Below are 62296 nucleotides of genomic sequence, written 5' to 3' on the forward strand. Positions count from 1 at the left end.
ATGCTAATTGTCGAATAAATCATGTCTTTGCCAATTACCCTGGCTCAAGCCATGACTCCTTCATAGTGGCAAACTCGACCATTCCTGCCATATTCGAAGGGAATCCTCCCTTGGATGGGTGGCTGTTGGGGGACAACGGCTATCCGTTGAAGACATGGCTCATGACCCCATTTCTTATGCCAGCAACAGTGCGCGAAATGGCATTCAACAGGAAACACACACAAACACGCAGTGTAATTGAACGTACTTTCGGGATTCTGAAAATGCGCTTCAGGTGTTTGGATAGGTCAGGTGGTACTTTACAGTATGGTCCTCAAAAAGTCGCAGCATTCTTTGTGGCATGTTGTGTTTTACACAACATTGCCATGAATCATGGATGTGTCGATGACATTAATGAGGATAGATTAGAGGACTTAATGAGACGTGATGCTGAACTGCATGTGCCGATGCCATTACGTCCAAATGCCCCAGCAGCAGCACGGGAGAGGAGAGCTCATCTGTCAGAGGAGCTGCATCGTATATAGTGAGGTAAGCAAACTAATGACATCTCCGCTCTATTGTTTAGCATTGTACAAATATTACCATGCATTCATAACCTTGTGAGTCAGCGAAAGTGAGCCCAAAACATCGGAAAGTATAGTATGTCCTTGAGACATTTTTTATTCGGCTTGTCCAAATGTTAGGCGTAGGCCTAAATGAAAAAAAAAAATACAAAACGAAAAATGAAAAGTTGCAAAGATTTGAAGGAAAAAATATTTATTTTCTGTAAGGCCTTTTTCTGTAAGGCCTTTTACGCGGCCTGCCTCGGCGGGATCCAACAAATGAGGGACCGGGAGTGGCGACGCTGGATGTGGTCCTGCAGGAGCGGGTGGACGGAGATGGAATGGGGGGAGGAAGGGGCACAACAGGGGGAGGAAGGGGCACAACAGGGGGAGGAAGGGGCACAACAGGGGGAGGAAGGGGCACAACAGGGGGAGGAGGTGGGTCGTTTGGGGGCCATGCACGTTCCATTGCCGTCGCAATCCGGTCCAAACTTGAGGCGATGCGCCCAAGAGGCCGCAGCAACATCGCCACCCGGTCCAGACGGGTGTTGGTGTTTCGCCGCATCCCGGCCAGCTCCCGCTCCAGCATGTCGAACCCGGTTTGCTGGAGCTGCAGGAACGGGTGGTCCTGCGGTCTCATGCTGCTGCTGCTGCCACGGCGTCTTGCTTGAGGGCGCCGCGCGGCTCCCTCAGCTGCCCCGTGCGCACTGGTCCCGAGGCCAGGGTCTTCTTCCTGAGAAGCTACGTGACATTGTTTTGATTTATTTTATGGCTGTGTTACATTTATTAAATGTCAAAAATGATTAAAAAGATTTTCACGAGACATCTCTATTTATGTGAACTTTATTTATGTACCTTGGGGTTGGACAGCTGGTGCATCGGGTTGGGTGCCGACCTCTAAGCCCCCAAAACCCTCAACACTTTCAGCGGTCAGTGTTGACGCAGCGATATCCTCTGCTGGCGTGAGGTCCTGGTAACTGCCAGATCCTCCTCCAGTCTTTTGACGTGCTTTTAAGTTGGCCGCAAGCTTGGCCTTGCCTCTTCTCCTGACGTCGTTATATCGCTTACGGCAATGGAGAGATGTCCTATTTTGTCCAGCTGCTGAAACAATTACGGCGATTTCCTCCCAAGCCGCTTTCACGGAAGCAATTTTGGGTGGGTTTCTCCCATCCCCATATAAAGCCAACTCGCGTTCTTTGACTGCTCTGACAAGCACATCGGTATCTTCTGTGGTGAACCTATCATTGCGTGCGCCTGGCAAACCCGCCATCATAATAGCAATCCGCCATGGAACATGCGCCGATCGTTCTTAAAGGGGATGCGAGAAAACGCTCTGATTGGTTCATTGCACGTTACGCCCAAACCACACCTACGGGTAATTAGGCTGCTTCAGACCAACCCTTTTGACACTTGCGCCGCGGCGGAAGTGTCATTTATCCGCCTGTAAAATAGCGATAGCGCCGTAGAACCGCCCACAAAGCTACTTGCGCTTTCCCACTTGCGTTTCAGACCGTTAAAATAGGGCCCAAAATTAGCCAGCATGCACAACATGGTCCTTGATGGCAGTCGAATGTGCAAAAACTAACCAGAGCTCACCTACGTCCCTTTCAAAAGCAGGCATCTGTAAAGCTCAGAGAAATGACAAGATCATTGGCCCCGTCATAGCCTGCAAACTGTTGGATGAAAAGCCTGTAGGACCGCAGCTAAAATCCTTCAGTGCACCGAGCAAGTGTTTACTCCGCGAGTGGGAAAAACTCAGCCTTGATAATGAAGGGATATTCCATCGAAAGACTGCAACTAGAACACAACTGGTTCTACCTGAAGCATACAAGACAACAGAACTGAGAGAACTTCATGACGAAATGGGACATCAAGGTGTGGAACGCACAACATCACTCTTTCGGGATCGCTTCTTCTGGCCACACATGCAGCGAGAGATGGAGCACTACGTCACTCAAGGCTGTGCATGCCTCAAACAGAAAAAACCCTGTTGAGAAACAAGAGCTCCACTTACCTCGATTGTCACCACTCAACCATTCGAACTTGTATCCATCGACTTTCTGCATCTAGATAAGTGTAAAGGTGGTTACGAATATGTATTGTTAGTAGTTGATCATTACACACGCTTTGCACAAGCCTATGCAACCACATCTAAATCCGCCAAAACTGTTGCTGATAAGATTTTTAATGATTATGCACTAAAGTTTTAGCCTGGTTCTACCAGACTCTCGTACTTCACTTCATTTCATTTCATTTGTACAGAGAGTCTGGACCTAATCAATTGACAAACGTTAACTCACTTGAAGGCGGGTGTCTGTTGAAGTTTAAAATGATTGGATCTGCCCAGTGCCACTCTGGATCTGCCATAACCAATCGCTAACGTTTGGTTGTGACGTATGTCATGCGCCAGGAATCACGCGCAGGTTGTACACAAACCAAACACCTTGCGCGTCTGCACGAAAATGTCCGTCAACGACAGCTGCAGGTTTTGTTCGTCTAATTTAATTTATCAGGGAAAAATTGCACATTGTAAATCAACTACCGACCTACAACAACAACTGGCGTACGACTTTATCGTCATTGTTCTCAGACACGCCCTCTGTTCGCTGATTGGTGGCCGCTGTGGCGGCACCAGAAAACCAAATTACATACAGCAGGTCCAGACCTAGTACTGAAGGGAAATTCAAATTGAGCGGAAGTACTTAGGCGGGCGGAGCCAGGCTACTAAAGTTTGGTTTTCCCCTCAGAATCCACCATGACCAGGGTGGGGAATTTGAAAATCAGTTGTTTGCACAGCTGAAGAGCCGCTGTGGTGTGATGGGCTCAAGAACAACACCCTATCACCCACAGGGTAATGGGCAAGTTGAGCGTTTGAATAGAACACTACTACAAATGCTGAAAACACTGACTGAGAAACGGTAGGCAAATTGGAGAGAGTCGCTGCCCAAACTCATTTATGCATACAACAGCACAAGATTTGAAGTCACAGGCTTCTCTCCCTTCTATCTCCTATTTGGGAGATCGCCAAGACTACCTGTTGACTTGTTATTTGGTTTAAACCCTGAGACTGGAACTCCTGATCATAAAGAATACATGAAAAAGTGGAAACGACAGATGCAGGAGGCATACGAGATCACAACAGCAAACGCAAAAAAAAGTGCTGAGAGGAGCAAGCGAAATCACGACAACAAAGTACGAAGTTCTGTATTGCAAGAGGGTGACCGTGTGCTTATAAGGAATATGACACCAAGAGGAGGAACGGGGAAGCTTAGGAGCCACTGGGAGGATTGCATCCAAAAGGTCGTACGTCAGGTGGGAAAAGACATGCCCATATATGAAGTAATGCCAGAGCAAGGAAAAGGGAGAGGAAGTAGGATTCTACACCGTAACCTTTTGTTGCCATGTGACAACTTGCCTCTAGAGATTCAGCTAAAACCTACCAAAACAAAGAGACAAATCACAGCTTAGAGCAATGAAGACAGGCGATAATCGAATGAAGAAGAAAGTGATGAGAGTGATGATGATGACTATGGATACTATATGCCTCAGGTGCACACGGAACAAGAGGATACTGGCATGGAAATCACAGGACTCTGAAATCGAGCGACAAGTCATTCCTCAGCTGGATCCAGATAGTGAAGATACACTAACAGGAGACGAGGAAGCATCCAGTGAAGAGGAGCTCGTTCAAGAGGAAGTTGCCTTGGAAGAGAGAGAGCCTGATATACAGTCACCTGAAAGTCAAAGTGAAAACAACAGTGCAAATGAACAATACCACCGACCTGTGAGAGAAAGACGAGCGCCTAGGGTTTTCACATACGACCAGCTGGGCAATCCCGGTTGTTACAGCACTGTATGTCCAAGTAACGCCATGTACTGGTACCTGCCAACACACTATGGGACCATGCAAGCAACACATGGATGGCCGACTCCAGTACAGCATGCCAACTTCCAGCCAGCTGTTGTTCCTTGGTACTAAATGAAGATCATCACACATACACACACTCATGGATTTTTTTGGACTGAGCCGAGTGCTAACACGTACACACATGCATTACACACATTGATGGACTGTTGAGACCGCTGAGTGGGAACACATGAACACATGCTACAAACGCTCATGGACTGTTGAATAAAATGAATGTGCTTGGATGAAGACTGTTGTCAGAATAATCTAATAGCATTGTATCCATTGGTTAACTGCTTTAGATATTACATGTCGGGGACGACATCTGAGTTGTAGGGGAGTGTGTAATGGTTATAAATATGTGTTGTGGTAAAATATGTTCTTTATTTCCATGTTTATCTAAAAAAATCATTATTCTTTATTTGCTACAAAATTATTCTAAAGAGCTATTTTAGGAAAGTTGTTGCAGAGTTTCTTTATTCCACCTCATTTTGAGTTCAATCTTTCGATGGTCGGTGTTCGATTGCTTTTGTTTTGCCTCGTTCAGCCTGTAGGGGGAATAGCATGCTTGCCGTTTGCTCGGCCATTACAATTTTGGACTTGACTACAACACTGCGTCCTCGTTGTTCTTTCTATACCCCCCTCACAGGTAGGAACGGTGGTTGTGTAATTGTTTATGTATTTATATTTTAATGCTAGGGAACATGCAGAGAGGATTATAGCCATGCATGGATTGTTTGAAGGGGTAGTTGGGTTGAACACGGGGGAGTCGCTCTGCCGTAGCGTGCTTGTTAGCTTCCCACGGGCAGGCGCGTGGTAGGAAAGTGTCCGCCATTTCCTGACAATGCGTGTTGGCGCTGTGTTTAATTTAATGTGTAAAATATAATATAAGTGTGAATAAGCTGTCACAGTATTCAGTTTAAGTGTCGTTAGACTGTATTGTTAGTGTGTTTTAACTGAAACAATACTTTAGTTAATAGCTATGGAAAAATGTCTTATGGTGAAAAACTTTAAATGTAGTACTTAGTACTCAAACAATGCACACTTTAATATGCTGTTTATTTGAATGTTGTTTTGAAGGTTGTTTGGTTCTGCATGCTGTGAAAATGCCATTTTATGAATACTGTACAGAAATATCTGGTATTTGGAATTGCATAAGGAATGTACTGTTTGTTGAATGTTGTGAACACCATTACAACTTTGGACTTGACTACAACACTGCGTCCTCGTTGTTCTTTCTATACCCCCCTCACAGGGGCGTAACACACGCAGCACCAAATAACACACTACACTGGGAGTAGGCTGCAACAATTGAACACAACATGATAGATTTAGGTATTGACATTTTAATAAATACTTGACATTTTTTATTAAGAGTTTTCAACTGATGCAGTGAGTGGTTGGGACATGCACTCAACCTGTCGAGTCAGCCCCGGAGTACCAACACTCCGAAACCAACCAAACAAACAAAACACTCCTGTTGGGGTGGAGAGTTTGGTGAGGGTGTTTCTTCTTCTTTGGATAGTTATACCAGAGGTACAGAATACAAACTCAAGGTGTGGCCACACTGAACGCGTACGCGCGTTAGATTACGCCCGTGACACGCCTAACCGGACACTTGATCCTTGTGTGTCACAAAAATGGTTCAATGCGCCTACCGCGCCTACGCAGCTAGATGAGCCCGCCCAGCGGAGGGGTCTGTTTCACCCTGAAGGTGCTTATTTTCGATACTGACCGGCGACCTTCTATACATTATCCCGCTTATTACAAGGCTATACTTGCCAAAACAAAAAAATAACTTCACATGGTGTGTCTTTTTACAATTTAGTCGTTACCAGCATTCGTAGTGTTGATTAGTAGAGAAATATTCTGCCAAAGACGTTGACGTCGCTTAGCAGCAGAAGACGCTGGGGTTCACAAGTTACCGGAGCTATTCAAGTGAACGGAGCGTTCCATGGCTTTGAGAAGACCCGTGTAATAAAGGCCTATAATAATTCTGTTTATGGCATAGATTAATGCTCAGATGAGGCCAATAAAGCAATGATTAAAAAACGACAACAAACGTTCGATGAAAGGCCCGGCCCGAGGATAGTGGTGGGAAATATCGGGCCGGGGCAGGTCGGGCTCGGGCAGAGAATCTAAACTCTAGTGTATGACATCCTCCGTAGGCGCTCACAGCTGGGTGAGTTTCACCACCTCCTCATCGTTTCAGCACACACTGAAACGATGACTTGTGGTGCGTTCACTCTCCTGGTGATAACGAGACGGCTCGTCAGTGATGACGCGCACGTTTACGCGTATTTCCGACAGCGACCGTTCATGTGCACATAGACATATATAGAAGTGTGGCAAGTGTGCGTGCCAGCACAGCTTCAGCGGGCCATTCTGCGAGTGTGACGACAGCACCTGCGCACAAAGCAACCAGCAGTTGTGTGGCGGTAGGGGAGCCCTGACCACGAGTCGGACAACAAGAACATTAATGCACAACTTTGAACGCACAGGAAGTATACATAAATACACTGTGTCCATCGCGGTGAATACATGCACACCACATTGTGTTCCTCAGGAAACGGGAAGTGTGTTTGTGGGCGCTTGCGGAGGAGAGGGCTGCGACTGCTCCACGCTCACCGACCGGTGCCAGACGGCAGGCAGACCCTGTAGCGGCCGAGGGGACTGTCTCTGCAACAGATGCGGCTGCAAGGGCGGGTTTGACGGGGACCACTGCTCCCACATTCCCAACAACTGCACCCAATACGAGTGAGTGTGGATAGAAACTAAAGACGGAAGGCTTCCAATCGTCCCGGTTTTCAGTACAAACCATTATAAGGGTTAAAGGTTTGCGGTGGAATCGGGACGACTGCAGCCATGCGCCGACTGCCTCTCTTGGGGGTCTGCAGGAAGTGTGTGACGTGCATTTCCAATCTTGCGGGAGAGGGCGCGGAGGCCTGCGAGGTCCCCTGTGAGGGGGCGGAGTTGAGCAGTAAGGATGGACTGACGCTTCAGGACGCCCACTGCAGCTTCCAGTCCTTCCCGTACGACGTGACGCTGACTCCCCAGGGCATCGTCCACCTCCGCCACGCCAAAATGCCAAGTGAGCAATGCTACATTTTAATTTATTTTTAAGTGCATGGACGTAGAAAATAGAATAAGTGTGTAAGAGGGATAAGGGGGAGGCTATGCAGAGTTTAGGTGAACTCTGAACATAATACTCTGAACCTAAGCTAAAATAATATAAGTATCCAAGCTGTTCTTATCATGGGCAGAATATGAGGCTCACACGAGTTCTGTAAGCTCCACACGTGACACATTGAGCTTGGTGTTGTGTGAATGATCAATGATATCATCCTTGGACCAGGTACTATTGATAAGACTTGGGTGATCATCTGGAGCTCCATGTCAGGAATCGTCTTCATCGGCCTGTTGATCATCCTCATCAGCCGTCTGCTTCTCCAGTTCCACTACCGCCGGGAGTACCAAAGCTCCGTCACAGACCAGCAGCAGACCGACTGGAAGGAGGTGAGACACAATGTTATGCTGCCATTATGAACCTGTTTGTGTCTGATCACCTGTCTGTCTGATCACCTGTTTGTCTGATCAGTTGTTTGTGTCTGGTCACCAGTCTGTCTGATCACCTGTCTGTCTGATCACCTGTCCGTCTGATCACCTGTCCGTCTGATCACCTGTTTATCTGATCACCTGTTTGTCTGATTACCTGTATGTCTGATTACCTGTATGTCTGATCAGCTGTTTGTGCCTGATCACCTGTCTGTGTCTGATCACCTGTTTGTATGAACACCTGTCTGTCTGATCAGCTGTTTGTGTCTGATAACCTGTCTGTGTGTTATCACCCGTCTGTCTGATCACCTGTATGTGTCTAAACACCCTTCCGTGTGTGATCACCTGTCTGTCTGATCACCTGTCTCTGTCCGATCCCCTCATGTCATCTGGTGAGCGTCTTTAAGAACCCTAACCTGTATTATAATTATTTGTTTCAGACTCGCATTCCCTTGTTCAAAGATACCACCACCACCACTGTCATATTTAGATGATTTTTCTGTATTACATTTTATTTTACATTTAGGTTTACTTTCTGACTATTCTGTTTTTGCAAAAAAAGTATTTGCAAACTAGCCAGATTCATATTGGTAGGCTATGTAATATACATTTTATTTTGCACTCATCATTGTATATGCATGATGAGTAATCATTTAACCCAGCGAGCAGTTGCCTCACTCAATACACTCTGCAACATTTTCAAACAACTCACTATTTATATATATATATATATATATATATATATATATATATATATATATATATATATATATATATAATTTTTCTATATTCCATTTTATTTTACATTTACGTTTTCTGTCTGACTATTCAATTTTTTATATGTATTTGTAAACTAGACAGTGTAATACATATTTTATTTTGCTCTCATCATTGCATATGCTTGATTAGTGACCATTCAACCTAGCGAGCTGTTGTCTCATTTTAACATTTGAGACAACAGCTTTAAAAAACAACAACATTTTAAAAAATTCACTATTTTAATTTTTCTATATTACATTTTATTTTACGTTTAGATTTTCTTTCGGACTTTTCCGTTTTTTATATGTATTTGAAAACTTGACAGATTCATATTAGTAGGCAATGTAATGCATCATTCATGAATATGAATGATGAGTGATCATTCAACCCAGTGTCTCACTCAATACACAACTAGACAGATTCATATTATTAGGCTGTGTAATATACATTTTATTTTGACAATAAAATTTTAATTTACTTCTTCTTGTCTTGCTCCAAGTTTTTATAATTAATAATGTGTGAGCTGAATAGCTCGAACCACAATTAAAACAATTAAAATAAATGTCAAATAATTGATTGGTAAATTATTTATGTTGGTTTTTAACATTAGGTGGAGACCATATTTTGGTTCTATTTTTTAAAGAGAAAACTATTCAAACATTTGTTTTGTCATTTGTATCTCAAACACGCACGAGTCTAATGCCGCGTTTCCACTGCAGGGTGCGGAACGGATCGGATCGCAAAGGTGCGGTAGGGAGGGGGCGGTATAGCCCAGCTCAGTTCCGAGGTCGCGTTTCCACCGCCGACAGTACCCTTTGTGGTAGGCCGGATGTCGATCGCCGCGGCAGCTACGTAAACATCGTAAACAACGTCTTCCTCCCCAAGAATGCAGACGAATGTCTCCACCTCCTTGTTCGCCCAAGCAAGCGTTTTACGCGGCATGTTAATTGTAAAGAATAATACCTCAAGGCTACTGTTTGTTTGTTTTTATACCCGCGTCACCCGGAAGTGATGATTCTGTCGACAAATCAACGGAGGGGGTGTGTAGCTAGAATTTCCCGGGACCCTTTCAGGCGTCTCGTCTAGTTTTAAGTACCCCAACGGAGGAGTCCTGAAAACGAGGCCAAAACGGGTACGGCTAAGTCCGGGTCACGCCCGGACTTAGCCGTAAGTCCGTGGCGGTGGAAACGCGACCCGATCCGCACCTTTGCGATCCGATCCGTTCCGCACCCTGCAGTGGAAACGCACCATAAAGTACAACCTCAAGCAGACACACACATTTTACCACAAATGTTGACGATGGCGTACCCCTATCCCATACATCTTATCTCCTTATGGGCCAACATATACTCCGATATCGATATAGGGCATCTGTATAGGGCAATATTGGCGGAAAAAATCGGCCAACCTATATCGGTCAGGCAAACACAAATTAAATTCAAAATACAAGGAAACCTATGCTTGATATATGGCAAGCTGGTGTTCCCGTATTTTTTATTTCCAAGTGCCAAAACGCCAACATATCCTTTATTTTGCTGACCACTTTTTTTTATTCCGACAAAAGCCTTCGCAAGGAAAGTTCCTCTGGTAGGCCTACTTTTTCATAGATCGCACCATCTTTCCCCATCTTTGTTTTATGCAAATGCATTACCTTATCTCCCATGATGCACTGTAAAAAATAAAAAGTTGAGCAAACTCAAAATTGCAAGGCAACTTACTGCAATCAATTTTTGAGCTTTGAGCCCATCAAAAAGGTCATTTTCTTCTTTAGACAAACTTGAAAGTAAGAGTTATACCAACTAAGATTTTTATATTTTACAAACTCAAATTAACTCAGGGGTGTTAACTTAATATTTCAAATTAAGGTTAATATTATTAAAAAAAAAAAACATTTCAAAGAATGCAAAACGAGTTTTAAATTCACTTTATTAAAATTAATAATTTGAAACTTCAATTTTAAATTTCTGAATGCCAGACAGCAATAGAACAAGCAACATGTAGCTAGTTCAGCAGCTGAGAATCGCTGTCTAAATGCAGCAAACCAAAGTGCAGAACAAGTTTGACATTATGGTCAAACTTGTTCTGCACGAGACGGGAGCCCAGGTTAAACGGTGACGCAACTCTCGTGCCTCATACACCGCACGATCCCGAGAGCTGCCTTTATTTAACACACACCCGCAACACACAGCGCACCGCACACCCAACCAACGGACATGCAAGTCTCGGTAACGGTGGCGGCAACACTACGCACAATAAACAACACACAAACAATAAAGACCCCAAACCCGTTAACCCAACTTAACCTAACAGAAACAAATTGACAAAAGGCAATAAACCCCTTTTTCCCAACCGGCATCACGAATACCCAGACTCCCCGGGGGGTAGTGTCGAAATGCGCATGTGCACCGTAGTTGGCCCAGCCACAGACAGAGTCTGACTTAAACCCGTGTGTCTTGCTAACAATGAGACTAAAGTGAGCCCAACTCTTGACCCAAAACTCAACATTGTTGGTTGGACTAAATTGCATTGCACAGTTGACATGAATACTTAATGTTTTATATTTATTTTACTTAGAAATCCTAATGAGACCAACAATTTTAAGTTTTCGTTTTTACAGTGTGGTCGCTAGCTAGCGGATTTCACCGTCTCTCCAGTGAGAACTACTCATGATGATATCAATGCGTTGCCTCTGCTGTAGACAGGGCTCTAAACTATTTTTTTTCACTGGTTGCACTGGTGCGCCTAACTTTTTTTCTTAGGTGCACCAGCACAAAAGTTAGGTGCACCCAAATTTTCGACCATATCGCATTCAACACTGCAGTTTTACAGGTTCACGTTTTTTAAATAGCTGCCCATATGGGCAATAATGACTTGTAAATGATGAACTAAGAATCTGGTCAACATAAAGTTCTTTATTTGAATGTTTGCACAAGAAAGGTAATTTCACTGAAAAATGTTGGTGCTTAAAGTGCTTCACTGAGCTGAAATCTAACTAAAAACATCCTAAGATAAATGAAATAAAAAGAAAATCTAAATTAAAAGTGCAAGTGTTTTAAACGGAAACTTCAAACTGAACATCTCATGGCTCTATGTCTTATGGACTATCCTCAATTGCAGTCACATGCCGTGAAACACGCCGTGAAAAATCATTAAATATTATCATAAATTAATATCGTAAATATCATCAAGATGTAATTAATAATAATTACCAAGTCAAAACATATGAGTATATTAATATTATAGGCTACATGACTCAGGGCATCAGCTAATCAGATGGTCTGCATTTATAACTACTACAGTCATTAGTTACCCACACAGCCCGACACAAAATACAGAAGTTAGCCTAACACACACAACTATCAACCATTGATTTATTATTAATTAATTTATTATTTTTAACAGAGTCTCATGTTCCTATGCCTACAGGAAAATCATATGTTACCAAAGCAGTCTTCCACCTCCCCCTCTTCCAAAACAGAGCCACATACAATGTCATCATCTGGTAATCTCATGCTAACGTTAACGTTACAGCGTCACTAATGACAGATATGAAAACATTTTCATAATGTTAACGTCCACTGACTTTTATAACGTTACGTTAGGTCTTCAGTTCAGATAAACATACAAACAAACTTACTTTAACGTTACTTCACACACACACCCCCACACCCCCCCCCCCACACACACACACACACACACACACACACACACACACACACACACACACACACACACACACACACACACACACACACACACACACACACACACACACACACACACACACACAGCCAAGTCTACTGCCAATTCACACAAGATAAATAAGTTCATACACAACATACCATTTATGACCGGGGACTTTGACCGGGGACAGGTCACCCAAAACGGGGACGTCTGGTCACCCTCCTCCACATCCACTCTCTCTGTCTAAACTGTGTGTTCACACCAAACCCGACGGGGCGACAAGATCCCATACCTAGTGAACGTATTGACGCGTATCGGGCGAATTTTTCGCGAGAGAAAACCGGCGACAAGTTTTGATTTATCGCGCAACACTTTCGCCGTGCACAGGCGAGCGCGTTCACGAGGATTTGTGGCAACTATCCCTTTCTCCTCCATGACGCGGTTCAGATTGATGTGGAAATGAAGTACCAGAGGATCGTTTAGGATTCATAAAGTCATCCGGAGGCGCACACAGCTTTTGGCCATAGAATTATATATTATATTCGATAGAGATCTATATATTATATTTTATTATATTTTTCAGATATAGAATTCCAGGACTCCCGCCAGAGGTTAGATTAGTGCTAAGATTAGAGATACTCCCATCTGCTACTGTTGTAATGGGCGTGAGGTTGGACCCAAGAACAGCACAGACTGAGACCAGCGTTGGAACAGTTCAACAGTTTATTGTCCAAACAGGTTCATAAAATCCACAGAAGCTACATAAGGGTAGTCCACAACCTGAGCTAGCCAAAACAGTCCGACTTGCTAGCAGAGACCTCCGGGGAGGGAATTCAAACAAACTGGAGACAGACAAGGGGTGAGCAGACAGTAGGGTCAGGGACAGAAGGCTGTTCAGGTTACCAGGGCAGGGACGATGAGGACGGGTAAGGGACAAGCAGGGTCGAAACAAAGGAAGCATCCGGGAAATAACACTAGAGAGCTTTGCATGCTGCTGAAGACAATCTGGCAGAGACTGAGGCCACGTTTATACGTAGGAGGTTATTTATAGAAACAAATATTTCCCCCCCTCCTTTTTCAAAACTAACATTGTGCACACAACATTGTTTTAAAAAAAGTTGTAGTTTACATCAAAACGCATAAATACGCCGTCGAGCGCCATTATAACTATGCCAAACCTATAGGCGGCAGTGTAGGGAGAAGGATAAAGCCATGCAAGCCAATCAGAATCCTCAGATTCAACAACAACGAATAACACGAGCGTCTTCCTAAAACAATCAAACTGTAAACATAGGGCGCTCATATGACGTTAAGCATTTCCTGGCGCATAATGTGAATCCTCCCCGTTGACACCACCACACATAACCAGCGTTTTCAGAAATCTCCACTTTGGCCTGAGTTTTTAGAAATGATCGTTTTCTGTGATAAAAACTGCGTTTTCGTGTAAATGAGAGGCCAAACCGCGTGGAAATATCTGCGTTTTCACTTCGTGTAAACAGGGCCTAAGAAATGATCGTTTTCTTTGATAAAAACTGCGTTTTCGTGTAAATGAGAGGCCAAACCACATGGAAATATCTGCGTTTTCCCTTATTGTAAACGGGGCCTGAATGGAAAGAGTGGGTTTAAATCAGGTGAGGGAACGCAGGTGAAGGTGGTTGCGAGAGGTGGGAGTGGCAGGTTTCCCTCCTGTGTGATTACTGCTCCCTCCCCTAATGTGTTTCAGCTTCGTTGCGTGCCCTGTGTGTGTTTAGTATTTAAAGGCCTACGTGCAGGTTAACCGGAAGTTTTGATTAATGGGTACATAAAGCACTCAAAATAGGTGTATCATTTATAAATTGTCTCTGAATAGTGTTAAAGTCCAGTTTTTGGCGTTTTTGGCAGTAACAGGTGTTTTCTAACGCAATTCGGCGATGACGTCAGAAATATTATAGGCCTTTATTACACGGGTCTTCTCAAAGCCATGGAACGCTCCATTCACTTGAATAGCTCCGGTAACTTGTGAACCCCAGCGTCTTCGGCTGCTAAGCGACGTCAACGTCTTTGGCAGACTATTTCTCTACTAATCAACACTACGAATGCTGGTAACGACTAAAATGTAAAAAGACACACCATTTGAAGTTATTTTTTCGTTTTGGCAAGTATAGCCTTGTAATAAGCGGGATAATGTATAGAAGGTCGCCGGTCATTATCGAAAATAAGCACCTTCAGGGTGAAACAGACCCCTCCGCTGGGCGGGCTCATCTAGCTGCGTAGGCGCGTTGAACCATTTTTGGTTCAACGCAATTGTGACACACAATGATCAAGTGTCAGGTTAGGCGTGTCACGGGCGTAATCTAACGCGCGTACGCGTTCAGTGTGGCCGCACCTTGAGTTTGTACTCTGTACCTCTGGTATAACTATCCAAAGAAGAAGAAACACCCTCACCAAACACTCCAGCCCCAACAGGAGTGTTTTGTTCGTTTGGTTGGTTTCGAGGTGTTGGTACTCCGGGGCTGACTCAACAGGTTGAGTGCATGTCCCAACCACTCACTGCATCAGTTGAAAACTCTTAATAAAAAATGTCAAGTATTTATTAAAATGTCAATACCTAAATCTATCATGTTGTGTTCAATTGTTGCAGCCTACTCCCAGTGTAGTGTGTTATTTATACCTGGTGCTGCGTGTACTTAAGGCTCAGACCGCCTATTTATCTAAGCAGGAAACTAAGGCCGCACTTACACCCTCTTTTGCTAGTTTTTCGTACTGGAATGTTTCATGTCTAAGCTCCATGTCAATACGTTCTCTGAACAAACTCCTCAATGCAGCCCCCTTCATGGAGCTGTCAACTGATTGGAGCCGACTTCAGCATGCCTAACTTTACTCTGAGTAATGATCGATCTGAAAACAAAGGAATATTGATAACTAGCTTTACCTTTAGAAGTAGGCCTATGAGGGGGACCATAATGGTGCCACTCCTTGACATTCAACATAGGTGCGAATCCGGCTGTGAACCGGCCCTCGTTGAGGAGGCAATCCAACATGAAGTGGTTATCATCACACATGCTAAAATAAGCCGCGCTAGTATCATGCGTCAGACGTATAACATACGTCATGCGTCTAACGGCAGGTCATCAACGAGCAGCTCCAATCTGTCTGATAAGACACAAGAGCTCTCAGCATGAATATTTGACTCCTCCTCACATTGTTTAATATGCGAGGGGAATAGTCACACAATCACACTCACTCTGACAAAGCATCTAGAAATGAGTGTGTCATAGAGAGGCGCAACATGTATTATAGGTATTCTCCATAGGAATCCCTCTTTGCAGGGCGACAGAGGACGATATTCCTCAGGTCGAGTGAGCTCTGACAGTCTCGGGCGGCTCTGCCCCCGCTGACACATAAGCCTGTGTGATAGCATCACACAGCCAATGCGACAGCCGTTGTTTCGTCAGGGGGAGGCCCTGGGAATGTTCTCTGTAATGCACAAATAACTGTTGAGATTTGCGCAGTGCCTCCGTGCGCTTCACATAACAGGCAAGCTTGCGTACGGGGCACACAAGATGGGCTGTTGCCTCTTCCTCAGATTGATGAGGAGGGAGAGAGAAACCATTGAGCGATATTACTCTCGATCTGAACAAGCTAGTAATACTCTGAGGTGTAAAAGCCGGGTTCGGGCGTAATATGGCCGAACTGCAGTCCCCTTGTATTCTAAGACAAGAAAGGGCTACAGAGAGTGCAGACAGGTCGCCCACTCTCTTAGCTGACGTCAGGACCAGCAACAAAGCTGTCTTGGCTGACACAAACTTGAGGGGCAACCGGCCCACAAGCGCTAGCCGATCTCTGAGTAATCTATGATTGCTCCCCCTGCCTGTGAGAGAGCGTCCCGCCGCCAAGGGAGTTCCTTCGGCGGCCCCGAGAGCAGACGCTGGAGGCAGGGAAACCACGGTGCACTCATGCGTTGCGGTGCTATATGAATCCATACATCTCGCCATACGGCAAGATGTAATCCGTGTTACACGTCTATCAGATGCGGATCGTCTTCGAGTCCATAATATCTATTTATTTACTTCAGTATGCTACAGGATCGTCCTGAAGAAAATGGGAGCAGAACGTCCACCGGCGCCCGCCTACATCTGAACTGCGGACGTCTTTGAGGCCCGCGGACGTAATTGAGGCCCCCCTGTTGGTGGGCGGGGATTACAAATTTTCAGTGCTACGGCTCACGCCTAGGGATAACCCAATAGCGATAGCCTTAAAAGGCGAAGCCTATACGACATAGAACGTCTTGTTTGATCTGATGTTGTCATGGTTTCCAGCTGCACAGTAGCCGTGTTTACATGGCACATCTGATCCGCATAGATTTCTATGCGGAATAGATCTGTTCCTAAAATGTGATCCGAATGTACTGTATACATGGCAGTAACAAAATTGTCTGTTATGTCTCTCGCGCACACCTGACACATCTCTGGACCGGCGGCGACATAATGGACGTCTTATCACTATTTGGCATTGTGAATTAGATTTTAATGAAAGCACAGCAGGAGAGAGCTTTTCTCTGCCTGCTCCTTCAATTAAGAAGGAGGACAGCACAGCTACGTCAATTTCTCGTCCGATCTTTATATTTACTCCCACCTCCAAGAGGACATTTGTCTCCTCGAAGGTCCAATTGCGAACTACTGCAGCTGCCATCACTCTAAGTTAAGAAGTATTTTAACGTTCAGCCTGCAAAAGTACTAGTAGTAGCCTACTCATTTACAGTTATCTCGGACGCGCGCGGACACTACGATACGCAAACCCGTCATTAATAAACACCCATGTCTCGTCGCTTAGCAACCGGACACGCTTACCGGACTACTTACGGAGTGGTAACGTGAATCAGGCAATAAATCCACTTTCCTTGACAGCGGTCAAGTTCGGTGTGCATAAAAGTAGAGACGGAGCTCAGTGGACAAATTGCGAACTACTGCAGCTGCTCTAAGTTAAACCCCAATCTATTCGGAATAAGTGTATACATGTCGATTAAAACGGACTACACCACCTCTTTTATTCGGCATAGAATTCTAAGCCGAACAGATAATTGTATTCCGAATGAGGCGCATATATGATCATTTTCTAATCCGCATAGAAATCTATGCGGATCAGATGTGTCCATGTAAACGCGGCTGGTGTGCATAAAAGTACTGATGGAGCTCAGTGGACCAATTGCGAACTACTGCAGCTGCTCTAAATTAAACCCCAATCTATTCGAAATAAGTGTATACATATCGATTAAAACGGACTACACCACCTCTTCTCGGCATAGAATTCTATGCCGAACAGATATTTGTATTCCGAATGAAGCGTATATATGATCATTTTCTATTCCGCATAGAAATCTAGCGGATCCGATGTGTCCATGTTATCGCGGCTACTGTATCTTTGCAGTGGTGTGGAGTGTAGTATATAGTTACATGTGTACTATTTGAACAACCATTCTAACCCTAATTATTTGTCCAAGATGATGTCAGTCGCAGGTCTAGATTTTAGATTTTGAAAATATTTGGCTGTTATCCATTTACTATAAAGAGTATTGGTAATATAACTTAACAAACCTCATGTGTTCTATCTATAATTACATACCATTGCTGTAATACAATGATGTGACACAATCTTCATCCACCGGGAAAATATGGCATTGATTTGAGTTCACCCTTGATGCATGAATAGAAGGTTCTCTAAATGAGCTATAACCGAGGATCATATAAAACAAACACAAAATTTGACATTTACCTTTATTTGCATCATACCCAGCAAGCATGTCAATTTATTTACAAGATTTACATGATTTGCTTTTTGTCTCCATTTGAGCATTTAAAGTTTTTATATCAAAAGCATATTTTATCCACATTATTATTTTTTTAAATATTTTTTAAAACGTATACTATATAAATTAGGCCATCTCAGCTAACCGTATAAATTATTCACGTTGTTTCACAACTTTACAATAATATTCTGAATATTTATATATTGCATGTGATTTTGTCATAGAAATATAAAAATGTTCTATGCCCATCCCTCTCTCTGTGTGTTCTCCAGGATCTCATCGTAGAGCCAGCTCTGGGTGAACTCCTGACTCTTTTCCATCAGCTGGAACAGTCTCAGGTACTCCTCTGGAAACACATTCCCAGTCAGAATGTCCTCAGGCAGGCCCATTTCCTCTAGAAGCTTGCTACCGCTGTCTGGAGACCACAGACTGAGGGGGTGCAGAAGAAGGAGGATGTATTAGCAATTTATTGCAACAACAATACATGTTCCACTACCGTAAACCAAGACCTATGTTCTTCTTAATTACATTTTCTCCAATCTATTATCCTAACACATAGCATTAATATCATTAATATTTTTGCCATACTTTCAGATTTTCAAGGAAACAATGTAATCAAGGAAAATGACCTGCTACATGTATATGCAGCACATGAAGTGCTTGTTAATGCTACTTACTTGAGTCTATCTACGAGTTTGACCTTCCTTTTGGCTAGACATTGTTTGACCATCATTAATAACGTTCCAGCGTTGGACGGAGAAAGCCAGGATGAGAAAAGATCAGCTCTTGGCTGCAGGCGTACCAGGCACAAATGATCATTGGGAATCTGGGTGGACAAGAAATATCGACATACAGAGATTTAGGAGGTTGACAACCATCTATTTCACATATATCCAAGTATAGGAACATAACCTGTATATTTGCTCGATACCACCACCACCACCACTACCACTACCCATGAAAGTCACGTAATATGCTGGGTCAGCATTATCAATGTGTAAGTAATAGGTTGATCATCTTACCTTGCCCTTTTGAACTGTGTGACACTGTTTGGAAGACACAAACGAATGCCAGGGTTCCTGCATAAACACAGAAGAGGTCATCCCATTTAAAAGTAAATTCATCAGCTGACATTAAGCCAATGGCACGCGTGCTAAAATTTCTGCTGCTCCTAATGAGTTTTGCACAGACACAAAAACACACATTTCTCCCCTCCATGTCATCATTGTTCAATACCTTGTGCAGTAGTGTTATATCACAGGCCATCTGCCAGAGGACACCGAAGGCTCTGTAGTTCATCATGTCACCAGGTCGGGAGACCAGTTTCTGAAAATAGTTACGAAACACAGTTTCGTAAAGTTAACTGATCTGAGCATTGGTCAAAAAAAACCCACATAGTATGATAAAAGCCAATGTTACCTAAATTTAACAGCAACTGTGAAACAGCTTTCAATTCATTATAGTGTACACATTGGCACACATATCTCACCATATACTCCTTTTCGCTAATGAAGAGGTTGAGCTCAACTCGACCATATCTGTAGACGGGAAGTCGTTCAAATAGAGCATACACCATCTTCAGAAGCATTCCACGCTGATTACGCAAGGGCAGGATGCCAATCACCTTTACATGAATGTCTGGGGTCACTCAAAAAGAGTCAGAAACAACCCATTGTTTTGTACAAGTGTCCGTGTTAGCGCTTCCGTAGCACCAGAGTCCTATAAAGGCAGCAACTGTCACCCCCTTCTTGAACGTTGATCAGTAGGTCTGTAGAGCTTAACGTGCAAGTCCCTGACTGATTAGCAAGCTTTCTAACACGATGGCAAGTGTTGAAACATCGTCGAGCAGGCCCTACCATATCATTATTTTCGGAGGTTCTGGTTTTACTGGTCAGTATGTGGTCGAGGAGGTGGCACGAACGGTCTCGGAGGGTCCGAGTGGGACCCTGAGATGGGCTGTCGCCGGCAGAAGCAAGGCGAAACTGGAGAAAGTTCTGGAGCAGGCGGCCGGCGCACTGAGTACGTACTTTATTCGTATTGTATTGGTTAATAGACACTTGGACTGTTATCTAGTCAGTGTTTTATGCAACAACTTGATGGTTGAGCTTAACCAAATAAAATAGTAATACTTGACAGGTCTGTAACATTAACGTTCACAAGTCAAGGTTGATAAGGCTTATCTTGCTAAGATGACCAGATATTACCTTATTATAAACCACGGGCTATATGCTTCTTGGAAATATGTCGATGACATCAAAAACGAAAGGATTTTTTAATATATATATATATATATATATATACCCACATTTACATCAGTCAAAATGTGCTTTGCATTCTCCATGTTTCCTTCAAGTATACAGTTTTCTTTCTGTGGTTTAGGTAAACCAGAGCTGAGGACAGTAGACATCATTGTATCAGATGTAAAAGAACCAGACTCATTAGCAGCAATGTGCAAACAGGCTGTGATTGTCCTCAACTGTGTGGGGCCTGTAAGTATTTGACTGTGCACATCGTCACCCTCTTAAAGTAATGGCCTAAGTCATATTTTCAAGTTGTTCAGAAAACAGAAAAAACTGAACCATATATAGAGTATATGATATTTATGAATCATTTCAAACACAAAGGTTATGACAATAGATTACTATTGATATACAAATAATGATGTCAGTCTATTGTGTAACATAAGAGGATAAGATGACTTAGGCCAATTTATGAACATGCCTTTGTGATTTACTAAATTTTGAACCTGACTTGGGCCGAATTAATTCTGGAATAAGTGAGGCAAAACTTGCCTCACTCTTTTTTTTCCCACTACTGTAACAGACCATGAGGAAGGGTAGGCCTATGCCACAAACATTTGTATGGAACGAGTCCTGCATCATGGCAATAACTTCACTAGCTTGGTAGACTTTCTTTTTTTTGGAAGTGGCCGCCATCTTGAAACGCTCATAAAATTGCCTAAGTCACTCTTGTCTAGTGACTTAGGCAAAATAAATTGGCCTAATTCACACTCTTGACATAGGCCATTACACTAAACGGGTAGGATCACATGATCTGTTCAACTGAGGATGTTGGGGATTTTACCAGAGGTGGCTAGCATCACAGAGAGCTGATTTAGGCAAGAAAATCATTTTGGCAAAAAGGTGACTTAGGCCATTACTTTAAGAGGGTGACGACATTCAAACCCTGAATGTAAATAACTTTTTCCTGCTTCACTCAGACATGTGTGCATTCACATCCAGACATTAATTTCTATGCATGCAAAACACCTCTTGGAAGCAAATTCACCTCACCTCAGCTCTTGTCGTTTCGTAGCCATGAGATCTTTTTGTTCCATTCTCTCTTCCTATCATTCTCTCATTCACTGAAGCCTTCATTCAAAACCGAGATGACAAGTCTTATTGTGTTCAGAATGTCACAATGGAAAGGACGATGCAATGTACTTAAGCTCTTTGGGTGCTCTTTTCTGAAATATCTATAGTGCATTTACCCACTGCGACTACATTTTGTTGGTTTCAATAGCTGAATATTGTCAAAGGTTTCATGGTTTAAATCAACATGAAATTTTTGCCTTGTCTTTCACAACACTTGTTCTGGTGGAATAAGATAAGGGATTTGCCTTGGACTGCACCTACTAACGCTTCCGGACAGGTGTTGGATTAGCTCCTAGCTTGTGCACACAGGGTAACAGTAATGACTCCATCATAGTGGGTGAAAGGTAATTACGACAAAAATGTTGTAACACACTGTTACAACCAAATGTGTCACAACAAAAATGCATTCTATGGGCTTGTAACAACAGTATGTGTTATGCGTGCTCTTATCTGTGCTTTTATGATTTTGTGTGCAGTACAGGTTCTATGGTGAACCGGTAGTCAAGGCCTGTGTAGAGAATGGAGCCCATTGCCTTGACATCTCTGGGGAGCCTCAGGTAACCATCTGCAGTGACATTCTTGTCATAATATTCAGATTCTTGATTAAATCTGTATTTATGAAGTAGTTAAATCCTGACTATTGTAGATGGTCACTAGAGTGCTACTATGGTGACAGCTTTTTGGTAGGTTTTTCCCTTCCATGAGTAGGATCAGTATACCATACCTGCATTAACTTAATTTCTCATCATGCAGCGTGCACATTTTCTTTCATCTTGTTCCTTGGCCACGAAGTAAAAACCTATCCTCCTCTCAGAAAAAAGCCTACCCTGCAGATTTCTGTTAAACGCTAACAGAATGAATAGCGGTTAACAGAAATCTGGACAGTACACTTTCCTTTAGTGCTGCTATTATTCGTCATCGCTTCTTGATCGTCATGAACTGAAACACTGTCCCGAGGCACTCTTATGATTTTTTTAATATTTGGTAAAAGCTTTCAATGTGCTCGAGGCCAGAGTGATCCGCAGAGAGAAACTTAATGTGTCCTCCCCATATCGGGATGGTCCAAGGCTATCGAGGAACAGCATGTCTTACAACAACGTCTGCTTACGACAACAAGGTTGTATGTATTTAAAGGGAAGGTACATCCGTCTATTTTAGCTCCCCTGAGTTAGTTATGTGTTCAGGAAAATCCTTACTGCCATCCGAAGAAACAGAATGATTGCATCAAACAAGACGTATTACTGTACTGTTTTAAGGTTGAACATTCTTTCTGTCTCCCCGTAGTTTCTAGAGGGCATGCAACTGAACTACCACAGCGAGGCAGCTAAGAAGGGAGTGTACATCGTAGGAAGCTGTGGCTTTGACTCCATCCCTGCTGACATGGGAGTCCTCTATACCAGGGACCAGTTCAGGGGTATGAACATGTTCATAGACCCCAAAACACACACACATATCCATATACACTTTGATGACAACTACACACTGAGAAGCCACCAACGTACCAGCCTTCTATGTTGATCACTGAGAAATGCAAACACTGACCTACTGACCAACCCCTGTCTTTCTTTGAGTCACAGAAATGTGTGTTGGATGCCTCATAGACATAGTCGATGTTTGTTATACTTTTTAATTGTTTTTCTCCAAATGGATCATAAACCCTTGAATACTACAAAATGCAGAGTTTATTTATCTATGTCTCTGTGTTGCCTTGTGTGTGCCAGATCCTATCCTGAAGGGTCTGGTGTGGTTCTGATCTGTGTCTGTATCTACAGGTACACTGACAGCAGTTGAAAGCTTCCTCACGGCCAGTGCAGGACCAGAGGTATGATAACCAGATTCCCCGAGACCCCCACCACAAGAACCTCTTAATGTCCGATGTTAAGTCGGTTCTCTTCCAACCATCATCTTCCTGTCCTGTTTTTAAGCTCTTGTCAGATCCGATTATGTATGCCTTCATCACAAACACAGTCTGAGGCAGCACCCCAGGATTTGACGACCTTGCCTAAACCTATGTGAATAAACTCCACAGATGCATGGCTAGAGCAAAAACAGTAAATAGCATATGAAAAATGTAAATGATCCAAACAATTTTGCCTGTGCCAGGGCGCCAGCGTCCACGACGGTACATGGCAGTCGGCCATCTATGCTGCTGCTAACGGCGCCAGTCTCCGCAGCCTCAGGAGGAAGTTCAAATACCAGCCACTTCCTGTAGTTGGGGCTAAGATTAAACGACGGTAATGTCAGTGGATGTCTCACTCACTGATCTGTTAGCGTTTCCTTACTAGTAACTGTTCTTCGCTGGTGACCCCTACATTTCCCTCCCAGCTTTTAAAGCTTGTTTTGACCGTTATTTTGATTGTAATATGTAGTCTTTGTGGGTGACTGTTGTGCAGGAGCGCCCTGTTCTACAGCAATGAAGTGCAGCAGTATGCGGTGCCCTTCATGGTCACAGACCCGTCTGTAGTGAAGAGAACGCAGCGCTTTCTGGCCGAGGAGCAGCAAGAGTCGCCCGTGAGTCCCTCTTTCCTCTCTCATAGGCCCTGTAGGCATGTATACTACTGTATTTTATTCATTGTAACTCATACCATCAAATTGTTTCTAATTGGTATTATTTATTTAAATTATATACCGGTATATGTGAATGGGAGCAGCAATCTTCCATCTGTTTGCATACATGTTGATCTGATTGTTACGTATTTTAAGAACCTAAGCTACCCACACATAGCCCCTAGGAAGTAGGACCAAACATATAAGCCGTAAATACTACACATAGCCACAAGGGGAGCAGGACCTTACTGAAGGCTGCAATAGCTGCTCCATCCACAGAAGGCAGCACCACAGACAAGTGAGGAAACCGAGGGTAATACGTCACACCGGCTCCGCCCACTTCACACAGGCCATGTGGATCCTACCATAATAGTCAACATCGAGCTGAAGCTCGTCAGAATCTTCTCGCTGCTAGTATACATAGGGTTAATGTTTTTTATCAGCTGGGAGACGCTCAGCACGTGCTCAACACGCTTCCACCTCCTTTTGCTCTGTAGTTACCATACCGAAATACTTTAACAAATAAAGTGTCATAAAAGCTATCCTGGATTGGAACACTTTCTTGGAAGAACTCAGCATGATCAACATATAATTCTAAGATGTAATGTTAATCTATTAGCTATTAGCGATGCAGCTAAAGTAAGTGTTTGGTTTTCTCTGCTGTTCTGCCTCTTAAAGCACTAAAGAACCTCCTCCTTAGGTCCAGTATGGTGCATATGTAGGAGTAGGAGGAGTGGGTAACATCATCAAGATGCTGGTTGCTGGCATGATGTTCATGTTGCTGACGAAGTTCAACTTTGGATGCAACCTACTCATCAAGGTAGTGAGATGCATGGAATGGAAAAACAATATTTGGCTTGAAACACCACAATAATCCACCGACATGGAATTCATTATTCTGTCACATTTCTTCCCCAGTACCCAGAATTCTTCTCCTTTGGTTTATTCACAAAGGCCGGACCAACCAAAAGTCAGGTATGTAGAACGCCAACGGCAGGAAGGAATGTCATGTAGAGGCCCTGAAATAGTTTAACTTTGCACAAAGGCTAAGAACTAACTGCCTATCTTCCGTCAATCATTGGAACATAGTGTTCTCTTGGCTGATTTGCAGCTTGTATGCCGTGTTTCAGATTAAGGACGCATCCTTCCAGTTTGCCTTCTATGGAGAAGGATACACCGAGGGAAAAGACCCTTCCCAGGGAAAACCTGATGGCAAGATTCGTACTCTGGTCCAGGGGCCCGGTAACTACTTTCATGCGTCGACTATATAAATTTTGAAGGGTCAAATGAAGCTCAAAATCCCACATTACCAATGTAGAGAAGTGTCTTTGACTTAATTGAACTGACTTGATGCTTGCTCTCCAATCCAGAGGCTGTGTATGTAGCTACCCCCATCGCCATGGTGCAGGCGGCGCTCACCATCCTCAATGAACCCAATGTTCTGCCCAGGACGTACGTCTGTGCACACACACCTTTGCATGCACATACTGTACACATTCACACACTAACATCAACACTATAACCAACCTTTGAATAATTTTCCATTAGCCCTGCTGGTCCCTTATCAGTGTCTGTCTCTGTCTAATAATTGCTCTGCACACCTGTTGTCCCCCTTGTTTCTTTCACTTCCCACCCGTTTCCAGGGGAGGAGTCTACACTCCCGGAGCAGCTTTCGGCAAGACTACGCTGATCGACCGCCTCCACAAACATGGCATCCAGTTCTCCGTGAAATAGAGGTTGACTCCTAAACGATGATATTGTAGACCCAAATGAGTACAAGAACGAGAAGATGGATTTAGCTTGAGTCCAGGCTCCGGAGACGTCCGTTTCCTCCCCTTCTGATATCATTTGATTACCGTAGATTACCGAGTCTCATTTGGATGAACATGCCATTGACCTTCTGCCAAATGGACCTCATGCCCATTGCATCATATGTTTACCGGAGAAAAACTGGCATGAAATAGGTTTAGTTGAAGTCTAAAAAAAGAAAGTAAAAAATATTTGGAACTCAACTAAACCATACCAAAATAAGTCCCTTAGGTGACCCTTGTGTCAGCTTGCATAAATGTTTACAAAGAAATAACATGCAGGATTGAATTTTTTTATTTTGTGTTCTGGAAGTGGAACGCCCTTCTGACTATTACACTATAAAAGTGTACACTGGAGGGCAGTGCTGAGGCTTAATCATCGGGTGCATATGTGTTTGCCCTCTGTTTATTATATATGGTTCAATTGGAAAGGCAGATTGAGGGATATGGAAATGTGCCCCTCTCATCAGTGCTTATACATGCCTGGCTAAATGCCCTGGCCTGCTTTCAATAATAAACTACATTTTTTGCAAAACAGTTATCACAGGATATGTTTTAACATGCTCATTCCTTGAAAGAAACAGCATTGAAATGCTGGGCTAAAAGTAGGTCCTAACTGGCGAATTTAGGAGTAACTCCTACTAATAATGGGCGTGTCACTCTTAAATTTAGGACTCCTAACTTTTTTCACTAGAGCAATTCAAAAAGTATTTTAGGCCTAAAAGTAGCACCTAAGTCTAGGAGAGCTTAAAAGTCCTCAAGAGGACTCCTAACTCAGTAAGACCTATTCACAAAGAATCGTAAAATGCCTGCGAGACGAAATGTTAGGGTATTAAACTTGTTGTGGAGTAGTGCGCGATGCATTAACATCCCCGACTAACAGGAATAATCCGATTAGTCCCGAAATAAAATGTTTGGCCACACTACGTTATTTAGCAACAGAACAGGGGAAATGCAACTTTGCAATGCCGACGATTTAAAAATGTCGCAACCATCAGTCAGCCGTGCCATAAACTTTCCTTTGGACATTCAACAATTACACAGGATCAAAGCCAACTTCATGGCACTTGCAGGTATGCCCGGTGTGGTCGGTGCTATTGACGGGACGCACATAAAAATAATTGCGCCATCAAAAAGACGAGGACGTGTTCGTCAATAGGAAGAAAGTGCATTCCATCACGCAGGTTGTTTCTGATGCAAATTTTAACATAGCCTACTGGATGTTGATGCAAAGTGGCCTGGAGCTTCAGCTACCCATGATTCGTGCATTTTAATGGTGTGCGGTCTGAGGCAGCTTTTTGAGATGTACCAGGTGTCACTTGCTGGGTGACAGTGCCATGCAAGACGCGGCTCTAGACACCGTGGCTCTAGACACCCTACCTCAATCCACAACCGGACGTGTATGTTTGTGTGCTCTAGCATATATGGATCAGTAAACAATAAAAAATCAGTAAACAATAATAAATATGGATTCAACAAATAAAAGGCATCAAAGAGCCAATACGATGTGTTTTACGCATAGGACTAAGCGTAATCTGCGTAATCACTTATGTTATACTTTAATGTTGTGGAGAGAGGAATTGGGCAGATGAAACTTCGGTTTCATGTCCTCCACGGCGAAATACGCCTCACCCCAGAGAGGGCAAGCACAGTAATCACTATGTGCCATTCTACACAACCTCTGCAAGCGGAGGAACGTTCCACAGCCAGACGACGACGATGATGATGATGATGATGATGGCGATCAACATGACAAGGAATTTGGCCGTGTGGTACCGAGTGGACAGGCATTTAAGGATCACTTTGAAAACACATTTTAGGTAAACACCTTGGCACAAATCAGTCAACACTTAGGTATATGTTAATAAGTTAAATAAGTTTCCATAAACACTTTTAATGGCGTAACTATGTTACTATTTCCACCCAGAATAAAGAGAGACTTGCAGGAGCAGATCGAGCAGTTGTAACGATGGACTTGTAAAAAACAAATCACTTTTATGATGACTATATGCTCTGTAAGGTGACCTTGGGTGTCTTGAAAGGCGCCTCTAAATTAAATGTATTATTATTATGACTTGTGCTCGCTCATTAAAATGGTGAATCAACATAGCGTTCTTTATCATTTTATTTGTGAGGAAATTTTTCACAGATGTGCAACTTCTGATGCATTAGTTCACATTTGGGTTTACGAACGCACACATTTTGGGCATGTTCTCAGATTATGAAACACGGGTGTGCGAATGTGTTTTGCACCAGCTGCGCTGCAATGATTGTAGCAAAAGTATTTGTGCACCTGAAACACAGACTTGCGTACTCGTAGACCTTATTTTGTGTTTCCAATGGTAGAAAAAATATTTACGACTTCAAATGTACGGTTACACATTTCTGACTTTAGAGTACACATGCAAAATAAATGTTGACGACTTCAAATTTACTGTGACTTTAGTGTACGCATTCAAAATCTGCAGTTACAGGTGCTAAAGACTTTTGCTACAATAATACCTTCATACATTTTGGGCATGTTCTCAAATTATGAAACACGGGTGTGCGAATGTGTTTTGCACCAACTGTGCTGCAATGATTGTAGCAAAAAGATTTATGCACCTGTAACAGACTTATTTACTTCAAATTTACTATGACTTTAGTGTACGCATTCAAAATCTGCAGTTACAGGTGTTAAAGACTTTTACTACAATAATACCTTCATAGACTGATGGGCGGTCTAACCTAGGAGGTTATTATTTAGACATTCAGAGCGATGGTTGAAGTCAGAACGGCCTTGTGTAAACTTACCTCTGTGAACACAGTCTGTTTGAAGTATGCCTCTGCCCGTACAAAAACGTTGCGTGTTTTCATAAATAATGTCACTCAAGATTTGTTATTTTCAAGGATGTCTCAGTCATTTTGGGGATTGTATCTTTCATGGGTCCTCAATGTATTATTCTTGTTTTAACCGTGTGTGCTGGTAAATCCCCATCCGTTTCCTTTTCTCCCCTTTGTAAATCCCAATAGATGAAAGGAAGACTGATTTCTTGTGTAAATTGGAAGGATTTACCTTCCAATCAACAAGGGAACAATGGCACCGTATTGATTCAGTGTGCACAATTTATGGTTCAATACGGGACGATCCAGTACATAGGCGAATCCCCTTACACTTTTCCTCGTCTAACACCTCTCATTCACACTCCCTCTTCTTCTAGCCCTCATTGCTATCCCTTTTTTCAAATGGGTCAACTCCCCTGTGGCCCTTTTATGCATCAGATGGTTGAACAGTCAAGCTTGATATTGTTTACATCTTGAGGACTGTGCAAATTGTGTTTAGTTGTAATGACTAGAGTCCTGAATATGTAATGGATGTTTACAAATAAAACAGGATTCTCTGCTTTATATTTGTCTTAGGGTTTCTCAAATCTGCAGTTTGTGTGAAAACAGGTGAATAGTGCTTATACATTTGTCAAAAGAGGACAAATGTAGTTAATGAAATAGTTGTGGGGCGTGAAAAGGAACTTGTGAGAAAGTCTGAAATAGTTTTAATTAAATTGTGCTCGGTGAATAACAGACATAATTTGTATTTTCGCCTCTGAAAGCTTCTCGGGTTCGAGGGACTGGAGCATGGGGGCAAGACTCAGAAGAAAGAGCTCCTCGGGATTGGGCTCCTTTAATCGAGTGGAGAGGCTTGGGGCCTGATAGGCAGCCCTCATCGCACGCCTTGATCCTTCAGCTGGCGAGTTGAGCTGAGGGGTGGCTGTGGGGGAAAAAACAGATTCTTTAGAAACATGGGGAAAATATCTCAGTATTTCAATAAACAAGTGAAAACTTGGCAGAGTAGTCATTAAAGTTTCACAGTTGCTCCATAAACTCCAGAAATTCATCTTTGTTCAAATTAGAATACTAGAGTTTACTCGAGCACTACTAAACAACGCTCATTCTAAACCTTCTGTATCTACAATGTGCCTAAAGTGTGAATCTACAGGAGGCTCTCTGGGTGAACTCTTGTTTCTGCCACAGCGACTGACGTTACTAAATGCACATTAGTATATCGTGATTCGTGACGTAATTCATTTAATTGGGACGCGCTCGCAAGAGAGACCTGACCCCCTATGAGACTCGTCAGGACAGAGGGGAAATTCAGATATCCTCTTAGGCATTATCACAGAGCGTTTAAATTGTGTATTGCAGTACCCATAAAAGTATGTTATACAGTCCATTCCATATAATAATTGAATTACCGAATATCTCAAATAACCATTTATAGGAATACAATTTTTACTAGGATTAATGCCAAATATCTTAAAGGTGACATATTATGTCACCTTGTGTGATTAGCCGTTTTGAAAATCAGCCTCGTCTGACATTACAAGTGGGCGTGTCCACCTAGATGTGCGAAGGATAGATGAGCAACGTTTGCAACAGTCCACTTGGTAGGCTGGTAGACTATTCTGTCCAGCACAGATCTAGGTGGACATGCCCAATTGTGATGTCAGAAAAGGCAGAGTTTCAAAACGGCTTGTAAAGGCTAATCACACTCAGATCTGGTGGCATAATATGTCACTTTAGATATAATTGTGAATAATGAATCACAAATAAGGGAAATGTATAAAAAATGTGTGGGAAGTTTACTTTTTAAGGATTTAGAGATAGCTTCTATTAAGTTTTGAATAGTATAATCAAAGCTGTTGATATCTGGAATTACTATCTAAAATAAGAATTTTAACGTATATATTTGTAATGACCAGTCTGACTAGTGAGTGACTTATTCAAAGTTAAAACGGCTCGTCATAAGTGTACTGTAGTGCACTAACTGTAGGCTATCTGAAACGTCTGTGTGTGGTACCTGGCTCCGCCCGGCTAAGTACTTAAAGGGGACCTACTATGCTTTTTCAACTTTTATGAACTATAAACGTTATTATAATGATTGAGAGTCATGTTTAACCATACTAAAGTGTCAAATAATGACGTACATGCATTTCGACGCATTCCCTGCTCACAGTCTGGGGTGGCTGTGCAGAGCGCTAAAGGACAACGTTTGCGATTCAGTTGTTCACATTTCCGGAAAAACATCTACGTAGATGTACTCCTGCCGCGCCCCCATATGCCTGGTCAAACTGCCCGCGCGCGCGCTTCAAGGAAGGTAACCAATCACAACGGAGTTGGGTTGGCAGGAGGGGGGCGAGGGGGCGGAGAAGGACGAAACCGAGCGTTGACAAAAGGCTGAAAGCGCCCAGATGAGAGGAAGAGTTTTCCGAAAATCTAAATCGTTTTTTGTGTATGGTTAAACATGACTATCAATCATTATAACAACGTTTATAGGTCATAAAGGTCGAAAAAGCATAATAGGTCCCCTTTAAGTTCCGCTCAATTTTCACATCCCTTCAGTAGGCTACTACTCTCTGTGCATGCAAGTACGAGTCTGGTAGTACCAGGCTATGTGTAGCAAATGTTTAATTATGGCAGTTTTGAAGTATTCTGCCTCAATAATAATTATTACTTACAACAACTATATATTTTTTAACATCACAATTCATAATCAATATGGAAAGTGAACAATTTATGATGTTGGACTGTTGGGACTTGCCGATAGGTTGTAACTTGGATTCCAGCATGGAGTTCGCCGTGTCGATCTCTGTTACTCTGCAGTCGGTGTCCGTAGATAGCGTCCATCATGTTAAACCACTTCCACATCTTCCTGTAGTCGCCATTCTGGTTGTTGTGGTCTTTAGCCTTCCGATAGTCGGCCCGGAGCTTCTTGGATTTCTGGCGACACTGCTCAGTGTTCTTCTCGAAGCCTGCGTCCAACAATTTCTGAGATACCAGCTGGAAGACCTTCTCATTCCTCGCTGCTCCATCCAGATCCCTCTGAACGTCTTCCTCCCCTAAGATGCAGAGGAACGTTTCCACCTCCCGGTTCGTCCAAACCATACCTTTGCGAGACATTTCCGTTGTGCAGAGATACCTCACGGGTCGGGTGCTGTGTGTGTTGGATTTAATCCACAGTTGCCCGGAAGTTACGATTCTTTCGACCAATCAACGAACGGGAGTGTGTAGCTCCACCTTTCAGCTCCACTTCTTGGTACCCCAGAGGAGGAGTACTGAAAATAGAGCCTCGTTAACATCGAGCGGAGCGGCTCGGTTCGGCATAGTCCGCCTAGATTGGCGTTCCCATTTTCAAAAGTTGGGCAGTGTTCCCAAAATAAGGGCGTTGAGACGTTTCTATTTTCAGTACTCCTCCGTTGTGGAACCAAGCCGTGGAGCTGAAAGGTGGAGCTACACACTGCCGTCCGTTGATTGGTCGAAGGAATCGTCACTTCCGTGCGACAGAGGGATAAAAAATAAACAACAGTGCCCACCCGCGAGGTATTTCGGGGCAAGCAAATGTTGCGCAAGAGTTTTGATGGTGTAAACGCGGCATTAAAGGGGGCTCAGCCTTTTTCAATATTTTGTTCCGATCTGTCTTCGGGTAGTTTTCCGACTATGTCGGTCTTCGGGTAGTTTTCCGACTTTGTTCTGAAGAAGCACGCACGGAGAGTAGAATCGTTGTTGGGTTTATGAGAAATGATTTCAGTTAATATATGCATGAATCAATGTACTTAATACTACTATCAAGTACATTGATTCATAATGAAACCGCTAAGGATCTAAATCAGTTTCTCTTAAACGCTGTGTCCAAAAATGTTTTGCTTTTAGTATTTCTCATGTCATTCCAAGCTTGTGAAAATGTGATGCATAACAGTAGAATGCTCATGAAGATACGGGATCAATAATGTGTTAATTTTATGTTTCTATACGGGATGATCCAGTACATAGGCGAATGCCCATACACTCCTCTTCCTCACCACCTCTCATTCGCGCTCCCTCTTCTAGCTCTCATTGCTATCCCTTGTTTCAAATGTGTCAACTCCCCTGTTGCCATTTAATGCATCAGATGGTTGGTTGAACAGTCAAGCCCCTCACGCTGGGATGCAGCAGATTAGCAAACCTGCTAGCAACATGTTAGTTTAGGCAAGACAAGGCAAGGCAACTTTATATAGCACTTTTCATACACAAGGCAGACTCAAAGTGCTTCACATATAAACATTGTCATACAATAAAATAAAATAATAGATAAGTAAAAGAAAACATATGTAAAGAAATGAGTAAAATAGAAAGTGCAATGTATTTAAGATCAGATCAACAGTCTCTCTGGAACCCACGTCGGGACTCCAACCCGACCTAAAGGAACTTAGTACCTTCTCTGGGACTCCAACCCAGACTCTATTCTAGGACTCTAACCCACATTCTAGGACTCTAACCCAGACACACGTCGGGACTCTGAACACGAACCAAAGGCCTTATTCTGGGACTCCAACCCAGACAGACGTCGGGACTCTAGGTTGCAGAGCCTAGAAAAGTAGGTGGGTTAGCTGAACTAGTTTGCCAGGATGATGTAGCACATAACGTAATGCTCACACTGAGGCGCTGTCACACCAAAATTGTAATAATAACCAATCGGAGGAGACCTATTCTAACCAATCACAGACGAATCAGAGGCGGTACTTGCCCCTACCATTCTACGAAAAAATTATTTGCTTGTGGGATCCCTGGTCACATACATAGGGTGGCAGTAGCTCAGGAGGTAGAGCGGGTTGGCTGGTAACCTGAAGGTTGTTGGTTCGATCCCCGGCTCCCCGAGTGTCATGGTGTTCTTGAGTAAGGCACCTAACCCTGACTGTAAGCTCCCGACGTCGCCTTGCATTGTTGACTCCGCCGTCGGTGTGTGAATGTGTGAATGTGAGGTAATATTGTAAAGCAATTTGTGAGGCCAATGGTTAGAAAAACGATATATAAATGTAGTCCATTTACATTTATTTATACAAAGCGGGGAACATAGGTACGCTCCCGCTGCGAGCGCTAAAACACGAGTCTGACATGGCACCTACATCTAAGGGCACACTCACACTTGCCAAGTTTGCCTGTTCCTTGCTGCAGGAAGATTCAGCACGATTCCCCCCCTCCCCAATCCCCCCGCTGGCCCGTGGGCACGATTGCTCCTTCATACATACGTCATCATGTCGTAATACGATAAATACGTCATCACCAAGCGTGGTGTCCAGCTGCGACTGAATGCCGTCGTCGGCCCAAATTTCCAGTAAACACTCGACTTCACTATCGCACCAACGTAAACCCACTCGTGAACCGCTTGCCAGCATTGTTTAAAATGATTGTTGTGGGGAAGAAGGGCATGGACCTATAAAGAAAGAACGGTCGCATAAGGACTACGTCATCCAGCTCACGTTTCCTATCCGCGTGTGTCATCTCATTAGCATCTGTACTTTGGCCACGGCACGCCTCTCCCAAGTGTGCCGTGGCCAAGGGGCTGTTCCGTGCTGGAATACGGATGGCGTGGTCACACTAGCCAAACGTTCTAGACTTTAGTATGCAAATAAGCTTGGGCACGGGGCCGCGGCCCTAGTGTGAGTGGCCCCTAAGTGTACTGTGGCGCTGAAAAATCGCTAATTTCACTAACCTCTTCAGAGCAGATTGTTTACCAGACTCCCTTTTAAATTAAGAAATCAAAAGTGCTCAGCATAGGATTTATGAATATAAGTTTGCTTTCATCTAAAGCGCTCCTGGTCCAGGATTGTTGATAAGATATCCTGGGCCTTATAGTGAAACTGGTTTAAACCAGATGAGTTTCTAACGTTAAACGAAACTACTCCCCCAACTACGCTGGCTCCCAATTATCTAGAGAATTAAGGAAAGGAGGTGTAGCTGCCCTAATATATAACTTTAAGCTTAAACTGAAAAAATAATAATACATTCACATTGTTTGAGGCGATCGCTTTCTGCTCATCAATTACTCGTTAAACAAAACGAGTTTCAGACTCATTCGTTTAAGCGACTTAGTCGTCTGATCTTGTTACGTATTCAGACAATGTTTTGCTTATTGGGGATTTCAACATTCATGTGAATCCCATCTGATTCCCTTACAAGGGCTTTTCTGTCCATTACAGATGCGCTTGGCTTTAAACAGCTCGTCCAGCACCCAACCCACATCAGTGGAAACACGCTGGACCTCGTCTTGACCCACGGTGTTGACATCTCAGTCCTGGTAGTCTCTCCCTAAACCTCGGCTTTATCAGACCATTTTCTGCTCACTTCTGAGGTGGTCGTATTTTGCCCCTGGGACGACCACCAGGCTTCTTAAAGCTGTCGTCACATCACCCCTGCCACCACTACAGCTATGGCAGATATGTTACCCCTTTCACTTTCTCCGTAACCATAAGGGCTCCGTGGATTGTCTTATGGATGATTTTAGAAGTGCCTTGTCTGCTGCCATAGATTCTGTTTCTCCAGTTAGAGCGATCAATGAAGAGCACAACTGGGGAGGGGGGGGGGGGGGGGGGGGAGACGTGGCCTGGCGTGCGGCTCCAACCACTAGGGGGTGGTGGAAAATATGAAAGAAATAATAATCATTATTTTTTTCATTCCCATGGGACCCGCCTCTGCCTTTTGCCCCCCCAAGCCTGTCCACCTTACACCCGCAGTTCGTCGGCCCTGCTCCTACCTCTCGGCAGGACAGAGAGCGTTCGCCTATTGAGCGCCCTATCTATGGAATAGTCTGCCACCTGTAATCAAGGGGGCCGACTCTGTCAAGCGATTCAAAGAAAAGCTGAAATTGAAACCTCTATAGCCCTTCATTTGGAACATAGGGGAGCAAAAACAATGCTGATGTCAGGAATGATAACAATTGCGTGGATGCTGTGTGTCGGCGTGTGTCTGATCATAATGTTTCAGACTATCAATGCGTGTTTGTTCGTGCTGTTACAAAAATTTGCGGTAGTCTACATTTCCACTATGCACTTCTCCCTTCTAATTCATTATTCTGTTGTAGCGTTTTGCGCTGACTTTGACTGGATGCCTGGGGCCTCATTTATCAGCCGTGTGTAGAAAAGGCTCTAAATTCATTAATAATGAATGACATTTAGTATGTGCTTCAGTGGAAACAAATGCGTATTCATCAAATGTGCGCATGGCAATCTTATGAACATCAGTAAGCAATCAATCCTGATAAATCCCAACTGTTCTTAAGTACCATGAGCGTTCACGCTCAGGCCATTTGCATTCAGAAACGCCTCCAATTAAACATACATGGACTCACAATAGGAATGTGTTTTCACTTCTCCAACGCTGAAATGGAAACAATCGTAAACACGGTTGAATTAAACCACAGTTACTTTAATCTCGCTTAGTGCAGGAGGCATTACAAATAAAAGAAAGCTTGCTGTACAGGAAAAAGATGATTTGACGTTAACCTACACTTAATTTTTCCGTTGAAAATTAGACAATGCAGAAATTGAATGTTCTTATTAAAGGAAACATGGGACATATGTGGATGTTTATTGCTCAAAGCATACGTTGACCCTCTTAAATACATTGTATTTTGCTTCTAATAACATTATTCGACCTCTAGATAATGTTCTTAAGCATGGCAAGAGCTGTGCTTATATTAACACACATTCACTTTGGTAAATTCCATACTTTGTGTGGCAACACAAAGTATGTGTTGTTGCACTCCTTATGCACAAATCAGTGCGTAAGTACGGTTGATAAATGAGCACCCTGGACCCTCCTTGTGGTTAACCTGCCAGCACCCCATCATGTTTTGCCTGTATGGAATGTATGTCAATTATGGCACCCATCGCACTCCTGACCATCCCTGGAAGGAGTGATCCCTCCCTCACTCTGCATTCCTTCTCAAGATTTCTTCCTTGCTGATCAAGGGAGTTGTCTTGCCCTTTTGGGGGCTTGTGTTGGGCGGTGTCATAAATATTTGGCCTGTTAAGTCCTTTAAAACTTGTATGGTGATTAAGGGCTATACAAATACAATTTATTTTAAGCTGTCTAGAGTCCTGAATATCTATTGGCTGTTTCAAAATGAACACCTGTTTTCCTGCTGTATATTAGGTTGCACTCACACTAGGCCATTTGGCCGTGGCCGTTTTCACACCTAACCGTGCTCAAATCTGCCAGTGTGAGTCTGGCCAGTCTGGCCAGGCCAGGCCAGGTTGGCCACTTGGGAGAGGTGTGCTGCTACGGTACGGGCCAACACGGCACAGATGCTAATGAGCCGACACGCGCACACGCACGGCTACGCAACCTGAGCTGGATGACGTATAGTCCATGCGATGACCATGGACATAATAAAGGCGACAAGCCTTCTTTCCCATTAAACGGTAAACATGGCGTCAAGCGATGTTTACGCTAATTGGCGTACTCGAAAAAACCAGCAGTGAGAGTGGGCTCTATCTGAGAACGGCTCCAAATAAGCAACAGACTCAGCAAAGTGCGAACTGTGTTATCTGTGTTGTTGTCCATTGTTGTCAAAACTCTGACTGGCGGCAGACTTTATTATGGTCCATGCAGCGGACGCTTGGTGATGACGTGTTACGACGTGATGACGTATGTACAAGAGCCTACCGTGGCCAGGCAACAGTTGCGACGGCCAACGGCCACGGCCAAATGGCCTAGTGTGAGTGCAGGCCAGAGAACAATGGGGCCAGTTGAGCACGGTTAGGTGTGAAAACGGCCAACGGCCACGGCCAGATGGCCTAGTGTGAGTGCACCCTTAGGGTTTCTCAAAAAGGGTTAAACAACTCTGCAGTTTGTGTGAAAACAGTTGAATAGTGATTATACAATTGTCAAAAGAGGATCTGGTTAATTTAATGGTTTTGGGCATTTCCATACACTTTAGGGTGGGCCTATAGATCAATTTTTTTTTATAAATGTCAAAGACATAGGCTTCTTGTTAATTGATACCTATACTTACTAGGGAACTACGGACCTTGAATTAAAGTAGACGCGTTTCATTTTCGTATGAATTTGGTAGGGTATGTTTGTGTGGAGAAAGGGAACTTGCCATGTGTGAAATACTTTTAATTAAATTTTGCTTGGTGAATCAAAGTCATAATTTGTATTTTCGTATCTGAAAGCTTCTCGGGTTCGAGGGACTGGAGCATGGGGGCAAGACTCAGAAGAAAGACCTCCGTGGGATTGGGATCCTGTAATCGGGTGGAGAGGCTTGGACACTGACAGATGGCCGAATCCTGACTCAAGGCCTTCGTCGCTCGCCTTCTTACTGCAGCTGGTAGCGAGGTGGCTGTGGGGAAAAAAATAAGATTTCTTTAGACACATTGTAGGGACATTTATCTCAATATATCAATAAACAATGAAAAAACTGGGAAGAGTATTCCCAGTCCCAGGTTTCACAGTTGCTCTATAAACTTGAAACATTCATATTCAAATTACTTGAGTTTAGAAGTAGAGCATTACTTAATTACCCTCCTTTGGTGATTTGATAGGTTGAGTTGTATCATATTATAGTGTGTAGTATAATTTGGCATCGTTTGCTACTTCAAAATGTATTTGCACCCGCTATAAACAATCTAGCACCCGCTCTTAACAATCTAGCCCCCCCCCCCCCCTCCCCCCCTCCCACGTAACTCCTGCAATCCCAATTCTTTGGCGCCGCTAGTGTCCATGGAAGGAGATGCTCTGCTGTTCTTTCAGACAATTTCTCCGAGTTTTTTTTAAACGGAAGGAAAGAGATGGAAAGTTGTGTTTTCGGCTGACAATTGACTTTATAATATCATAATGCTCGGGTTTGATTGAGTGTGTATGCTTGTTGTTTTGTTTCCGGTGTAGATCCGGTATGGTGTAGTAGTTTTTCTAAGGTGACTACTAGTTGTTGCTAGACAGCAGATGAAAGAGCTACAACGTTTGCCAAGCCAAAAGAGCGTTAATCGCGCAATAGAAAGAAATCAACGCTGTTAAATTTGGATGCGTTAACTCCGTTAATAACGCGTTAAACTGACAACACTATAATGCATCACTTTATCAACCATGGGAATGTGTTTTCACTTCTCCAACGCTGTAATGGAAACAATCGTAAACAAGGTTGAATTAAAGCACAGTGACTTTAGTCTCGCTTAGTGCAGGAGGCATTACAAATAAAAGAAAGATTGCTGTACAGGAAAAAGATGATTTGACGTGTGTGTGATGTAGGCCTACACAATTCCAATAAACAAATACATCTTACAGTTTTTTTACTTCAATATTTTTTACATCACAATTCAGAATCAATTTGAAAAGTACAAAATTGCTGATGTTAGACATTTGCACTTACCAATAGGCTCTAACTTGGATTCCAGCAAGGAGGTGGCCGTGTCGATCTCTTCTCCTTTACTCTCCAGTTGGTGTCCGTAGATAGCGTCCATCATGTTAAACCATTTCCACGTCTTCCCCTTGTCGCCACTCCTGTTGTTTTGTTCTTTCACCTTCCGGTACTCGACCCGGAGCTTCTTGGATTTCTGGCGACACTGCTCGGTGTTCCTCTCGAAACCCGCATCCAACAATTTATCGGATACCAGCTGGAAGACCTTTGCATTCCTCACCGACCCATGCAGCTCCCTCTGCACGTCTTCCTCCCCTAAGATGCAGAGGAACGTTTCCAGCTCCCGGTTCGTCCAAGCCGAACCTTTGGGTAACATTTCCGTTGTCCAGATGGCGCGTTTCCAGTGCAGGGTGCGGAACGGATCGGATAGCAAAAGAGATACCTCGCGGGCAATGGTTTTGTTGGTAGTTATCCACTGTCGCCCGAAAGTGACGATTATATCGCCCAATCAACGGACGGCAGTGTTTAGCTCCACCTTTCAGCTCCACTTCTTGGTATCCCAACGGAGGAGTACTGATAATAGAGCCTCGTTTCCACCGAGCGGAACGGTCCGGTTCGGAGCGGGACAGCTCGGTTCCGCTTAATCTGGCACGCATTTACTTCGATCAACGAGGCTTTCGCCGTTGTCCAGAAATACCTCGTGTTTTTTTTTTAGCCCCCGTCGCAAGGAAGTGACGATTCTGTCTACCACTCAACGGAAAGCTCCGCCTTCGAGCTCCTAGGTCCATGTCGTAGAATAGAAGCGGTTTAATCAGAACCCAGCCCAGCGCGCCTATTGTGGGACCCTTACCAACTTTTAGCAATGGAAACTGAAACGCCAAGCGGACCGAGCCAAACCGCTTTGCTCGGTGGAAACGATGCATAACCACTGTATACCAACAACCTGTGTGAAAATAATAGGCTAAATAGAAATAATATTAGTTGTTGGCCAGCACGTTGTTAACTGTGCTCTCAGGTCAGGTGTGCTCTGCATCAACCCTACTTCTATATTTCGTTTTATGATGGCAAGTGAATAGAAGTCTTTCGCGCACTGACTGGAACTCTCTCTTGCTCTCTCTTCCCCTGTCTTCCTCACGGAGAGCAAATCTATCTAGGTCTAGAAGATGGAGTGAGTGCGTGTGCGTGGATTTGCGTGTGTTATTTTTTATGAAGATGTCACCAGGCTTATGTAGCCTATACAGAGATGTGAGCCTAGAAATATTTATCTACGGACAGTACACAAAACCATGGTGCATGTATCATTTGTGATTTCTACATTTTCAGTTGAGTTTCCCCGCTTGGTTTGTGTTAAAGCTTTCCTCTCATCTCCAGCCAGCATGACCTGGAAACTGATCAAATGATGTTGTCGTTAAGATAAAAAGGGGAGAGCCGCCTGGCAGGGGAGGGGAGAGAGAGAGTGCTCGGGAGCAAAGGTGAGCAGCAGTCTGCTATACTGACTATTCGAATCCGAGAAAGAGAGAGACGATCCACAAATGTTTTTTTTTTTAACTTTGCACACAATATTTCCGAGAAACCATATTATGAAGAAATGTTTTCCGTACTGTGAATTTTTTTTTTTTTAAGCCTGTAGGTTTCTAGCTTCTAAAATAAAATCGGTACTATTATTGAACACTACTTAAATACACAGTCTTGTTTATTTTCTTCATTTGTAAAACGAAGCAGCCCCATTTTCCAAATTATCTGCGGTATAGGCCCTAGTGGACAAAACACGTTATCCACAAATATTGTGGATAAGATTGACTCTCCTAATTTTTCTATACAACTCTGTACGCAAGGTGACTGGCAATGTCATTTTATAAGACACTGATGAGTGCATTATATAAATTAATAATACATTTAATGGGTCGTAAAATATCCATATTGACCTATATTTACCCAGCAATAATTCAAAATAGTTGGATCGGAATACAAGTAATGTTTGTCTCTTGGTTACAAATAATACATTCCATCTGAAAGAAAATTATATTCAGAAGGGGCGTTAGGTTCCCTTGAACACACTAAATAGGCTATATCCCATATGTAGGCCTATCTGGACAAACTTAAACATCTCTCCGAGTGATACTGCCTTCTGTCACATTCAATAGGAGTACTCACTTCTTTGCTAATAAAGATAAAAGATTAAAGAATTCAAGCGTCTTAGAGTACCTTATTAAGCGCTATATAAATTTCATTTATTATTATTATTATTATTATTAAAGATTAATCAGATAACTCAGTGACATCGAAAGATAGACAAAAGATAAAATTATATATACGGTATGTTGAAGGTTTCTTTTAGTTTATTTATTTTAAATAGTTTTTTTCTTTGCCTTGACATGAAATTCCGATCTATCAACTCTATCTCTATGTCTAGGCTGTGTGATGCTACTACACGGGCCTAAGCACGCATGCGCGTCCTTTTCAGTCCATCCGTTTTGCTGGACGGGTTGCATTTGTGCTAAGGGATACCATCAAGGAGACAAATGCCGTCCAAAACATCATTTACCGCCGAAGATCCGGACCTGGACATTGACATGGACACTGCCGTTGAGGTCAAACGCACAAAGGTGAGGTCGTGTTGCTCATTCCATTGAACTGGTATGTGAATGGGTATTCTGTTCCGATGTTTAACAACACGAGGGTACCTCGCTAGCTAGCTAGGTCATTGCAATTTGCCATAGAAAGCCGCAAATTACTAACAATCACTTCAAAACACGGGGCAGAATTTAACAACCCTCGAATTTGAATGGATCCAAATTCTGGTTCGATTGAGTGTAAATATACACGTGTACAAGTATGACATGATCGCATGAATCCTCCACGTGGTATCTGGTTAAAGCCTCGTGCCCAGCTGACTCGGCACGTGACCCAAGTGTTTTGTCATTGACTGTATAAAATAGGCGTGGTCTAGGTATGGTTGTTGTCTTGACACAATTTCCACTAATTTATCGTATTGATTATATCATCTAATAATTATGCATTCAATTGGTATTAATGTTTTATTCTCAATGCTCCATTATTTGACAGAAAATTAAGAACAAGGAGGGCAAGAAAGCAAAGAGTGTCCACGTGGATCAAGCAGTGGAACCAGAATGTGAACCACCCACAAAAAAGAAAAAGAAAAAATCCACCCTCGCAGTAGACCCAGTCAATGGCCATGAAGACAAGACCTCTGATATGAACGGCGAAGATGCATCAACCCAGGAACAGAAGACTACTGACACAGAGGCACCTAAAGAAGTAGGTCATTTAAAAACGGGTTTGCTTACACATAAACCGAAAACCAAACAATGGTATGACCTGGGTACGAAAAAAATAGAGCTTTAGCCATGAAGGCCTTGCAATGCTAAATGTGGACCTCCATCTTATTTCAATATTCTGAATTAACTTTTGGCGTTAACTGTCTCTAGATGTTTTAACTGACAGATCTTGTATTGTACATTTGTTGCCCAATTAAGAAAAAAAAGAAACAGAAAAAAGCTTCTAAAGAGACCAACGGTGATGTGCTCAAGACCAACGGACATTCCAGCCCTTTGAAGACCCCAACCGAAACTCCCTGCCCTTCAAGCATCGACTCCGCAAGTGACGGTGAGAAAGATCTGGTAAGACTTTTTATATAAATATACATACATGTAAGAACATGTCTTCAAATTGTTTTAAATGGCTAGTGGCCTAATCAAACATAACTTCCGTTACTGTCTGCTCCGAACCGGCATTCGGTGTCAGGGCTGGGATAAACATTATTTTTTAAACGATTAATCTAGCGTTTATTTTTTCGATGCATCGATTAATCTAACGATTCATTTTTTCAGTCCGATTCGATTTCGATTCAATTATCTCCCCATTAATTGACTAATAGCAATTTATACATGTTGATTTACATATCTGAATGAAAAATGAATTCCTTAACATGCATTACATGTGTAGCGACTAGTATCCAAACGAAGCAGTCGCTGAGAGGCTGAGTGTAGGGTGTAAGCTGATTGTCCGACGCGCTGTACTAAACAAAATATCCACTGAGATCCGAGATTCCGTTTACCGTTTTTTTATTGAAAAAAGTATGACAACTTATCATAACGTGTTCAAAGTGTGAAGAATATCGATCACAGCGATCTAAGCAAAAACAGCGGTCAACAAAAAATACGACCTCCCAGTAACTCACCCTCTCTTTCCTAGTTACTTCCGCCCGCACCAGCGTACCTGTGATTATATTAACTAGATGTTACCGCCCATATGATCGTAAACCAATTACTGTGATATTACAGCCGAAACCATTTACAGCTGTAATTTATGCGTCGACGTCATTGATTACGTCGACGCGTTGTCCCAGCCTTAGTGTCAATGGGGTTGGATTAAATGACCCTGACTGGTTTCATATAGTAATACCAAATGGAAGCAATACCAAACCAATGAGAGGACGGACAACAACGCTTAAAACTGTGATGATAACACAAACTGTTTATGCTTTCAGCTGACAAAAGAGCAGAGAGAGGGTGCTTTCTCTAAATTCAAGATTTCCCAGGATACCATTGTGCGACTGAAAGGTAAGCAATGTTTATTTATATTTTGGAAACCGCTCAACCAACTAAATCAGCTAGGAACACACCGATCATGATTTTAAATTACTTAATGATACTGTGTGCTGGGTTTTTACCAGATTTTGGCTCGATGGGGTCAGTCGATCGCCAATTTTCTTTTTACTGTTAAACATTGGCAATAATTAATATAAAATAAAATAAAAAAAAACAAGAAGAACATAATTGAGAGAAAAGGGGTAAAACTCTTTGCTTTCCCAGTCTACGCACATTTGTCAGAACATCCTTGTCTGGTCCGAACTAAAGATGCGTTAGTTTCGGAAACGTTCAAAGTGCCTTTTCCGATGCACCACAACGTTGTGAGGAATTCCGCCTAGGAAGCGGTTTATGATGGCTGTGTCTGAGAGAGAGTTAAGCTTCTCTAGCACCTAAATGTTGGGTTGTCTACTCTACACAACATTTGGATTGCGAAACATTCGCTGAAACAACAGTGCCACACATGGAATAACCCCGGAAATGGAAATGGATTGTTTACTGTTACCAGAAACAATCAGGTATTCAATTGCAATATGTCAGGAAAAACCCCACAACATTTTGGTGTTGAGGCTTTCAGGGTGTCCATTGTGTCAATCGAGGGCTCTTGGTCCTCCCGATACCCCTCGTATTGCACCCCCCATGTCAGTACTATGGCTGCAATCGCTTGGCTGTTTAATGCTTGGGTGGTGCCGTTTAGTGATGGCCTCACTCATTGTAAATTAAAGCGGCTGAGCAGTTTCACGTAAAGCCAAAGGAATAAGCAGGGAGCAGCCATGACCCAATGAGATACTACAGTAGTTTTAGCTAAAGTAAGGATTTGTGAATAATCAAGTTTATGACTACTCTTTTTTTTTTTTTTTTCTAACCTAACAGAAAAAAAAGAGTCTAGTCTTTTCCCCAGTGAGAACCAGGGTGGTAATTGTAACATATAACCACAATTCATCTTGTAGAATAGCGTTTGAGTCACTTGATTAGCTCCTGTTGTCTAAATTCTTTGAAGTGGACTGGTCATTCATACAGATTGATGGCTTTCAACCGGCGCATCCCTGCAACGGAACATGACCAATTGTATACAGGAACCGACACCACTGCTAGATCAGACACTGAGTGTATTGAAACGCATGGGCTTTTATTGCTTTCATAACAGACAGAAACAACGTCTTTCCTTTTTAAAGACAGTGTACAAGTACTGTAGATTGATAAAGTGCTGGTCTGCTAAGGAAAGTTCTTCTGAAACAGAGTTGATGTATATTTAAACTCAAGGGATTGATGAATTTGCATCGTTCGTGTAAGAAGAATGGTGTCTTTGCATTGGCTTTGTATGTAGTCGCAACGCATCATCGCTTTTGGTGTGAAAAAACGGTTAAACCTCTGCACCCACATCAGCATTGTGCACATGCACATCTTGACAAACGCACACACTCACACTCACACACCCCCTCAGTACCACTGCAGGAATAAATATCTGAGGAGACACTGCTCGTTTAAATATAATATTGCATTTAATATAATATTATTTATTACAATAATATTAATTACATTTAAATGTCGACTATTTAATATACTACCGTATATGTAATCCAATGCTCCCATTTAGGCGATTAGGTTTTTTTTTGTCATTTGTAAATCCATCAATGCCTAGATTGTTTGCTTCGCTTTCTCCCTGACTTTTTTCACTTCCCTCCTCAGCTCGTGGCGTCACTCATCTGTTCGACATCCAGGTTAAGACCTTCGAATCAATCTATTCCGGAAAAGATGTCATCGGCCAGGCCAGAACTGGGACCGGAAAGACTTTCTCATTTGCCATCCCATTGGTGGAAAAACTTCAGAATGATTCTGAGGACTGGTATAGAGGAAGGGCTCCCAAGGTAAAGAAGATTCCATGAGCACATCCCAAATACTAAAGTTGACCCCCCCTCTTGGATTTAATTATTTTAAATTTGATTAATTTATTTTATTTGTTTTTTGTTTTCTGCCTTTTAGGTCTTGGTGTTGACCCCTACCAGAGAGCTTGCTATCCAGGTCGCTAAAGATTTCAAAGACATCACCAAGAAGCTGGCTGTTACCTGCTTCTATGGTGGAAGTTCTTACAACCCGCAAAGTGAGTCTTCACTCAAAATGTTAAGGCGGCTTCGCTGGATAGTGTTTTGGTCTCGACGATGCCACATTAGTGATACGTTGCTGTGATCCTCACATCCTCTGTTCCTCTCCCATAGTCGATGCGATCCGTAGTGGGATTGACGTGTTGGTCGGTACCCCTGGTCGTATCAAAGACCACCTGCAGAACCAGAAGCTGGACCTCTCCAAACTCAAGCATGTCGTTCTGGACGAGGTCGACTCAATGCTCGACATGGGATTTGCAGAGCAGGTCGAGGAAATTTTGGCTACATCTTACAAGCCAGGTGAGATTCTTGATCTTATCTTTTTTTTTTTGGAGAAAGGGAGTGGGTTCTGACATTATATTTGTGTCCAAATATGTAAAACGACAATACAACTGTCACTTTTTATTGTCTTTGTCTCCTCAGGCGGCGAGTCCAACCCGCAGACGCTCCTCTTCTCTGCCACCTGCCCGCCCTGGGTCTATCAGGTCGCCAAGAAGTACATGAGGAAAAGCTTCGAACACGTGGATCTGATCGGAAAGATGACCCAGCGAGCGGCAACCACCGTAGAGGTAAGTGCGTCTTAAGGGATCCTGTCGCAAGAATCCAACCACGTAATATTTGTGCAAAGTGCACGTACAACGGTTTTAATTTACTCCTCCACTCCTGAATAACATGTTCAGCAACGTAGAAGTCAATCAAATAAAAAGACCTGCGTCTCCGCGGGTACCCGAACCTGGTCAGGACTTCATGTGCCATAAAGGGCTTTTCACAAGGGAGGCGTTTGCCGCGCCTGCTGTATTCTCAATGGAGAGGCAAACGGGCAGAGAGGAGGCGCTACGTGCTGTCGCTTCCGTGCTCGTCGAATGCATGCGCGCACACGTGGAAACAGTTGGTGTAGATGGGAATCACGATAAGATGTGACACGGAATTTGAAACGGCACATTGTGATTTCTGCATCTGTTATTTAAATATTTATTAGTAAGTTTAAGGCACATTTACACAATGATCTGGTCTCAGCAGATACCTTGACTCTGTTGGTTATTATGTCATACTTGGAGGCTCAATCTGTACATGTTCCCCAAAAAATCTCACCAGAAGTACGCATTTAAAGGTTTTCTTTTAACAATTTTCTTCCTAGGGTTGCTAGGCTACCAACTCGCAGTACCACTGCTACAAAAATATCTAGGGGAAACACTGCATGTCTATTAAACGTTGACACAATTCTCTTTGCCCACTAACGAGTAGGAATGAACGTTGTGCCATTATCAAAGAGTTGTCCATTTCTCACCTCCTTTCCCCTTTCCCCTCTCCCGCACATTCCTTCCCTTATGCCTGGCTCTACTGGTCCTGCCGTAGCATCTTGCCATCACCTGCCACTGGTCCCAGCGTGCGGCTGTACTTGCGGACGTGATCCAGGTTTACAGCGGTAGCCACGGGAAAACCATCGTGTTCACCGAGACCAAGAGGGAGGCCGATGAATTGTCGGCCGACCCGACCATCAAACAGGTAGGGACGCCAAAGCCTGGTCACACGGAGGGCCTCTGCTCCAAGGCGTTCCTTCAGCTGAGGGTTGTCATTTTGGTGGCACATCCTGCATGATGTCAACAAATGATGCCTGTAGACGCCCTCCCCAGGGATGTTATGACCCTCAAGTCTAGGGGAAAGAGCGGTTAATGTGAAGCCAACTCAAACAGTACAGACACTGGTTTTCACAAGTTAACAAAAGATTAGTTGCAACTTCAAAAGATTTTCATGGCTGAAATAGTTCCAGGAAGCTACCCATCATCAGGGTGAGCCTGGGCCAAAATACACACAACAGACTTATGGTGTATAATTGGGCCAAGAAATACAAAGGGTATGCCTTGCTTGTAAGTAAGTTAGAAGCCTGTCATTATCGTAACATGAACCCAGAAATGGTGATGCAAAATTGTTGAATTGATTTACAGAAGATTTAATCGATTCCGTCATTTGGAATAATCAGTTTCAAACTGCTTATTGCCGTGATTGACCAATTAGAATTGAGCTTTCATCAAAGCAGTGTAATAAAAGAGCAATCCGCTGTGTTCCTGCATCAGCTCATCATTCGGTCCCTGTCTAATGATTGAAATGCCGTCCTCTTGCAGAGTTGCCAGTCTCTCCATGGAGACATCCTCCAGAAGCAGAGGGAGATCACCCTCAAAGGCTTCAGGAGCGGGTCCTTCGAGGTTCTGGTGGCCACCAACGTAGCGGCACGTGGCCTGGACATTCCCGAGGTGGACCTGGTGGTCCAGTGTGCGCCGCCCAAGGTACGGCGTCCCGTCTGCTGGTGTTTCAGTCGCTCCTCTCTTGGCAGTTTGTTGGCCAGGGGTTCTTCACGTGTACATACACACATATTTTGACATGAATCCTTTTGTCATTAATCCAAGATGCCTTTTACTCGTGTGTGTGTGTGTGTGTCGATGGGAAAGGTACATGCTTACTCAAACGTACTCGTGGGGTGGGTTAGCATCCAGCAACGGACAAGTTCACGATGAATGTGTGCCGCTGTCAAAAGAGCCAGTTAACAAAATGGGAGCTCATGAGGAACACATTTAAATGTTTGTAACGGCGCTTTTGTTTTCAGGATGTGGAGTCCTATATTCACCGCTCTGGGCGTACCGGGAGAGCGGGCAGGACTGGAGTCTGCATCTGTTTCTACCAGAGGAAGGAAGAGTCACTGCTGCACTACGTGGAGCACAAGGCCGTAAGTCCCACACTTCTGCTTTCTTGCTGTGGAAAGGTGGCGATATTGAGCTTAGAGGCTACACGGCAGAACTGAAGAGTGTCTCTGTCTGAGGTGCAGGGTTTATCTTGTCTCATTCTGGTCAGCCCGCTGTGAAATTGACTTACACACCGGTTAACTCCACCGGCCCTTGTTTACGTCATAATTGTCTAATGGTAGAAGTCACAAGTTATGACTGTTGCTGAAATAAATGCGGAAGCTATTATCGTTTCACAGCAAGCTTCTAAAAGCAACTGTCTTTTTTTTCTTCAGGGCATCACATTCAAGAGGATTGGTGTTCCCACTGCTAGTGACATCATCAAGTCCTCAAGCAAAGACGCTCTCAAGTAGGTGGACCACTCCATGCCCCCTTGATTTCCATTAACCATCACTCAATTCATCATTGATTATGAAAATGTTGGGTTTTTGTATGCTTATTGATGTGTTCCCATCTCCCCAGGTACCTCGACTCTGTTCCAGCCCAGTGCGTCGGTTACTTCCGAGAGTCGGCTGAGGCTCTCATAGAGAAGAGGGGAGCGGTTGATGCCTTGGCAGCTGCCTTGGCCCACATCTCTGGAGCCACTAGTCTAGAACAGAGGTCGCTCATGAACTCTGAAGCTGTGAGTACACGCACACAAAATAATCTCATATCGTGTGATCTTCCTATGAATTTTATTTAACGTTCAACATTAAGTTAAATCTAGTTCCTCGCCTGTTCCTCGACTATCCAAACACCCAGCGAGAATACTAGCACTTTTCTTCAGAATGTGTTTTCAAAAAGTAATTGGTGCATTTTCACACGTCTGTAATGCTGGACCACATTAAGCAAACCTCGACAACAGGCTTGAAACAGGCATGTTCAAAGTCAGGGTAGAGAAGACACGGGTGTGTCGTGGCACGCCGGATTGCGTAAATGTATACAGGCTTTGACTAAATGCACACGTGTTTGTTTCCAGGGATGTACCACCATGCAGCTGGAGTGTTCCCAAGAAATGCACAACCTTGGCTACGCATGGAAAACCATCAAGGAACAGCTGGGGGACGACATAGAGAATCACATCCACAGATTGTGCTTCCTCAAAGGCAAAAAGGTATGTGACGACCTTCCTGTTAATCACACACACTTATAGCACCTCTAACCACTGAGTTGAAGTCTAACCCACTGGTCTCAATTGCCTGACTGGGGCTGCCCGGGTAAAATGTTACCTTACCGTCGTATGTTTTCATGTCTTAAACAGGGAGTTTGTTTTGACCTGGCTGCTGACAAGGTTGAAATGGCGCAGGTGAGAATAATCATGCTGGTGCTCCTATTTTCTTAATCCCTGAAATGGTCATCATGTTTCAACAGATTCTTAAAAGAAAAAAAATCGATTTAATGAACGCATTAAAAACATGCAATTCCACGTGTTGGTCGTCTATCCACTGGACATCTGCCTCACGCTATTCATGAATTTTCCTTAGGAATCTTGGAAGGATGGTCGCCGATGGCAACTAACCATCTCCACGAGTCTCCCTGAACTGGAGGAGAAGCTGAACAACAACCGCGGTGGAGGCGGCGGAGGCTTCGGCGGCGGCGGAGGCTACGGCGGCGGCGGCGGCGGAGGACGTGGAGGAGGATTTAGAGGCGGGAGAGGAAATGGATTCAAAAGCAGAGGCAGTAGCTTTGGTAGAGGAGGAGGAGGCGGCGGAGGAGGAGGAAGGGGAAGAGCAACAAACACTCACAAACGCAGCTTTGGAGAGGCCTTTGATTACTGAACCCCTGTGTTTAGCCTTGTTCTGGACCGATGTCATCAACTATCAGTACTCTAGGCCGGCAGTTTGTTTCTAAAATGACTGTTGATGGGCTCGCTCGGAATTCCTCATCCAAACATGCATACTCCATGTCTGGTAACTTTATAAATATATATCTCTCCCTCAGCCCAAACCTGTCTCCTAAAATACACCCTCAACGATTGCCTTGCAATAATTGCCTGTATTTAATACATTTGTATGTGGAAACCATTGAAACAAAATTACTTTATTAAAAGTATACTGATGGAAAAGAAGTGACTAATTTGTACAGTTGGATTTTTGTTTTATTTTGTCCATTGTTCCAACTTGTTCAATAGGTCTATTATTTGTTACGTTGTTTTCTGGCGCCCTCTCATGGAGGGCGAGGTTGATAGCAGGACCCATTAGTCAGGATGGATTGGTAGGCATCGACCGCATTGTGGTCCTCTCTTTTACCCCGTTATAGAGGAAGGAGCCTGAGTCCTTCCAATTGAGACTGAGCCAATGGCCGGTGTTAGTTGCCTTTTCCTCTGTCTCTTTATGACTCTGCCTCTGAGCCTCAATCGTCTTATCTCAATTTCCATTCTTTCTTTTGCCTGGTTCGATCTTAGCTGCCTCCATCTTTTCCTGTATCTTATCCGACTTTTCGAGTCTCTTTATTTCTCCATTTGTCCTCTTACTATTTCTGGTTGTCTTTCTCTTCTAACCCATTTTCTTACGTTCTGCGGTCAACTTATTGAGGAATTCCCCCCCCCCACTTCTTCCTGTCTCCTGTCCTGTTGGTTTGAATATGAACCATTTCAGCATTATTTTCTAATTTTGTATCAGATTAATATAATTATTTATTATATTAACTCAATCACCGCCAAACCTGTTTTGAAATCATATCTACTAGTCATCAATTCATGCTTTCTTCGAAGTTTTGACCAAATATTATAAATTGTAATAATTACATTGATATATAACTTCTAAGTTAAATACTTGTCTCATCCTTGTACAGCCAACGGTGTTCCAACTATTGTTTTCCTTTACATATAGCACCACCCTCTGGCCACGGAGGGTAATGTCGGTTCAACACCACAACCAAAATTTATACGTTTTCCCTTCTTTGGGATGGCTTATACCCGCAGGTCTGCTTCAGCTTGACGAGATATTTTTCCAGGCTCCGAAATTGCCGCTGAAAATGATTCTGCTCGTCCAGCTTTGTGGCAACCTCGGCCAGAAAGAGCTCAAAGGTCCTGCCTTTGTTCACTTTTGGCTTCTGGGTCTATCTCCATCTGGGGGATCGTGAAGACGGGGCGTTTTTTCATAATAAATGAAGAAACATAATCCTAAAACAACGTATTCCAACAATGTGTTTCAACAAACATTTGTCAATAGCAGAACTTTTTTGGAAGATTTTTTACAGTAACCGGAGACATACATTTGGACAGCTTGAGTCTTTTGTTTTATTTGTTATATCGCTATTCGCTACATTACACTTTGGATGCAAATATGGGAATACAATTATTATCGGTTGTAATTTTAAAAAGACCAGACACCAGATCACAGTTATTGGAGAAGAATTCACTTTTCGACATGGTAGCATACGATACAACCCAAAGTAGGCTACTGCATTTATTAACAAGCGGACGCAAACAGGAATTATTGATAAATTGACTCGTTTTTTTTTTTACCTTTAACTTAACGGTATACCTGACTTTATTTTATGTTTTGGTTTGATGTAAACAATGTAACACATTTTCTTTTGTGGGTCTGCATTGAGGCCTATTAGACTGCACAATTTAAGAATATCTTTCCTTTCCAAAATAGCCTATACACAAGAACATTTTTAAAAATCAATATAAAAATTGGGTAAATACAAAGAAGCAGTCGTTTATTCATTGTGACAAAAAATGTGGAAGATCGGTCATCCAACGAACGCACGGTTGTCTTATATTACATGTCATCACTGGTGATCATCATTTCGTTGGTTGTAGTAGGGTTTTGGAAACTCATTGCTTCATTATCGTCCTCTATCTCCTAAACACACACACACACACACACACACACAAATTGGGATACACAATTAATATAATTTAAAGTATAAATTGATACCTTACATGAACACCTTTGTCTTGGTTAACATGAACACTATTATTTCAAACGAAGACCATAAGGAAATGATGGGATAGACCATGAGTTAACTATCAATAAACTATTCCTCAATAACTTACTTCATTAACTAATGTTAAGTAATTTTTAATTCATGTATCCTTATTGTTAAGTGTTAGCTTGCAAAAGTAGAGCAATGTAGTGGAAATTAAAAAATATGAACGTGTGTGTGTGTGTGTGTGTGTGTGTGTGTGTGTGTGTGTGTGTGTGTGTGTGTGTGTGTGTGTGTGTGTGTGTGTGTGTGTGTGTGTGTGTGTGTGTGTGTGTGTGTGTCACTAACGTTGTAGTCTCGCTCCTTGTAGTCTTTCTCTTTGCTGCGGTAGGACACCACATGGATCAGAGTGTAGATTCTAGAAAGAGGGAAATAGGTCGGGGATTAGGAAACAAGTTCCCCATTACAACCATCAACTATTTAAAGCTCTGCTATGTCTTACACCATCCAAAACACAATTCAGTGATTTCTTCTTGCCATTGTAATGAAAAAAGGGATGAAAACTGTTCCTCACATGATCCGTGTGTGTGCGTGTGCGTGTGCTGTGTGTGCGTGTATTTGTGTGTGTGTTCGTATACCTGTGATACAACATGGCTAGGAACTGGACGACAAGTAGAACAGCAAAAGACAGCAGGAACATTAAGCTGAGGGGCTCCACCTGGTGGTAGAGTATGGTATTATATATTATTACTAGTAATAATACAACCAATTGTGTTGAATAAGCAGAAACATTCAATGGCTGTACCATACAGATGACGCTAAAACAACCACCATAAAGACAAAGACCCTTGCCATACCATAAGAATGTACAAATTGACCATATTCAACTGCACATCTGACAATAAGGACACTACTATGCAACACCTTGAGATTCTCTCCAGACGCTGTTCCGTTGGGGTAGTACTTTGGGATCTTGATGCTGATGGTATCACTGCCGATGGCCTGAAGGAAGAAGGTTGCCACGACCCAGAGCACGTTGATGATGAAATACAGGAAGACGGACTGATGTGGACATGGAGAAGATCAGGAGGGCAAAGTCAGACATCTGAGGATTAACTGTAGATCTGATTCCGACAGGAATTGTAAGTAGGCCTACGTATGTATGGTCATTCTCTATTCTCGTCGACCTAACATGTGTTTTATATCGACTAAAAGTAATTTTACATATATCTTATTTCTCAAAAAACTCTTTGAAATATCTAGTCAACATATTTAAAATGAATCATCATGCTAATATTATTAAAGAAAAGCGATGTCACAAGCGCACACACACACACACACACACACACACACACACACACACACACACACACACACGCACGCACGCACGCACGCACGCACGCACACACACACACACAGACAAAAACACAAACACAAACCTTATTGCGGAGTGATTTTAATTCTCTGAGGACTTCTTGCTTATGTGCTTCCGTTTCAACAATTGGGGTCAAGTAGCGCTCTATCAGCTTGACCCAGAAGTCATCCTCATCCTTTAAAAAAACACAAGTCATTTTATATCTTAAACAATCCAAAACTAGCAGGACACCAACCTTTTTGGGTCAGTTTTGATACAAATCAAGTTCACCTGCACAAGTATAATAGGCTTTTAAAAGCACTGTTTCATTCTACAACGTTTAAATACAACCTTTTTCAAATTAATCTATTTAGAAAAAGTGGAAATAAAGTGTCTGATATATTGTACGTCCATAGAAAGACATAGGCTACCTCTTCTAGTATTACCAAGACAACCTCCTATCAAAAGTTGACTTATTCCTCCTAGTCTGACTTAAAAAAAGGGAATTATGTGAAAGGATCAATATTGAACGCCTCATCATGGTAAACTATTTGCCGTATGGACAGAAAAGAAGGCAAAAAACCGAGCCTTACCGCTTCCAATTTTTGCACTTGCGGGGCGGTGAGAGTCTTCGCAATGGCTCTCTTCACCTTCTTATCCAGCCCCTCCATTTGATTTGTTTTCAGGATTTGACGAGCCTGAGATAGAGAAAGGTAAGGCCTTCTTGAAGATTTAAGTTTTGTTAACTTTGGCAACACATTTGGCCAAGATACAAACAATGTCACCAAAGAAGTTCTTAACATTCACAATACTTCAAAAGCATGAGATTTCGTCAGAGGGACTTAATAGTGCATGAAAATCTTCGGGATTATCACTTTAATGCACCAATAAAATATATCAAATTCTACAATTTTAAAGATGGACTTTGTATTAATTCATTTTTTAATTTGACTAAATGTCTGCTTTGTTTGCGTAAAGCCCCGCTTGAGCCCTAGAGGAGTATACCTGCTCGGCCAGTGCCTGCTGTAGTCCTTCCAGTTGGTCGTTGGTCAGAACGTCTTCTGGACCGACCTCGCTGAGCTCTCTTGTGAGCGTGTCCACTAGCATTAATGCGAGTTCGTCACACACGTCAGCCAGATCCATGCTTCTCAGTGCGTACCTAGGACCCATACAAGGAGGAAACCCGCGATTAATCACAGCAGAACTCATCTGTATGCCATACAGTGGTTTATAGCCGTTGCTCCGTTTTGTGGATGTATTAGGCTACAACATAACAAGGCAAAAATTAGCATTTACATATCATATATATTCCCAAGGAATAAAAATCGGTGTCCTTTTTATAAGGGGATTTTACCTAATTTGCTGATTTAGATTCCTCTTCAAGTTGGCATAGGTCAGCTTCTTCAGGAATTCCTTTTGCACTGGCATGACCCAGTCTGGTTAAGCACACACACACACACACACACACACACACACACACACACACACACACACACACACACACACACACACACACACACACACACACACACACACACACACACACACACACACACACACACACACACACACACACACACACACAGTTATATTTTAAAACACTTGAATTTCATCCCCATACAGTCTGTGTCTTATGGGGCTTTAAATGTAGCCTACAGGGCACTAATACAACTTGGGTTAATTTTACTGATTGACTGATGTGGACAACATACAAATAAAGTAAAATGAATAAATACTTTTCTTAATTTGGATATTTTTTAATAATAATGACAGCAATATAAATAATAATAGCCATTATAGCAAAATCGCTAATTTCTTACCACTAGCAGGAATTTCTTGCCTCCTCACAAGATTCCCAAGGTAATCAAAGCCCTCATCATCGACGCCATCCAGCTCATCATCATCACGATCATAATCAATAAATGTTTCATTTTTTCTATCGCACACACACACACAGAGAGATAGACAGACAGAACGGACACACACATTTCAAATGAAACCCAACAGTGAAACTAAATAGACAAATAAATGCATTTTTTTTAATATATATTGTGTTTTCTAAACATCCAAATACCAATTGGTACTCTATATATTGGGTATGGGGCTCTGACATATGTGTGTGTGTGTGTGTGTGTGTGTGTGTGTGTGTGTGTGTGTGTGTGTGTGTGTGTGTGTGTGTGTGTGTGTGTGTGTGTATGTATGTGTGTGTGTGTGTGTGTGTGTGTGTGTGTGTCTCTGTTCACGTTCATGTATGTATGTATGCATATGTACATTTATGTGTGTGTGTGTGAAAAAAAACCTTAAAAAACTCCATAAAAGTATACCTGCTGCTAGTTGACGGGTCCATGCTTTTCTTTTCTGCCCCTCTCCGTCTCACCAAACTGGTATCCTGATTTTCCAGCTCTTCTTTGGTGGTTTTCAACTTGGGCTGAAGCTCTATCTCTGCAGCAGGTGACATTTCAACCACGGTTTGTCTGCGCTGGGTGGTTTGGCCCACAGACGCACCAATTTGTTGCAACATCGCATTATCCTTGTCTTGGGTTACCTTTAAGAGAAGATTTTAAAGAGAAAATAAATAGCTAAGAAATAATGCATGCAATATATGCCTGTGCATTTGTGCACTTGTGTGTGTTTGTTTGTGTGTGTGTGTGTGTGTGTGTGTGTGTGTGTGTGTGTGTGTGTGTGTGTGTGTGTGTGTGTGTGTGTGTGTGTGTGTGTGTGTGTGTGTGTGTGTGTGTGTGTGCGTGAGTGTTTGTGTGTGTGTGTGATAATAGTCACCTGCAATTTCATGTCCCAGCAGCAGAGCTTACAGGTTTGGTCACACAACACATTTTGGACCTTCTTCACTTCTCCTTCCCTAGGAAATACAAAACCACACATTGATCAATGAAAATGAAAACAGACAGACAGACAGACAGACAGACAGACAGACAGACAGACAGACAGACAGACAGACAGACACACACACACACAGACACACACACACACACACACACACACACACACACACACACACACACACACACACACACACACACACACACACACACACACACACACACACACACACACAGACACTCACTCCTTGGTTTCCCTGGTGCCCCAGGAGACATTGTTCATGTTGACCAGTGAGTAGATGGTCAGTAGAAGGTAGCCACTGGGAATACAGATGAAGTACATCAGGCCATAGATAATCATACCTAGGGGAAAGAAAATGCGGGTTAATGATAATTGAATATAATAATAATAATCGTCATATAATATAGTTTAACATAATCCAAAATAATAATCTGTTAAATAATATGTACCAAATTCCTCTGGGTGGAGTAGGGCTGTCACCAAGTACATTATTGTCATGGAAATCAGGAAGACGCCAGTGGGTGTTAGGAATGTTTCCTGCATTACCATGTCGCCTAGAAAAGATACACATCATTGGAAATCAGAACAAAACAACAAATACATTAAGCATTACTTTTGGAGCTTCATTTTCGGTAATTTGGTCCTCAAGAGTCAGTATTTTTGGGCTTTCGGACATTTTAGATAAATCAAAGTTATTGAGGTGAATCCAAAATTCGGTTTACACTGCAGATTAAACAGATCTAATAATAATATTACTTCCTCTCACTTGCCTCTAGATATATTACACTGTCTTATTTGTATTGGTGTGCTTAAAGTGTCTTTTTTTATAGGGCACTGTTAAACACAGACTTTAGATGGATTCAAATGACAACTATATTAATTTGACCTAAAAAGATGTCCCATTCCCTCCAGCCTGACATCCCTTTTAGTATTCTGTTGGTTCTCCAGTCTTCCGTCGTTATGGTGAAAATACAACTCCCCTTCAATGGCTTGACAAAAGATCACCGCGTCAACTCTTTCTCTCTCTCTCTCTCCATGTGGCCTCGACATCTCAGAACTCAGATGATTCACTATTCACCATTTAGTCAGCAGAACATTTCATCCAAAGCGACTAACAACAAACCCAGAACGTCACAGGCTGGGAGTACAACATCCTTACTGCTGCTGGCCTGTCCTGCCCCCAAGGTCAAAGAATTTATTCCTTTGATTAAATTTTTATATATTGTAAAAAACAATGTAACAACAGACTCTCTTTAGACTCACCTATGATGGAGAAGAGGGAGGCGGTCATCAGGAAAGCATACAGGACACTCATGATGGCAGCAATGGTAACCTGGGTGTTGGACTTGGTAACGAAGCAGATGAGCATGTAGAAGATTGGAGGGATACACCCGATGATGATGGAGGTAGTCCCAGGGATCGTGAAGACAAACTGGAAAGCCCCTGAAAGAGTGCAGACACGTTGGACGAAAGCCATGGCGATTCATCAGTTGGGGGCTGCAGAAATGTGCTTAGTAAACTCAAAATCATATTTGATCGATTACGGCATTTGTTCTCAAAGTGCGGCCTGCGGGCCAATGGCGGCCCGCAGAAACATTCCTGGCGGCCCACAATGACATACGAAAAGAAGGAAAGGCTGTTTTCTATTGACTGATCATAAGGACAGTTGAGTGGACTATACCTGATATCATGAGTGTGACTGAAGCCGGTCCCAGGATGGAGGACCCCACAGTGAACATCTGGTAGAAGATATACAGGCTGGAGATGGATGAGTTCCTCTTCACCGTCTCTGAACCGCTACAGAGGCAGTAACAAGAGAGCATGAGGGAATGACCATGAGGGATTTATTCAATTGACTGTGATTGCCTCATTATCACTTTATAAATGTGATAATATTTATTAATATTTATGTGAATGCATTATTTCAGGTCTTATTTTAGCTAAATAGTTAAAATATGCATACACATTGCATCGATAATTTGTGTATACATATTTTTTAAATATACATTTCTAATACCAATATGCTTTGAATATATATATTTAAATGCTATATATGTTTATGATTTTTTTTTTTTTTTTTAAGTATTTTACCCCCTATAACTATCCTGTACCTTATACTGTGACACCCAACATTATTGTAATCCTGTCAGGGATAACATCCCATCTTAATTTACTCCTATATCATATCAATACATAAATGATTTATTATTAATTTTTAATGATTATAATTCGTATTGAATCACTAACTACACCTTGGTTTTTATGATTACATACACCTTTTTTAAAAAAAAAACATTAATCTGGGCTCGAGCCGCAGTACGTTTCCGATAATAAATCTAAAGTCAGATCTGCAAGGTCTTCTAAACCCCCAGGACGCGTGGGACACCTGCTCAGGAGATCCAGCGTGTTGGCCAGGGTGGAGGGCCCCCATCGCCTCCTCTGGTTGTAGAACTCCTTGAACTCCTGCGGGGAGTTGGTGTAGGCGTCGGAGGCCGCGTTGTACTCCACCCGCCAGCCCTGCTGCAGCAGCAACGTACACAGCCAACGGTCCTCTCCTGCAACACGCCCGTGTGGAAGGGAGCGGGTTAGAGCGCCAGCTAAGCGGATGTGTGTTGTTTGTGACGGGTGTGTGCGCATTACTTCACTAACTAATATTGGTGGGGAATGGTAAATAAACGTACCCTTATTGTACAGTGTGTCCTGCAAATGTATAGCAATGTAGCGGAATTAGAAAATATTGTTGTTGTGGTTGTGTGTGTTGTGTGTGTCTGTGTGTGTGTGTGTCTGTGTGTGTGTGTGTGTGTGTGTGTGTGTGTGTGTGTGTGTGTGTGTGTGTGTGTGTGTGTGTGTGTGTGTGTGTGTGTGTGAGTGTGTGTGTGTGTGTGTGTGTGTGTGTGTGTGTGTGTGTGTGTGTGTGTGTGTGTGTCGGGGGGGTGTTAACCTTGATCATACTGCACATATTGAGCTGCCTTGGTAGCAGTTGTGGTGTACTTCTTCAAAACGTTGTCATCCATGAGGGCCGAGCCTCTGAAGAGGCTGAAGCACCCTGGACTGCACAACACAGAGCCAAACACATGCTCTGCCGTCTTCTGCAGCCAATGGCCCACTGCATACTCAAACTTCTGGTACCACACCATCGGACCTACGGATGTAAACATGGTCCAGTACACACTTCTTGCAACCAAAATAAAAATCGAATTGCGATGAGAAAGAAATGATGGATACTATCTAGCAGGCCAGCTTACCCATGCCGGTGGGATGAATTCTGCCACATGCTGCTCCCACATTCTCATACATCCTCAATCTGCCGATCAAAGTGTCCTGTTATACTTCAGTTGGTTAGACTGTACTTTTGTTACCTGTTATCGGTTGGGCTTGCACGTCAGAATGCATCTTGGAATGCAATAAATAGGCGATACTCAATGCTACAACACCATTACTACAGATAGCATCCCTATATTCCTATACTTCCTTATAGGCAGCCACTAACGCCTCGGTTGTTGAGCAAAGGTCTGCTCTGGTTGTCACGTCATAAAAACAAGCCGGACCCCCAAAAAATCAATACAAGCATAAGAGGGACAGCAGCATTAGTGTTAGGCCCCATGATGTTCAGCCATAGAGGGGCTGTGGAGCTAGGGATGTATACTCCCTATAAGCAGTGCTTATTATGGTTATGGGCCAGGAGGGGGTCTAGAGAAAACTAGAAGACGATAATCCAAAGGACAAGATTGTTGAAAGAGAAAAATAAATGGAATTTCAACAGTATACATACACTATGTACGTATTACATGGATGAGGTAGGGTAAAATTGACTTGGTTATTTTGTGCAAACAATTACTACTATAAACAACTCCTATATAAATTGTCTGTACACAAAAAAGAAGCATCCATTGATCAGCGTGGAGGCAGCCTGTGGCCTGACCTGTCCAACAGAAGAACCACTGCTTTGGGCTGGAAGTCAGTGTCTCCGTCCAGGGCCATGACGTAGGTGTTGTAGTCAGAGATGTCCTTGATGTTGGCCGTGCGGTTTTGCTGATGAACGAAGAACCCCACCCCTCCATCCAGGGAAACCATGCTGTCTCTACAGGCGTTGTTCTTATGCTGCACACACGCAGACAAGCGTCGAAGACATAAGCACACGCACGCCACACACCAATGCACGCACGCATACACAACAATACGCGCACACACACACAAACACAAACACACACGTCACACACGCACACACATACAAACAAGCTTAGCTATTCTTATTTGACACCTCAAGTTCAGTCTCTACTAAACAGGATGCCAAGGACAAGACATGCAAATGCTACATGTTGACAGATAGTCCAAGTGCACCTGTCTGCGCATGCAAGTGAAACTCTCGCTCGCTCGCTCGCCCACACACACACCACACACACACACCACACACACACACAGACAGACAGACAGACAGACAGACAGACAGACAGACAGACAGACAGACAGACAGACAGACAGACAGACAGACAGACAGACAGACACACACACACACACAAACACACACTCAGACACACACACATACACACATATACACTATACACACACAACACACCACACCACCACACACACACACACACCACACACACACACACACACACACACCACACACACACACACACACACACACACACACACCACACACACACACACACAGAGTCATAACATTGGAAACAGATCCTACTATGATTTTTTGTGGGTTCTTTTGTGCTGTAGCCCTTCCAGCCAAGTTAGATAGTAGAGGTACATGATCTGTAAAACAAAGTGTAGAGGTTCAGGTTACAACAGATAAACAACGCAAAGGACCCACAGACCACACACACACACACAAACACACACTTACAAAAACACAAAGGACACATAGACATAAGCACACACACACACACACAACACCACACACACACACACACACACACACACAACACTCACAACAAAACACACCACACACACACACCACACACGCACACACGATGACATGTGGCCCTACCTGTGACCATCTCTTCTTGTTCCTGATGCGTTCCTTGTCCTTCAGGTGAAAGTACAGCATGTTGCCCTCGGGCATCACAAACTCCAGCCGGCCTCCGTACGGGGTCTCGATAATGGTCACATCATCTGGCTCCTTATGGGTGAACACCCTGGAGCATCCACACACGCACACACACACACACACACACACACACACACACACACACACACACACACACACACACACACACACACACACACACACACACACACACACACACACACACACACACACACACACACACACACACAAACAGTCGTGGTTATAGTTTTGGTTGCTTGTATAGCTATGCCCATTATTAAATATTAATTAATGGTACAATAATGAAATATTACGAACAAATTAAAACAACCGAGTCAGAGAGACAGAGAGAGACATGCAGGAAAGCTCTACCTGTAGACTTCGATGACAACTTGGGTCAGGATGTCGACGTATTCGTTCACAAGTCTCTTGCCGGTCGCCTTCTCTGTGTAGAAGGAGTCGTCCATGAAGACGTGGGCCTCAAAGTCAAAAACGTCTTTGTGCTCTTCTTTTGGATCCCCACGGTAACGATCCAGCCTGGCACCAAGACAGAGGAGTGGCTCCGTAAGCGTTCTACTTGTGTTATCCACTGTAGC

The 62296-nt window shown here is 43.1% G+C and overlaps 6 protein-coding genes across 7 annotated transcripts in view; 2 read left to right on the plus strand and 4 right to left on the minus strand.

The window, feature by feature from the left end:
* Window positions 1-18329: 18329 nt before the first annotated feature.
* On the minus strand, window positions 18330-19986 carry LOC115558843 (dimethyladenosine transferase 2, mitochondrial-like). Of its 2 annotated transcripts, none has more exons than XM_030377351.1 (5): window positions 19722-19986; window positions 19469-19558; window positions 19255-19311; window positions 18910-19058; window positions 18330-18661 (listed from the first exon to the last, which is right to left on the minus strand). In XM_030377351.1, the coding sequence occupies exons 1-5, from the start codon at window positions 19818-19820 to the stop codon at window positions 18472-18474; spliced, it is 585 nt and encodes a 194-aa protein (XP_030233211.1). In that variant the 5' UTR covers window positions 19821-19986; the 3' UTR covers window positions 18330-18471. The 2 variants fall into 2 exon arrangements, with proteins under 2 accessions (XP_030233211.1, XP_030233213.1); XM_030377353.1 differs by lacking the exon at window positions 19722-19986 and adding an exon at window positions 19652-19670 and having other exon boundaries at window positions 18436-18661.
* Window positions 19791-26502, plus strand: LOC115558842 (saccharopine dehydrogenase-like oxidoreductase). Its single transcript, XM_030377350.1, has 12 exons — window positions 19791-20251; window positions 20612-20721; window positions 22083-22163; window positions 22891-23020; window positions 23379-23428; window positions 23710-23840; window positions 24000-24117; window positions 24854-24973; window positions 25072-25128; window positions 25284-25395; window positions 25524-25605; window positions 25797-26502. Exons 1-12 carry the CDS (start codon window positions 20053-20055, stop codon window positions 25885-25887), a joined length of 1281 nt encoding a protein of 426 aa, XP_030233210.1. The 5' UTR covers window positions 19791-20052; the 3' UTR covers window positions 25888-26502.
* Window positions 26503-29468: 2966 nt separating this feature from the next.
* On the minus strand, window positions 29469-32245 carry LOC115559011 (zinc finger protein with KRAB and SCAN domains 2). The gene is made up of 2 exons (XM_030377603.1): window positions 31537-32245; window positions 29469-29706 (listed from the first exon to the last, which is right to left on the minus strand). The coding sequence occupies exons 1-2, from the start codon at window positions 31893-31895 to the stop codon at window positions 29679-29681; spliced, it is 387 nt and encodes a 128-aa protein (XP_030233463.1). The 5' UTR covers window positions 31896-32245; the 3' UTR covers window positions 29469-29678.
* A 5612-nt stretch (window positions 32246-37857) lies between these two features.
* On the minus strand, window positions 37858-39843 carry LOC115558405 (zinc finger protein with KRAB and SCAN domains 2). Its single transcript, XM_030376499.1, has 2 exons — window positions 39124-39843; window positions 37858-38097 (listed from the first exon to the last, which is right to left on the minus strand). Exons 1-2 carry the CDS (start codon window positions 39485-39487, stop codon window positions 37874-37876), a joined length of 588 nt encoding a protein of 195 aa, XP_030232359.1. The 5' UTR covers window positions 39488-39843; the 3' UTR covers window positions 37858-37873.
* A 1686-nt stretch (window positions 39844-41529) lies between these two features.
* On the plus strand, window positions 41530-50612 carry ddx21 (DEAD (Asp-Glu-Ala-Asp) box helicase 21). The gene is made up of 16 exons (XM_030376498.1): window positions 41530-41717; window positions 42178-42390; window positions 42609-42752; window positions 43622-43694; window positions 45411-45589; window positions 45705-45822; window positions 45938-46123; window positions 46247-46392; window positions 47180-47329; window positions 47947-48108; window positions 48426-48545; window positions 48837-48910; window positions 49024-49183; window positions 49520-49654; window positions 49802-49846; window positions 50025-50612. Exons 1-16 carry the CDS (start codon window positions 41634-41636, stop codon window positions 50316-50318), a joined length of 2283 nt encoding a protein of 760 aa, XP_030232358.1. The 5' UTR covers window positions 41530-41633; the 3' UTR covers window positions 50319-50612.
* Window positions 50613-51757: 1145 nt separating this feature from the next.
* chs1 (chitin synthase 1) overlaps window positions 51758-62296 on the minus strand; it is a 20395-nt gene continuing 9856 nt past the window's right edge. Inside the window, 24 exon segments of the mRNA XM_030376500.1 lie at window positions 51758-52355; window positions 52768-52837; window positions 53058-53137; window positions 53344-53481; window positions 53859-53969; window positions 54367-54471; window positions 54779-54932; window positions 55128-55209; window positions 55594-55709; window positions 56098-56318; window positions 56552-56630; window positions 56856-56973; window positions 57082-57186; window positions 57896-58075; window positions 58314-58429; window positions 59019-59187; window positions 59574-59774; window positions 59878-59936; window positions 60555-60733; window positions 61338-61358; window positions 61360-61383; window positions 61385-61405; window positions 61641-61788; window positions 62073-62237. Of these exon segments, the coding sequence (XP_030232360.1) occupies window positions 52272-52355; window positions 52768-52837; window positions 53058-53137; window positions 53344-53481; window positions 53859-53969; window positions 54367-54471; window positions 54779-54932; window positions 55128-55209; window positions 55594-55709; window positions 56098-56318; window positions 56552-56630; window positions 56856-56973; window positions 57082-57186; window positions 57896-58075; window positions 58314-58429; window positions 59019-59187; window positions 59574-59774; window positions 59878-59936; window positions 60555-60733; window positions 61338-61358; window positions 61360-61383; window positions 61385-61405; window positions 61641-61788; window positions 62073-62237 (2746 nt within the window). The 3' untranslated portion in view covers window positions 51758-52271.

The sequence above is a fragment of the Gadus morhua genome, chromosome 14, assembly GCF_902167405.1.
Source record: "Gadus morhua chromosome 14, gadMor3.0, whole genome shotgun sequence".
NCBI lineage: Eukaryota > Metazoa > Chordata > Actinopteri > Gadiformes > Gadidae > Gadus > Gadus morhua.

Coding starts and splice junctions, on each gene's coding strand:
- LOC115558843 (XM_030377351.1), bottom strand. CDS start 19,820: ATGCTTCTGAAGATGGTGTATGCTCTATTTGAACGACTTCCCGTCTAC. Junction 19,559..19,721: donor TTAGCGAAAAGGAGTATATG/GTGAGATATGTG, acceptor AACTATTTTCAG/AAACTGGTCTCCCGACCTGG. Junction 18,662..18,909: donor AAACTCGTAGATAGACTCAA/GTAAGTAGCATT, acceptor GCACCCCCTCAG/TCTGTGGTCTCCAGACAGCG.
- LOC115558842 (XM_030377350.1), top strand. CDS start 20,053: ATGGCAAGTGTTGAAACATCGTCGAGCAGGCCCTACCATATCATTATT. Junction 20,722..22,082: donor TCCTCAACTGTGTGGGGCCT/GTAAGTATTTGA, acceptor TTTTGTGTGCAG/TACAGGTTCTATGGTGAACC. Junction 25,606..25,796: donor CCCAATGTTCTGCCCAGGAC/GTACGTCTGTGC, acceptor ACCCGTTTCCAG/GGGAGGAGTCTACACTCCCG.
- LOC115559011 (XM_030377603.1), bottom strand. CDS start 31,895: ATGTCTCGCAAAGGTATGGTTTGGACGAACCGGGAGGTGGAAACGTTC. Junction 29,707..31,536: donor ATCCAAGTTACAACCTATCG/GCAAGTCCCAAC, acceptor TTTCCCCCACAG/CCACCCCTCAGCTCAACTCG.
- LOC115558405 (XM_030376499.1), bottom strand. CDS start 39,487: ATGTTACCCAAAGGTTCGGCTTGGACGAACCGGGAGCTGGAAACGTTC. Junction 38,098..39,123: donor ATCCAAGTTAGAGCCTATTG/GTAAGTGCAAAT, acceptor TTTTCCCCACAG/CCACCTCGCTACCAGCTGCA.
- ddx21 (XM_030376498.1), top strand. CDS start 41,634: ATGCCGTCCAAAACATCATTTACCGCCGAAGATCCGGACCTGGACATT. Junction 42,391..42,608: donor ACACAGAGGCACCTAAAGAA/GTAGGTCATTTA, acceptor TGCCCAATTAAG/AAAAAAAAGAAACAGAAAAA. Junction 49,655..49,801: donor GCTTCCTCAAAGGCAAAAAG/GTATGTGACGAC, acceptor TGTCTTAAACAG/GGAGTTTGTTTTGACCTGGC.